Raw genomic sequence first — 66,060 nt, forward strand, 5'->3', positions numbered from 1 at the left:
AGCAGCCCACCCAGGGCTTTTGCTTGGCAGACCCCACTCTGCAGGCTCCAGCCCCTGCCCATCAGAGCCCTGGCTTGGCTTACCTGTGAGGGCGGCTGCTGGCTGCAAGGAGCAGGGCGTGCCTGGCTGCCCCGAGGTCCAGCCGTCTGCAGGGCCCCACGCCGGGGCCTGCTGCATGGCGCCCGGCGGCGCTAAGGCGGCCGGCATGAAACCCAAGCTGAGAGGACATCAATCATTCATGGGGCGGCTCACCGGGAAACCCTAACCTCGGCCCAGTAGGGCCAAGTGACCAACCAGGCCCCGAATTCTTGAAAACGCCAGATGGCTGCAACCTCCTCGCCATGAGTCTCTCCAGCCCAGTGCAGGTGCTGGGACTCCTCGGGGTCCACTCCTCTGACCTCACCGCCACGTCCCTAAATCCAGCATCCAAGGCCGCTCTTCCTCACTTTCATACACTCTCTGCTCCAGCCAGGATGTCACCCAGGCGGGGGCCGCAGGGCGCCATTGAGCCTACACTGCCCACCTCCCAGCCTTTGCGGACACTCTTCCTCCGGCCTGAGCTGCCTTCTCTTGTCCTCTCCTAGTGACGCTCTGCCCACGTCACACAACTGGGCCGAGTCCTTGACTCTTCAGCAATATTGCCCCATTTTATAGATAAGACAGCTGAGGCTTAGAGAGGGGAATTGGCTGGGTCATGCAGCTCGTCAGTGGGCAGAGCAGCAGTCTGAAGCTCATTACAGCCACCGTGTCCTGGCACTCATTGTTGCTGAGAACAGTTCCCCATCTGGCTCTGCCCTGGCCATGCGGCCAGAGGGCCCCGATTAGGGTCTGGGCTGCCTACCTCACTTAGCCTAATCCCCTCAGACCCTGATCCCAGGCCATCCGCTCTCAGGGCGTATAAGCAGCTTTATGCGTCCCGAGAGCCAAGGGTGCTTCCTCGTGCTGCATCTCTGAGCCCGGTCGCCCGTCTGCACATGGCCACAGCGCAGGTGAGGGGGCAGCATGGCCCAGCCCTGGCCTCCAGCCCCCAAAAGTCCCCCGTGGGCGTCATGGCTCCCAGCAGTGGTGCTGAGGGACAACCCTTGACCAGGAGGAGAAGCAAGAGGGAGAGGGGGCTCCAAGGGTCCCGGAAAGGCACTGACAGTTCTGGGAAGCAGACCCCCATCCAGTGCCCTGAGGCCTCAGGGGGCAGCAAGAGCCCCTCGAGGACAGGAGGACAGGAGGAGCCAGCCCCTGCAGCCCCCAGGTCGGCCTCTTGTCGCCAGTCCCGCCGGCATCGTCCTGCCCCCTGGCAGGATGCTGCTCAGAAGACATATGGGCCCCTGCTCAACCACATCTTCGGGAAGGTCAGGTGGGGCCTGGGCAGGGCTGGGGGCCTGGGAGTGGGGGTGGAACTTGCCCCCCAGGTTCAGCCTACCATGACCCTGGAGCTCAGGCCTCCTGCCCCTTCGCCTCTGGACCCTGGGGCAGGGTATCTGGAGTCTGAAGAAGCACAGGTCTTGGGTTGGCCTGGTCAGTGGAGCCGAACCTCAGACCCAGGTTCTGTGAGAACTCAGGACCCCAGGAGCAGGAAGCGGGGTTGTCTCTTTTCCTGGGGCCCACAGGTCTTCAGCTGCCTTCTCCTGCCCTTGTGGAACTGGCCCTGCCCAGGCCAGTGTGGGTGGGGGCTGGAGTGGGCTGGCCCTGGGACATGCTGGACTGTGCCCCTGCAGGACCGAGAGCTGGGCCCCGAGGAGCTGGACGGTGAGTGACCTTTCCTGGAGGCAGCGGGTGGGGGGTGTCCCTGAGCCTGGCTCCTGGGCCTGACCTCCCTCCCCTGCAGAGCTGCAGGCCGCCTTCGAGGAGTTTGACACTGACCGTGACGGCTACATTGGCTACCGGGACCTGGGCACCTGCATGCGGACGCTGGGCTACATGCCCACGGAGATGGAGCTCATTGAGGTCTCCCAGCACGTCAAGATGCGAAGTCAGTGCCTGACCCCACCTGCCTGGGCGGCCCTAAGCGTCCAGCGGGGGGATGGGGGTGGGGCAGGGAGATGACAGTTTCCAGGACAGTTTGACATTGGCCCCTTCAGCTGCAGGGATACCAGGGGGCAAGGAAGGCACTGGGCATTCAAGAGAGACCTTGGGGCTTGATGGTGACGGGTTGAAGAAGCCTACCTCTGACGTTGTGAGGAAATGCCTCCTGCTGGCTGGCCATCTCTCCCCCAGTTCCCCCCACCCCCTGCCCCCTAAAAAGAGCCTCCTGAGCTTCAGTGAGGCCTAGTGCGACAGAATCTTGGCCACTCCAGTGATTAAACGTAGGAAGGGCGGACACTGTGGTTATCATTAGCTGATCTGTCAAACATCAGAGTCACCTCCCTTCCAGGACACCTTTTTGGCTCCAGAGTGGGATGCGACTTACAATTCATGTGGACATTTCGGTTTATGCTCCTTTCTTTCCCCAAAACTGTTATTTGACAATCGGTGTTTTTTTTATAATTGACTAGAGGCCCGGTGCACGAAATTCGTGCACAGGGTGGGGGTGGGGGTCCCTCAGCCTGACCTGCAACCTCTCCAATCCAGAATCCCTTGGAGGATGTCCAACTGCCAGTTTAGGCCCCAGGGATAGGGCCTAAACCAGCAGTCGGACATCCCTCTCACAATCCAGGACCTCTGGCTCCTAACAGCTCACCTGCCTGCCTGCCCTAATCACTCTGCCTGCCTGCCTGATCCCCCTAACTGCTCTCCCCTGCCAGCCTGATTCCTGTAACTGCCCTCCCCTGCCAGCCTGATCCCTCTAACTGCCCTCCCCTGCCGGCCTGGTCACCCCTAACCACCTCTGCCTCGGCCCCTGCCACTGTGGCTTTGTCCAGAAGACGTCCAGTCTAATTAGCATATTACCCTTTTATTAGTATAGATGGTATCTTAGACCAAGGGGCAACATGGGTACATTTCTTTAGGGGCATTTATTGCTGCCCACAGGGGTCCACATAAGTGAAAGCCATGAGCTCCAGCCCTGCGAGCATCGCTCGGCGCTCTTGCCCCCAGCCTAGGGTGAGGAGGGCAGTTCAGTCAGTTACCCAAGGCCACGCACCAGCGGCCGCAGAGCCAGGGCTGGGACCAGGGGCTGTCTGGTTCCAAAGCCTGGTCTCTTCCCCCGCCCTGCCCCCCGGGGGGCTTCACGGAGTGTACCCCCAGCAGACAGTGGGGCTCCAGCCTCCTACCCCCCTGAGGGTATGGATGCTGCGTGTTCATTCTTTCCTGGATGTAGGGAGAGCCAGGAGGGACTGGCCCTCCTGCTGTCCCTCCCAGGGCCCCAGCCCCCATGGTGACGCTCTGCTTGGGTCTGCAGGGGGTGGCTGTGTGGACTTCGAGGAGTTTGTGGAACTGATGGCCCCGAAGCTGAGGGAGGAGACGGCGCACATGCTGGGGGTGCGGGAGCTGCGCATCGCCTTCCGAGAGGTGTGGGGCGAGGCGGCGAGGCGGGCGCTGCGTGGGCGGCTGGACGGCATCCTTATGGGATCCCCACCCAGGCCAGGAGGGACGTAGATGGGGCGGGGGGCTCAGCCCAGGGAGGCCCAGAGCCCTGCAGAGATGGGAACCAGGGCCAGGGAGGGGTTGGAGAGGATGTGGCTCCCCCGCGCTGGGGGTCCACTCAGGGAGGCTTCCAGGAGCAGGAGAGGGAGGGTTTGGACTATGGGAGGTAGGGCGCCCTAGCACAGCGCGTGGCAAGGTGGGGATGGCTTTGGGTGGGAGGGGCTGAACCCTGCCGCGATCCTAGTTTGACAGGGACAGGGATGGACGAATCACAGTGGCAGAGCTGCGACAGGCCGCACCGGCTCTGCTGGGGGAGCCGCTGGCGGATCCTGAGCTGGAGGAGATGCTCCGAAATGTGGACCTCAATGGGGATGGCACCGTGGACTTCAATGGTAAGTGTCCTGCCCGCACCCGGGTGCTTCCCCCACCCGCCAGCCCCCAGGCTGAGCCCAGCGCCTCCTGGGATCCCTGACCTGCACGGGCCATCTCTTCTGCAGAGTTTGTGATGATGCTTTTCACCCACTGAGGCTCCAGCAGGGTTCATGCCGCACACCCTCCCCCGAGGCCCCAGGATGGAAGAGACCAGCAGACTTCTGCCCCTGACACCACCTGGCTGGCAACTTGGCTTGTCCCCTGACCACCCCCATCTTCATCTCCTTCCCACCCGAGGTGCTAAGAGAAAACCCACGCTCAGCTGCCTGTCATTCCCCAGGATGAGCAAGATTGGGGTCTCTCTGGTCCCTCGGAGGGTACGGAGCTACCTGGCACGGGCAGCGTTAAAAAATGGGTCAGTTTTGCCCTGGCAGATGTGGCTCAGTTGGTACCTCTTATACTGAAAGGTTGCGAGTTCAGTTCTCAGTCAGGACACATGCCTAGTTGTGGGTTCCATTCTTGGTCAGGGCATGTGTGCAAGGCGACCCATTGAGGCTCTCTCTCACATCAATGTTTCTCTCTCTCTCCCTTCCCCCCTCTCTAAAATCAATATGCATATCCTCGGGTGAGGATTTTAAAAAGAGGGGCAGTTTTTGGGGGAAGATTGAGAGGGTGGCCTCCTACTGCTTGTGTGTAGAATGTTTTTAAAAAAATGCTGAACTTGAAAGAAAAAAGAGGGATAACCTTAGGTCCCAAAGACAAAGAGAGAACTCCAAGCTGGGTGATGGGAGGGAGTGGACACTGTGGGGGCTTCAGACCGGAGGGTTGAGAGCCTGGCCTCTAACACCCAGGAGGGACCAAAGACAGTAAGAGGCTGAGGAGCAAGACATGACCCTAAGTACATTCAAGGGTCTCAACAGGGTATCCTGTACTTGAAAAGGGAACCAAAATATACTTCCACTGACCAGCCTGAGGAATTAGCAGGGGTACAGATGTCCAGGGACTTGAGCAGGAAAAGTTACCCTAGAGAGCCCAGAACACAGGCCTGCACGTCAAACAGGAGTGTGGTCTGTCCCCATGGCATGGAAAGCTGAAGAAATAGGAAAGCAATTGCTGAAGAGGGCACACTTTCAATCCAGGCACATAGGACTTAAAACACACACACACACACACACACACACACACACACACTGTCACTTCTGAAGATGAAGCCAGGTGCTGCCCAGGGCCCAGAGGTCAGCTGGTACCTGCTCTTCCACACCAGAAGCTTTTGCATCGATCGCCGGCCAGGCCTAGGGACTGACCGCACCCATGCATGAATTTCGTGCACCAGGCCTCTAGTACTGAGATAAAAGAAGGAAGAGAGACCAATATGCAGCAACAGGATAGTATTAAAACTGAACAGGGAGATTTCAAAAGCTAACAATAGAACTTCTAAAAATAAAGGATATAGACATTGGAATGAAAAAAATTATCAATAAGTTAAACAGCAGATTAGAAACAGATTAGAGAGGATTAATGAACTAGAAACTATTACCTGAGAAATCACCACTAAGGTAGCACTGAAGGATAAAAAGATGGGAAAAATTTAAAGGGTAATTACAAGTCATTAGGAGTTTCAAAAGGAGAAAACAGAGAGAAGGGCATGAAGCCATATTCAGAGAGATGAAGTTTTCCCACAAAGACAAGTGCCCAGACTGAAGGAGCACACGGGAGCCAGAGAAGAATAAATAAAATTAAATGTATATCTACCCGGAAATAAACACAGATCCTTTATCTTCTCAAAAAAAAAAAAAAAAAAGTTAGCTGCATCTCAGTGAAACTGCAGAATACAAAAGGAAAGCGAAAGGGGTTCCACCCATATCTCGCATTGAAGGGACGGCTCCCGTGAGAAGGAACTTCCATCCAGAATGAAAGCAGAATGTGTACCAAGTAACAGTCAGGAAAGAAACCAGGAAACACATTGGTGGATTTAAAGAAGCATTTACTTTACAAATTTTATTTGGGGGATTTAAAAACAAGAAGGGACTGAAATAATAGACAAAGCAAAATGGAAGGCGGGAGGGGAGGCTTCAGTGTTGTTGTTGTTGATCCTCACCTGAGGATACTTTTTCCATTGCTTTTCCGAGAGAGTGGAAGGGAGGGAGGAACCCTTTGACAGACCCCCAATCAAACGTTTAAAGTTCTAATGTAGCCCTGCTGGTGTTGCCCAGTGGTGAGAGTGCCGGCCCGAGAACCAAAGGGTCACAAGTTCAATTCCCAGCCAAGGGCATGTACCTGGGTTGCAGGTTCAATCCCTGGCCCAGGTCAGAGTGCGTGCGGGAGGCAACCAGTCGATGTGTCTCTCTTACACTGAGGTAGATAAAATAAAAACTAGAAAAGTGAAACAAAAAACCAAGATATAAAGAATCAAGCCACAGTTTGTATTACCAGATTAATCAGACATAAAATTACATTCCAACAAATATAATCAGAACAAACATGGGGAAAAAGAAAGCACGAAAACTAGTCTAAATGTGCTAAGACCAGTATGACCACAACCAATGGGATATTCACAGTACAATCAATAGGGTATTCAATCGAATGGGGTGATTTATATAATTCAGAGAATCAAAATAACTTTTCTATTATTTTAGCAAACAAATAAGTACAGAAACCAAACAGCAGGGTTAAAGTTAAACTATAGTTTCTACCTGAGATGATTGCTACCGTACTTCAGCTCCAGGGTTGGCATATGTTTTCTGTAAAGGGCTGGATAGTCAAGATTTGAGGCTGCAGCTGCTCACTGTGCTTGTAGTCTGGGTCACCCATCAGCCAGAGTCTACACATAAACAAATGAGTGTGGCTGTATTGGAACGTCAATAAAGAATTAATTAAACTTGATTTATTGATCAAGGAAGTTTGAATTTTATAAACTTCTATGAGTTCAAAAATCTTCTATTTATTATTCCTTGACTTTTCCCAACTGTTACAAAAATGTGAGAACCCTTCTTAGCTTGGGGGCTCTGTTGGGCCTGTGGACTACAGCTTGCTGACTCCTGAGCCGTGTAATACGGAAAATCACCATTTCTGAGGACACTTTGCTAAGATTGTGGAATAACAAAAAGTTCTGAGCATAGTGTTGCTTACTTTCAGTGACTAGTTTGCGTGCTTTTTCCCCATGTTTGTTCTGATTATATTTATCGGAATGTAATTTTACGTCTGATTAATCTGGTAATACAAACTGTGGCTTGATTCTTTATATCTTGGTTTTTTGTTTCACTTTTCTAGTTTTTATTTTATCTTCAAGTATTGATTCATGACAAAATTAGAAATGAAAATTGCTTTTCATTTCAGCTAGTTTAAGAACCAGTGACTTAGCAGTTCCTGCATCCCAGCGGTGCTCCAAAAAGTGTCTTGACTAGGGGGCCGCAGGTTGGAAGTGTGGGTGGGCCAGGAGAACAGGAGCGAGAGCAGGGGTCTGGGTGTTCATTTCCCCCCCCAAAGTCACAGAAATCCAAAGGCACTGTCCTGGCTGCTGCATACATAGTGGAGGCCGGACCAAGCCAAACCCCTAATGGCACTCATGTTTTCCTGGGGGACAGACTGCAAACATGGAATTACATGAACAGGGTCTCCTCAGCTCACAAGTGCTCATCCAGCCCTGAGGTTGGCCAGTTGGTGACCACCAGCTCAGTGCGCTTCTCTGCCCCACTGGTGCCATGGAACCCTGGCTATGACCCTAACTTTGCCCTTGGGGGAGTCAACCTCTCTGGGTCTTTCATCTGTAAAATGGGGTGAGGAAGTGAGGACCAGAAATAACCTGTATTAAGTGCTTAGCATAGGTCCCGGTGCCTTCTAAGAGTTTGATAAATGGTAGCGCTTATGATCTCAGATGTCAGGTTCTCAAAGATTTTGTTTCCTTGTTCTTAAGATTCTGAGATATTTGGATTTTTCAAAATCCTGAGACGGCCTGTTCCCAGTGTTCTGTGGTTCTCAGAGTCTCTGATCACCGAGCTCACTGCCCAAAGCCCTTATCCTGTCCTTTGTCTCCTTCCTCCCCACCCTGGGGCCTCGGAAGTAGGGCAGTGGGTGGAGGGGGCTGGGCTGCTGCCTTGTCATGGCCCACATTCAGAGCTGGCTGTGGCCGCCCAGGGCCCCAGAGCCAGACTGGAACCAGGGTAGCAGCCTCCAGGCCCCAGGCCTGCGTCATCGGAGCGCCCTTGGCCAGGACAGGAACTAATGCTGCCCCTACAGGTGGAAAAAGGGGCTGGGGCAATGGGGAGGCTGGAAGAGCCCCCCCGGGCTTTCAGGGCCGAAGAGCCCGAGGATCCAGCTCTGCCCATAACGCGCAGCGGGCAAGTCTTGGAGCATCAGGGCTGCCCTGTGCACAGCGCGGGGAGGGGTGGTCCTGGCGCCCTTCAGTCCCGGGGGCGGCCTTTGCGGCAGGGGCTGCGGGCAGGTTGGAAGGAAAGAGCAATTCTTCGCTGGACAGAGGCACCCCTTTTATTAGCGTACACCACCACTCAGTAGTCCCAGGGCCCGAGGATAAGTTAAGGCACAGAGCAGGCAAGGGGCGACTTTCCTGGCCCAGGTAATGGGCGCAGGGTCGGCAGGCCCCAAACTTCCTGAGCAAACTCCGGACTGGACAATGGCCGAGAGCGCCCCCTGGGGACGAGAGGAGGCCGCGGGGCCGCCGTGGATTCCTGCTGTCCGGCTGTCCACTGGCGGCTCACTTCTCAAAGTAGGGCAGGTAGAAGAACTGGAAACCCCGGTGGCCCTTGACCGCGCAGTAGATGAAGATCACGTGGTAGACTGTGGGCGGGGCCAGTCAGCGCCTGCGCTCGCCCACCCTCCCAGGCCCGCCCCGCCCCCAGGCCCCGCCCCGCCCCCGCCCCAGGCCCCGCCCCCGCCCCGCCGGCTCGCACCTCCCGGGACCAGCAGCAGGAAGCCTGGCACGAAGAAGATGGCGCTGGAGACACCTTCGGGAGGAGAGGAGGGGCCAGGTCAGGGCAGGGAGGCACCTCTGGCAGGGAGGGTGGTGAGTAATGGGAGGGGAGCGGGCTTGCCAAGGATCGCTGGGCACAAGAGGAGTGAGCGCGGCCTGCGGAGTGGGGGGGCGCTCACCTGGTGAGGGGGCCACCTCCAGTCCCACGCCGACCAGGATCAGCACTGCACACAGACGGGGCCGCAAGGGTGAGGGCGGGAACAGGGGCAGGAGCTGGGACCTCCAACCGCAACCCCCAACATGGCTGAGGCCCGAGGAATGGAGTTCCCCCACCTGAGCTGAAGGTTCCTGGGCAGCTCGCCAAACTGTTTTCAGAGCAAGGGCCCTGGCAGGCCCTGGGAAATGTCTGTAAGGAGAGACTTTGATCTGCTCCTTGGTGTGGTCTTTGCGTCAGTCAACAAACATTTTGGAGCACTTGGTATTGGGAATCCCTGGGGGGTGCAGGGGGGGGCAGATGAGGTCTCTGCCCTCATGGCCCTTCCCTAGTAGAGCGACCAACAAGAACCTCCAAGCTGCTGCCCCAGTGGTTGGGATATGTGGGGTCAGAAGAGACAAATGGGAGCCTGGGGGTCAGGGAGGCGCTTCTTGGAGGCAGTCCGCCTAAGCTGAGCAGGGGCAGCAGGAGCAATGGCAGTTTACGTTTAGCAGACACGTTCCAGGTGCTGCCAGCCGCTGGGCTAAGTGTGTTACATGCACACTTTGTCACCTTGACCGAATGAGGCATAGATTATGCCCACTTCTCAGAAGATGAAGCTGAGGCACAGAGAGGGGAAGTAATTTGCTCAGGGCTACACTTGGAAGGGAGTGGCATTCTGACCAGACGCTTTGCTATGGGTGTCGCGCAGGCAGAGAGGGAACAGTCTGGAGGGAGCCTGGGCTTTCTAGGAGCTCCCCGCTTTTGGTGAGACTGCAGAGACAAGAGCCCAGGCTTGAGGAGTTGGCAAGGCCTGTAGCCAGGGGACAGCCGTGGGCTTTGGCTGAGGACAGTGGACGCTGGGGAAGTGGACAGGTCAGGCTGGATCAACTTTTCAGACCGAAAGAGTCCTGGGCCCCCAGGTATAAGGTGGGATGGGGAGAGGTGAGGAGCTGGGCTCTGCAGCAATGGTGTGGGGGGTACGGCACAGAGACTTGAGGAGCCTCTATGAACTGTTATGTGGTTTTGCCCTGTACAGAGCACCTCAAAAAGGATTTAATGGGGGCTGGAACTCACTCCCTGCACCCTGGCTTAGGGCTGTGGGCTCTGCCCACTCAGAGTAGGCATCTGTTTCTAATGCCTACAAAGGCCCTTTATGGGAATGCCAGGCCTGGCGATGTCATTAATGTGGGTTTAAATCCCAGCTCATCTACGTCTTAGCTGTGACCTGAGAAAGTCCCTTCACCTGCCCGAGTCTGTGTCCTTCTTTCTGGACTGATCATCATGCCCGCCCTGCTGGGTGCTGAGAGGATAAAATGAGGTAAGGCAGGTGGCTAGTGTGACCAGTGCTCTGTGTGCCGGCATTGGAGAAGTGGCCGCTCCCTCCCCTGCACACAGACACCCAGAGCTGAGGCAACGATGCTGCTCGACTTTCTGTCCAGGTGACGTGACCTTCCTGGAGGAGGGAGGGCAGCTGCCACAGTGGGGGCCTCCTTATGGGCCCCTCTTGATCCCAACCCTAGAACCTTTCTGGGGACCCCGACTCCTCAGCCCCATTGAAGGAAAAGTGAGGAGTCAGAAAACATCTGGCTGTGAGATCTGCCTGCTCTGGGCCTGTTTTCCTATCTGAGCAATGGGGGTGGGGTGGGGTGGAAGAGAGGTCCTCGTCAGCTCTCAGACTCCAGAGAACTGGGAGTGACAGGTGTCCTGTGGATCAGGCTGGCCGGGCACTCAGCATCCCTGGCCCATGAGAACGGGCACCTCCCTGAGCATTGGGCCCTACGCCCAGGTTCTGGGTGGCGACCCTACCTCTTCCTGGCTGTGTGACCTCTGTAAGGTGAGCAAGATAAGCCTGCCCTGCACCTGGTTCGAAGCAGACACAGAGTAAACGGATTAAACGCCTCACCTGTAACGGGGGGGAGGGGGGTGATGGCAGCCAGCTGCCTCCTCAGGATGCTGGGAGGCTCTGTGCCAAGGGAATGCAGAGCCTGCAGAGGAGGGCGGACCCGTCCCAGGGGCTCGGGGACACTCACCCAACCCCAGCAGCAGCAGCAGGAAGGAGGCCAGCACTACCTTGCGGTTCTTCTGGATCAAAGGGTGCTGAGTCCAGCTGGGGAGCAGGAGAGCAGGTGGGTGTGAAGGGTGACAGGGGGCCCACCCTCCCTGAGCCAGAGGGCTCTGTCCTGGGCTCTGCCGTGGGTGGCAAGGAGGTGGGCACTCACCTGCAACAGGCGTTGTAGGAGCGCTGGGTGCTGTTGCTGATGGTGCTGAAGGACCACTGGGAGCTGCGGACGGAGGACGTTCGGCCAGAATCCCTGCAGGACAGGCGGGCCCAGTGGGAGGGAAGGGGAGTCATGATCACGTGGCTGGGGAGGGAGAGGGACTAGGGCTGGGTGTTCCTGCAGGATAGGGGGCCCTGTCAGGGATGGGATCAAGGGAATTCAAGGGCTGGGGGGGTTTCTGCAGACTGAGGTGGAAGGTTGGGGGTTCGAGCTAGGGATTCCTGCAGGACGTGTGACCTGGGGGAAGGTAGGGGCCAGACCAAGCTGGGTTTTCTGCAGGATGAAGAGGCTGGTGGGGGTGGGTGGGTGAGGCTGGCACTAGGGTAGGGTGACCCTGCAGGACAGGGAAACCCAGGAGAATGGGGATCAGGCTAGGGGTCCTTGTGGGATAGGGTGTGAGAGCTGAGTGGGCAGAGGTGGACTGAACGGGAGCCAGAGGCACAGCCACAGGGGTACAGGGTGGGTCCCCACCTGGCCCTGACCTGGTGTTGACTCCCCCATCTGGCTCCGGAGACACCTGGGTTCCTTCCTCATCGTTCTCCAGGTTCTATTCCAGAACACAGGGCTCAGGGTCACTGCTCAGGCCCTTCCTCACTCCCCCTGGGCCAGGAGGAAAGCCCGGCCACACAGCTGCCTGCCTCCCCCCCCCCCCCCCCACCTCCCGGCGGAGCAGAACGGGTTTGTGAATCATCAAACCGAAACCAGGTAGTGGGTGGGAGCTGGAGGCTCTGGGGGCAGGAGCGCAGGGGCGGGTGGAGGGCTCCCAGCGTAGGTCCCGGGGCCAGGGGCTAGCCCAGGTTTGGGGGACAGGGGGGAACTGTTGGGATGGTATTTCAGAGGCTCTGGATCTGGGGTGCAGGGAAGGGCAGGCCCGTGGTTTCCCGGTTTGGGGCACAAGAATCTGGTCCAAGTCGCCACGAAAAGGATCCTAGGGTTGGTGGAGGTCACCTGGGAAAAGGGGGATTTCCAGCTGGAGGGAGTCGAGGTGGGCAAGGGCTCCTGCGAGCGGGGGGCGGAGGGATGGAGCCTTCGGAACAGAAGAGGGGGCGCAGGTTCCTGCCAGAGCATCTGGTTGCCCTGAACATGGACGAGGTCTGGTCCAGGCACCGAAGGGCTCCCCAGCTCCCTCCTCACATCCGAGGAGGGAGGGGGCGGCGCCCAGGGGGGGCGGCGAGGCCCGCGGCGGGGCTGGGAGGGCGCCCCCGGGGCCGGTCCCTGGGCGCTCGGGCGGCGGCTGGGGACCAGCATCGGAGCCGAGAGGGTCTGGGCCGGGCTCCATTAGGGGCCGCGTCGCGGGGCGGCCTCCCACTCCGGCCAGGGCCTCTCGGCAGGTTCTCCCAGAGCCGGGGTCCTCCAGGTCCGGCCGGGGTCCCGCCCGGAGCCGGGCGGGGGTGAGGAGGGCCGGGCCGGTCACCTGGTAGCGCAGCCGGGACTGCTTGTCCTCGTCGGCCGCCTCGAACCGCGCCCGGCGCTCGAAGTGCAGCGGCCCGAAGCGGGCGACCCCGCTGGACTCGGGCCCCGGGCCCGCGTCCTCCAGGGACAGTTCGAAGGCGTCATCGATGCTGAACTGGGGCCGGGCGGCGCTCATGGCCCCGCCAGGTCCGGCGCCCCGCGCCGCCGCCACCCGCGCCCCTGCCCGGCTCGCCGCGGCCCCGCCCCCGCACGCAGGCCCGGCCTCGCGCCGTCGTCTAGGGAGCCGGGCGCCGCTCGCCGGGGCCCCGCCCCCGCGCCCCGCCCCGCCCCCCGCAGGCCCGCGCTGCCGAGCGCCGAGCTGCCGAGCGGGCAGGGCCTCCTCCGGTTCGGGCCGCGCTGGGCCCTAGCGCCGCCCAGCGGCCGCCTTCGCGAGCAACGGCGGGTGCCGGCTTCCGACGCCGCCCCCAGGTCTGTGCCGCGGGCTTGGAGGGCTGCCTGCCGGGCGCCACCCTACCGGCCCCAGGCGCGGCCCTCGCATTCCAGCCGCTCCTTCCGCGCCCAGGAGCCCGAAGGGCACCGCTCCGCACCCGTCACCGGGCCCTGCACGGGCGGGCGTTCCTTCTCACCGCCTTGCATCCGTGCAGACAGGCTCGCAGAGTTCAGGTGGCTCCCCCTCGCCTGCAATCCACTCTCCACCCCGCAGCCAAAGTGTTCTTTAAAAACATACCTGATTCCTTTCTCGGTGCGTTGTTCTTAAATAAAACTTTTTTAAAAAGCGTAAAAGCAAGCATGCTGCGAAGTCGCTCCTCTATAAAACTCCCGTGGCTTTCCATGGTGGTTAGAACAAGACCTGAACCCCTGGCTCAGGCCCGCAGGCTCTGAACACTCCGGCCTCTGCCTGCCTCCCCCAGTCGCATCAAGTCCTCCTCCGCCCCCTTCACCCGCCTCGGCCTCGGCCTTGGAGGCCAAGCTCATCCCACCTCAGGGCTCTGCACCCGCTGTCACCTGTGCCTGCAAAGCACCCATCTCTCAGGGAAGCGTCCCTTTCCCTGCAATGCAGTCCGTTTCAGTTTCACATCCAGCACTGACCTTGAACTACCCTTTTGCTCACCGCTGTGTCTGCAGTGCCCAGCACAGCGCTGGGCACCAAGTACATGCTCAGTAAACGTTTGTGTAAGACACGAATGTGGGCTTTGTTAAAATGCCCAGTGCGTGCAAGGGGGAGGAGGGTGTTGGAACGCAGGCCCCTGGCTCCAGGGGTGCTCATCCTCCTCCACCCGGCCACCCCACTTTATCCTGTGGACACGGAGCTGAGTCGGTCATGTCTGTGTGTGACACATCATCACTGAACCGTTTCCCTCTTCCTCTCCCCGTCTTCCCTCCGCCCGTGGGCTCAGCCCGTTTCCTGGAAGCCTGCCTGGCTTTCTACCACACGTGACACTGGCTCTTCTGATGTGGATGTGCTCCCACGTCACCAACATGGTGTCATGTATGACACTCGTTCTGTTGTGGACATTTGTGCATTTTTACACTCGATACCAATGTTCTCCACATGCGTCTCCTTTGCTGACTCTTCTGGCTGCCTGTGGAGCGCCCGGCGCTTTTACTGGTGTTGTCCGCCATCCCCGCCAAGCGACCACACTGAGCCCCCCGAGGCCCCATCACGTCACACACATCGCCGCTAGCGACGTCTTCACAGGGTCCGATCGGGCTGTCGGAGAATTCTGCTTGAGGCAGGGCTCCTAGGCCACAGCGTCCACGCACCCTGACTCCAGAGTCCCGCAGAGGCTGAGTGGGTGTGTGAATTCGCACACCGCGTTTTAGTGCACAGTTCGGTGGTATTAAGTACACACTGGTGTACAACCAACCTCCTACTTTTTCCTCTTGCAAAACTGAAACTCTCTACTCTTTCAACAACTCTTCATTCCCCCACCCCCCGCACCACCACCATTCAACCTCCTCTCTATGAATCTGACCACTCTAGGTACCTCATATATTTTAAAAATATGTTTTTATTGATTTTTTTTTCTTTTGAGAGGATGGGATAGGGAGAGAGAGGGAGCAACATTGATGGGAGAGAAATACTGATCGGTTGCGTGTCCTGACTGGGAATCGGACCTTTCAGAGCATGGGACAACACTCAACCGAGTCGCACCGGCCAGGGTGGCCAGGGCAGTATTTCCTATTGTTCCCAGAAGGGGGACCGGGCCCTGAGCTGGTCTGCCCGGGGCAGGCGGCGGTGTGTGGGTTCTTGCCTTCATGCAGGTAAGATTTCACAACGTGAGCGTAGGTGGTTTTTAGAGGAAGTTTATTAAAGCTGGGGACAGTGAAACAAGGAAGGATCTAAGACAGAAGAAGCAGCAGGAGAGATACTAGGTTGGGAAGTGAGCCGAGGGGGGGCTGCTTTGCTCACTAAGAAGTCCAAGAAAAGGGGATCTTGGGGACAAGTTCAGGGGGTTAGTCTGGGATGAGCTGCCACTGCCCCCTGCTCCCTGGTTGCCAGCCTCCTGGAATCCCAACAGTTTAGGAGGTGCATGCCTGTGGGGGAAGAAGTGGGGGAAGGGGAAGGCAGGGGAGTGCTCCTAAGAGGGAGAACATGAGCTAGGAACAGTTTTATGAGGGTTTTTAAAAGCTGGGAGTTTAAGGGAAGATTAATAGAAAATTCATCAATTTTATGCTGATGTGCCAAAATAAGATTTATTCCCTTAACTTCATCTGTCCTTGGATGTGGTTGGCACAAATTGGATTTCTGCTATTTCCCTGAGTAGGGTAATTTAAGCTATTTACCCTCCTTTCCTGGAGGAGAAGTGCAAACCATCTACTCTTTTTTTAAATATATTTAAAAATATATTTTAAAATATTTTTATTGATTTCAGAGAGGAAGGGAGAGGAAGAGAAAGATAGAAACATCAATGATGAGAGAGAATCATTGATTGGCTGCCTCCTGCACACCCCATACTGGGGATCAAGCTTGCAACCTAGGCATGTGCCCTGACTGGGAATTGAACTGTGACCTCCTGGTTCATAGGTCAATGCTCAACCACTGAGCCACACTGGCTGGGCCAAATCATTTACTGCTGGGGTCCAACCCCAGCAGGTCCAGGGGTCCCCAAAGGTGTGGACAGAGTCGGCGACGAAGGAATGACACGGAGGCAGCGTTCAGTTTATCAGCATAGTTGGGTTCTCCAGCCAGGTTCTGTCCAGGTTCTCCAGCCAGGTTCAGTCACCAGGTTCTAGTCAGGTTCTCTTGCCATGTTCTATCCAGGTTCTGTAGCCAGGTTCTGTCTCTAGGTTCTTCAGCCATGTTCTCTCGCTAGGTTCTGTCTCTAGGTTCTGTGGCCAGTTTCTGTCCAGGATCTTTTGCCATGTTCTCTCCAGCGAAGTTCTTCTGTCTCTAGGTTCTGTGTCTAAGTTCTGTGTCCTGTTGTCTTGTTACATCTGTATTTATACCAGTTGATTCCAATCCTATTAATCTCTATTCCAAAGGTTAGGGCGTTTCTTATCTCCATTCCAGGGAGTAAAGATTATGTAGCTTAAGCATGATTGTTCATAGTTAAAGTGATTAATTACCCGCCTGGCACTTAGTTAAGGGGTTTTATTCCCTCCCTAACTTCAGGGGAAAATCCCTACCTGGGGAAACAACCTTTCTCAGAGAGGTGACCTTGGTTAAAACACATAGTGCCAAGAAGGTGAGCAAACATATTAAGAACAGTATGCCATATATGCCAGGTCCCTTGAAACACCAAGGATGGACTGGCTCCCGGCAATTTACTCTTTTTGTTGTATTGTTCCTCACTGGAGGATATTTTTCCATTGATTTTTAGAGAGAGTGGGAGGAGAGAGACAAAGAGAGAAACATCAATGTGAGAGAGACATGTGGATTGGTTGCCTCCCGTACACACCCCAACCAGGGCCGGGGATTGAGCCTGCAACTGAGGTACATGCCCTTGACCAGAATCGAACCTGGGACTCTTCAGTCCATGGGACGATGCTCTAATCACTGAGCCAAACCTGCCAAGGCCAAACTATCTACTCTTAAGCGTCCTTGGTTCTGGGAAGATAGGATTTACTAGATGCTGCAAATTGCTTGCTTCCCTGTCTGTCTCCGTTTCCCTGTTCCTCTTGTCCTAGCTTACTGGCCTGTCTCAATAGAAATTATAGTATCTCCCTTTTTGTGAGTGGCATTTATTTATATATGGATGCATTTTATATACACTAGTGCAGTGGTCGGCAAACCGTGGCTCGTGAGCCACATGCGGCTCTTTGGCCCCTTGAGTGTGGCTCTTCCAGAAAATACCACGTGCGACCCCCACGTACAGTGCGATTGAAACTTCGTGGCCCATGCGCAGAAGTCTGTTTTCGGCCTGGGCGAGTCTATTTTGAAGAAGTGGCTGTACGTTCGCTGAGGGCGACCCCTCAGATTGAGGGCGTTTTTAGCCAAGGCCAGCTTAGGAGGACCCTAATGAAGATAATAACAATGTACCTACCTATATAGTTTAAGTTTAAAAAATTTGGCTCTCAAAAGAAATTTCAGTCGTTGTACTGTTGACATTTGGCTCTGTTGACTAATGAGTTTACCGACCACTGCACTAGTGGATTCAAGTAACTTAATATTTCATTTAGAAATTTTCATATCTATATTTATCAGTAAAATGTATAATTTTCTTGTCTTATGGTATATTTAACTGGTTCAGAAATCAAGATTAAAGAAGGCTTGTAAAATATGTTGGTCAGCTTTCCTCTTTTTCTGTTTTCTGGAACAATCGGTATAAGATATAGACTACTTGTGGCTTCGAAATTTGGCAGAAGGTGCCCGGCTGGTGTGGTTCAGTGGTTGAGCTTTGACCTATGAACCAGGAAATAGAGGTTCAATTCCCAGTCAGGGCACATGCCTGGGTTGTGGGCTCAATCCCCAGTGGGGGCATGCCATAGATAGCTGATCAATGATTCTCTCTCATTACTGATGTTTCTCTCTCTCCCTCTCCCTTCCACTCTGAAATTAATAAAAAATAAACAATTTTAAAAATTTTGGCAGAACTTGCCTGTAAAACTGCCTGTGTTGTGGGCAAAGGTTCTAAATAGACACTTTTCGAAAGAGGACATACAGAAGGCCCAAAGACATATGAAAACATGCTCAAAGTCACTAATTATCTGAGAGATGCAAATCAAAACAACAATGAGATACCATCTCACACCTGTCAGTATGGCTATCATCAATAAATCAATAAACTGACAAGTGCTGGCGAGGATGCGGAGAAAAAGGAACCCTCCTGCACTGCTGGTGGGAATGCAGACAGGTGCAGTCACTGTGGAAGACAGTATGGAGTTTCCTCAAAAAGTTAAAAATGGAACTCCCATTTGACCCAGTGATCCCACTTCTAGGACTATATCCCAAGAAACCATAAACACAATCAGAAAAGATATATGCACCCCTCTGTTCATAACAGCACAATTCACCATAGCTAAGATTTGGAAACAGCCTAAGTGCCCATCAGCAGATGAGTGGGTTAAAAAACTGTGGTACATCTACACAATGGAATACTATGCCACTATAAAAAAGAAGGAACTTCTACCATTTGCAACAGCATGGATGGAACTGGACAGCATTGTGCTAAGTGAAATAAGCCAGTCGGAGAAAGAAAAATATCACATGATCTCACTCATATGTGGGATATAATGATCAACATAATTTGAAGAACAAGAATAGATCCAGAGACAAATGGTGTGTGTGTGTGTGTGTCGGGGGGGGGAGGGGGGGGGTTAGAGAGCAACCAAAGGACTTGTATGCATGCATATTAGCATCACCAATGGGTACAGGCACTGGGGCAGTGGGGGCTTGCCTGGGGTGGGAATGGCTGGGGCAGGGGGTCAATTGGGGGAAAAGGAGACATATGTAAAAGTTTAGACAAAAAAAACACACAAAAAATTCCTGTGTTGGTTAAAAAAAAAGGAAAAAAACAAACAAACACACAAAGCATGTTGCCTTCATCTCAGAGGCCCAGCTGCCTCAGGGGACTTCTTGTGGGAAATGAACCAGGTAAATATCTGAGGCGCGTGGTACCTGGGTCACGGGGCCTAACAACCCCTCGCAGTTATGATGATAGGTGTAGACAGTGCACACGTCCCAAGACATTCCTCTGACCGATGACCTAACCCTTGTGGACGAAGGAGGGGCACAGACTAAACCGGACAAGCTCAGGGTGGCCTTCCTGGCGACCTCACAAGCTCAGAAACTAAAAGTAACCCTATAGGATGGTCTGAAATTAAAGCTTTCTAACTAGCCCACACATCCTCTCGTTATTGTTGCCTGTGTCAGCGGTTCTCAACCTGTGGGTTGCAACCCTTTCGGGGGTCGCCTAAATACATCCTGCATATTAGATATTTACATGACGATTCATCACAGTAGCAACATTACAGTTATGAAGTAGCAACGGAAATAATGTTATGGTTGGGTCACAACATGAGGGACTGTATTAAAGGGTCGCGGCATTAGGAAGGTTGAGAACCACTGCTAAACTATCCTGTGCCCACCAATGTAAAGGAAATGTGTCTTTTTTTTTTTTTTTTTTTTTACTTTTTATTCAATCCCAGAGGTTTCCCTGCTCTGCTTTCTCCTGCCGCCCTGCCTCGCTAGTCTTCTCCTTTGATTTTGACGTATAAAGCAAGTGGTAAAACTGCCATTTTGGGAGCATTTTCTCACTCCGTTGAGATTTTGCTTCTTGGCAACTGTCTCAGTTTGGCTCAAATGAACTAATAAAAATTCTCTATAGGTTTGAACGTTTCTTACGTTGACAACCCCAGAAGTGGGAGTAGAAGACCCTTACAGCTGTTGTCCACAGCTGGTTTCCGGGGAGGGAATCCTTGTTTTAGCCCCAAAGTGCCTGACTTCCATCACTTCATGTCTTACCTTATATTTATTGGGCATCCACTCTGTGCCAGACACTGTGGACTCAATGACACGCCCCCTCCCCCACCAACCCTACGTGGCACTTTCTCAGTATCTTGGGGGGCTTACTGCTCCCACAGAGACACCGAAACCCTCCTTCCCTTCTTACTCCTGGTTTTGCTTTTTATTTTTGAAGGAGGAAAAAAAAATCAGGATTTAAAGTCGCGACTATTGTGCTAGATATGCAAAAAGAAAAGGCCAGAAGGGAATACACAAAAATAGTTTCTGGGGACTGGCCTTGCAGTGGGCTCCCCCGACCCTGCCCTATTCTCCCCTCCTTGGGTCTGAAATGCTGTTACACTGTGTGTACAACTTTAAACCGAGTGGCAAAGGCCAAGGGGGCGGGCCGCAGTCGAAGCAATTCAAGGACCTGTTTGTAGAGACGCCCCGCCCCCCAGCCCCCGGCCCCGCCTTCCCGACAGGCTTCAGTTCACGCCCCTCCCTCCGGGCAGCCTCAGGCCCCGCCCCTGCTCAGACCTGCGCGCTCAGCCTCAACGCAGAGAACCAATCACCTCCCGTTTCCACGTTCAGTCCCTTTTCGGCGTCTGCCCTCAGCCAAAATGGCGGCACCTCGGAAGTTACCGAAGCGCCAGCAGTTGCCGAAGCAGGTCCGGAAGCTGCCGAGCGAATCCGGAAGTTACCGAAAGAGAGCAGCGGGTAAGGAGGATGGCGGATGTCATCGCAAGACTCCGGGAGGACGGGATCCAAAAGCGTGTGATACAGGAGGGCCGAGGAGAACTCCCTGACTTTAAGGATGGAACCAAGGTTCGTGTCTTACCCCGTCCCCTTAACCCCTCTGGGCGGCGCGCATGCGAGGCGGGAGGAGGCCTTAGGCGAGAGGTTGCGCATGCCTATAGAATAGCGGCCGGTGACCCTCCCTCCCGCTCACATGCAGAACTCGACGCTGATTGGTCTGAATTTAAGTCGGGGATGAATTTGGATGCGTCTGCCCCGCCCCCTGCCTTGGCTGGGTGGCTGTACTGGCCCGGGAGGCGGACTGGCAGGTTGGGGGAGTTTGACCTAAGTGCTTGCTTCTTGGACCCAGCGCTGGAGAAGAACCTGAGCCGGATACCTGGATCTGGGAGGGACCCTGGACTGGGGAGGGGCCCCCCGGGGCCTCTGGGTTGCAAGGCTTCAGATCTTTTATAGATGAAGGCTGTTCCTAAAACACTTACCATAGACCAGCACCCATTGTTCAGATGGGGAAACTGAGGTTCCAGAGAACAGGCCCAGAGGTCAGGTCTGCCAGATGAGAACCCTTTGGCAGCTTTCTGATTGGTCTACCTTGCATTGTTTGGGCAGATAAAGGCTGGGAAGTAGAGCCTCCTACCTTCCTCCTCTGTACAATAAGGCCTCTCCTACCCCCACCCCCCCCCAAACAACCTTTCCCAGATGCCACTTGTCTGTAAAGTATGGAACTTCCCTGGGGTAGTCCCTGTGTCCAGCAGAGCGGTCATGCAGGACAGGTATATTGGGGGAAGGGCAAATCCTAGTCTGGCCCCGTGCGAGTGCTCTGAGAACAGAGGGAACTGCATAACTCTAGTGATGATTTATATTAAGTGGGATCCTTGCCCAGATTAGAGAAGGGGTGTGGGTGTGGCTGCATGTCCCCATGGCGTTGGTGGCCTTGAAGAAGGTCCTGGCAAGGGAGCTTTTGGATGGAACAGACACCAGAAGGAGAGAACATTGTAAAGATAGTAAAGATCTGTGGACAATGACACTGAAAGAACAGGGACCGGAGATATTAAATGACCAATCATCAGCATTGGTTTATGCTCATTCTATAAGCACCTTGCTAAATGCTTTTACAAGTTTATTTCATTTCCACATTGTGGGATAAGTACTATTGTTGACTTCATTTTACTGATGTGGAAACGGAGTTCAGAGAAGCAGCATGGCGCGGTGAAGAGTGTGGGCTCCTCGAACCACAGCCTGTTGAGGGTTGGGTCTTCAGACCTCTTCCCCCACGTGACCTCATCCAGGCTCATCCCTTAAAACAAATTCTCCATGCCTGGACTACCCCCAAATGTGTATCTCTAGCCTTTACCTCTCCCTTAAACTTGATATCTAGCTCCCTACTCACCATCTCCACCCGGATATCTGGTTGGCAACTCAGACTTAACCCGCTCCACCCATGCCTTCCCCATCTTGGTTAAGGGCACCTCTAGCCTTCCGGTTGCTCCGCCCAAAAACCATCCATGGCTCCTTTTGTTCTCTCTCATCCTACAGCAAAACCTCAAAATATACCCAAGGTCTTACCACTTCTCCCATCACCACTCTGGTCCAGGCCGCCAGGGTCTCCCCCCCGGGTTATTGCAGTAACCTCCTAACTTGCCTTCCTGCTTCTGCCCTCGCCCAGCTACGACCTGCTCTCATCTCAGCAGCAGCAGGACACGCATCGCATCACATCACATCACATCACATCACATCACATCACATCACATCCCTCCTCTGCTTGGATCCACTGAGTGGCTTCCGTCTCAGAGTAAAAAACAACGCCCTCACCACACACAGCCTACAGGCCCTGGGGGGTCTACCCCTGCTGACCCCGTGACTCCATGGTACACCCCTCCCCTGCAATCACTCTGCTTCTGCCAGTGACCCTGCTGCTCCTTGAACTTACCATATGCGTCCCTGCTGCTATTCTTTTGGCCTAGAAAGTTAGCACCGCCTTGCTACCCCAGCAATTACCTGGCTTGCTTCTCCCTACTCCCTTTAGATCTCTGCTTAAAGGTTGCCTTCCCCATCCCATATAAACTCCCCCGGCCTTATCTGCTGCTGTTTGTTTTCTTTTTTTTAAAAAAAAATATATTTTATTGAGTTTTTACAGAGAGGAAAGGAGAGAGATAGAGAGTTAGAAACATCGATGAGAGAGAAACATCGACCAGCTGCCTCCTGCACACTCCCCACTGGGGATGTGCCCGCAACCCAGGTACATGCCCTTGACCGGAATCGAACCTGGGACCTTTCAGTCCGCAGGGCGACGCTCTATCCACTGAGCCAAACCGGTTTCGGCTGCTGTTTGTTTTCTGATCCATGGCACTACCTCCACCTTACACAGCACAGTGTTTGGTTGAGGCCCTTCTCTTTCCTGTAGAGACAGTCCACGTGAGCTGCATGGGGGCAGGGACTTGTTCTCTGCTGTGTCTGGCACAGAGCTCAGGTACATAGTCAGTGCCCGTAACTATTTGTTGGAAGAATAACTGGAGCCAGGCTGCTGGGCTCCCATCCCAGGCCATCCACCCACTAGCCATGGGACTTGAGCCCCTTACTGCCCTCTCTTTGACTCACTTTCCTCACTTGGGTGGTGGGTAAAGGTCAGGTGGTGACCCCTGGGCAAGCCCTGTCCCTTATGCCATCTGCAGGCTGGGAGCCGGCTTTGTTCTCGGGGCTGGGTGAGGGTTTATGCCCTTGCCTGATCCCTCCTTGGCCTGCAGGCCACATTCCACTACCGGACTCTGCACAGCGATGAGGAGGGCACTGTGCTGGATGACAGCCGTGTGCGTGGCAAGCCCATGGAGCTCATCATTGGCAAGAAGTTCAAGTTGCCCGTGTGGGAGACCATCGTGAGCACCATGCGTGAGGGGGAGATTGCCCAGTTCCACTGCGACGTCAAGGTGCCTGGAGTCGTACATCTGCCTGCAGTGCCTGCATGTCTGTCCAGCCATCCCCACTCCCCAGGCCAGGCCTCTACCCTGGCTAGGTCACCACCAACTCCCCCTGGGCACTGCAACTCCAAGAGGGCACTGCCTTCTCCTCTCCGTTAGCCAGACCGTAGCCAGGAGCCTGGTTCTCAAATGCCAAGGACCCACTCAGTTCCTTGCTTCAGGTCTCTCTGGTTCCTGGTGCCCACTTGGCCCTATAGGGTCTGGCCCCTGCCAGTCCCCCCTCCCTCTCCCCTCCCTTCCTTTCCTTTCCATCTTCTTTTTTGCCAAAATTCTCCCTCCTACCTCACAGTAAATTCCTGGGTCACCACTCCCAGAGGTAAGCCTTCCTCTGGGCCTGTACCAAGGGAGATGGGTTGACAGTGGGGGTGATTGGCTTGGTTTGGTGCCCAGGAAGCCCTCCCTGACTACTGGTAGTTGGCTTGAACCCCTCCTTTGGGTCCCCCAACCCAACTTGCCTTGGATGGCCAGGATCTGGTCCTCTGCCTGGGTCTCAGCTACTTCAGGGCAGGGGTAGGGCTTGTTTTCCTCCCGTTTCAAAATGCCCAGCGTGGCCCTGGTCGGTGTGCCTGTTGGTTGGGCGTCGTCTAGCACACCGGTTTGATTCCTGGTCAGGGCACATGCCCGGTTTGAGGGCTTGATTCCTGGTGGGCAGCATGTAGGAGGTAGACAATCGATGTTTCTCTCTCTCCCCCTCTCCTTCCCCTCTCTCTCTTAAAAAAATAACATGCCCAGGATGGTCCAGCCCAGGCCCAAGACTCAGGAGTGTCTGTTGGCTGGATGAGACTGCAGGGCCGGTGAGGAGAGCTGGTTAGACTGGAGTGGGGTAGTATATATATATTTGATTTGATTTCAGAAAGAGAGGGAGAGGCAGAGACAGATAGAAACATCCATGATGAGAGAATCATCGATCGGCTGCCTTTACATGCCCCCGGCATGCTCCCTGAGTTGGAATCAAACTGTGACTTCCCAGTTCATAGGCCCAAGCTCAACCCCTGAGCCACTCTGGCCAGGCACGGGGTGGGATAGCCTATTCCCACCATCCCAGCAGCTGTTCCTAGTGAAAGGTGAAAGGTGAAAACTGGGTGCCCTATGGCTAAGGGTCTCCCCTGTGGGTTGTGAAGTTGCTGCCCTGAACTCAGCTCTGAGATAGGCTCTGAATGGGGGGGGGGGAGGGCAGGAGAAAAAGCAAAGGGACCCCAATAATGGACTCCCAGGAGGAGGGAGGCCGGAGTCCCCAGGGGAAAGCCCGCCTGCGTTTTAGCAGAGTGTGGCTGAACCAGTTGTGGCCCCTCCCTGGTTCTCAGTGTCCTTTCTCAGGTGGTGATGGGCAGGGGGCTGGGCACCTTGGGCCACACTGACAGAGCCCGTGCTGCCCACCCGTCCTGCAGCATGTGGTCCTGTATCCACTGGTGGCCAAGAGTTTGCGCAACATCGCGGCCGGCAGGGACCCCCTGGAGGGCCAGAGGCACTGCTGCGGCATCGCCCAGATGCATGAGCACAGCTCCCTGGGCCATGCCGACCTGGACACCCTGCAGCAGAACCCCCAGCCTCTCGTCTTCGACATCGAGATGCTTAAGGTGAGCGGCCGCCAAGGCTCAGGCACCACGAACTGCCACTGCCCAGCCTCGAGTGGGCTCCGGCCCTGCCTGCCTGCCCAGGGCTTGTAGGCTCCGTGGATAGGCTGGGGTTAAGGCAGGGCAGGTACTGGAACACCTTGTGGACCCCCGGCTGTCCCCATGGGGCTCCCTCTCGGGGCCCCTCCTTCCCCTTCAGTCTCTGTGAGGGCAGGGATCTTCACCGTCTCATTCACTGTTCTGTCTCTAGAAGCGGGCACAGCGCTGGGCACAGAGGAGATGCTACATAAATGTCTGTTGGGTGGTCAGTGAAGGAACTAGCGATTGTGGTCTTGGTATCCATTGTCTGGAGGCCGAGCCGCTGGGGTGCCCTGGGGCTCCCCTTGACCTGGCCCACACTCCGGCAGGTGGAGGGCCCTGGCACATACCAGCAGGACCCGTGGGCAATGACGGATGAGGAGAAGGCAAAGGCGGTGCCAGTCATCCACCAGGAGGGCAACCGGTTGTACCGCGAGGGCCACGTGAAGGCCGCCGCCGCCAAGTACTACGACGCCATCGCCTGCCTCAAGAACCTGCAGATGAAGGTGCCGCCCTGAGGCTGCGGCGGGTGGAGGGGGTCGGAGGGGAGCCGGGCCAGGCCTCAGCATCCGTGTCCCTCTCCCTGCCCCCACGCCCCCAGGAACAGCCTGGGTCCCCGGACTGGATCGAGCTGGATCAGCAGATCACACCGCTGCTGCTCAACTACTGTCAGTGCAAGCTGGTGGCCCAAGAGTACTATGAAGTGCTGGACCACTGCTCCTCCATCCTCAACAAGTATGATGGTGAGCAGTGGGCACTGGGCTGCCGGGTGGGCAGGGGTCAGACGAGCGGCCTCCTCCCGAGCACCACTGGGCACTGGGGTGCAAAGACTGAGCCTTTGCCGTCACCCCCATTCTGAACTCCCCGACTCTGTCAGCTGTCCCCCACCAGGCAGGGCTGTGGGCCTCATTGTGCCAGTGAGGATGAGGGGAATGGGAGGCTCTGTCCCATGATGGACCCCATGGTGCAGAAGGCATACTGGGCAGCTAGCTGGTCCCCCTCATGCCTTGCATGCCTGCTGCCTGCTGCCACCCCCTGCAGACAACGTGAAGGCCTACTTCAAGCGGGGCAAGGCGCACGCCGCCGTGTGGAATGCCCAGGAGGCCCAGGCTGACTTTGCCAAGGTGCTGGAGCTGGACCCCGCCCTGGCACCCATTGTGAGCAAGGAGCTTCGGGCCCTGGAGGCACGGATCCGGCAGAAGGACGAAGAGGACAAGGCCCGCTTCCGGGGTATCTTCTCCCACTGACAGGCCCTGCTCGCCCTGCCCAGCTCACCGTTGCCACTGCCAGCCCACCTGCCCCACGACATCATGCTTCTCTGTACATAAAAGCCTTATTTATCTCTCTCTGGGCCTGCCGAGCTCACTCACTGGAGAGGTGGGAGCCATCACCCCACATTTTCTGGTACTTGGATGGTATTGGGGGGCAAAGAATCAGGGTTCTAATCCCAGCACCCGATTCACCAGCTCTGAGATCTCTCTGGGCCCCAGTGTCCCTGACAGAAAAGAGGATGATCTTAGACCTGCCACAGAGGAAGCATTTCTTGCTGCCAGAGCTGGGGTGCCCGGCGCCTTCAGTCTTAAGGGGGAGATAGTTTGTGCTGAGTGAGATGGTCTCCCTGCCCCTCCGGCCTCTGAGCCAATGGTCCCCTGGTCACAGCTTCTGGAGGCAGAGGTTTCAGTGAGAAGCCAAGTCTGGACTGAGGGTGGCCCTATGAACCGAAGGGCTGGCCCAGGTGGGGAGGGCCAGGTGGGCTGACTCTAGAAAAGGCCTTGCTTGGGTAGAGGTGAAGACAGAGCCTTCCATGAGGCCTTCGGGGCCCAGGAAGGGCCCTGTCTCTGACCTGCTGTATGATTCTGGATTCATCCTGGCCCCCTCTGCCAAGCAGTGTCCCCATCGAACTGGAAATTGTGGGCTTGGCTTCCCTGAGACCAGGCAGGTGGGCCATCGGGTGGGATGTGGGTGTGTTTATTGTCATGGGTTTACACACTGAACAGCCTCTGGGTCTTGCCGCTCCCTCCCTCCCTCGGCCCCTGGTCTGGGTCCTCCCCCACGAAAGGGAAGTAACATTGAGGGGCGGGCAGAGATGCAGGGTGTGGAGGTGGGAGGCCAGGGCCAGAGGTCTGCACCCCCAGCCTCCCACACCTGGTCAGAGGGGCCCCGGAATGTGTGAATGAATAACCCAGGTCCAGCCGCAGTTTAGGCCTCGCCGCAGTCCAACTTGAGGCTGATGCTTCGGCCCTTGCCCCGGGTCAGGGTGGTGGGTGGTGTCCCTGGGCCCTCGCGCTCCGCCTGGCTGGGACCCCTGGAGCGAAGCAGCTGGCTCTGTTTGCGGAGGAAGTCCACAGGGGCGGCCCCGCCGTAGCTGCTCTTGGCCAGGGTGGCCCTCGAGGGTCCCGTGGGGGCGTGCGGGTGGGAGCCGGCCTCCAGTTGGCCCAGGTGGGCCACGTAGCCGTCCGACAGGAACTGTGGGCAGAGGTGGGCAGGGTGAGGGGTGGTCTCAGGCCCACACCGCCCTCCGTCCTCTCCAGGCTCCTGGTCTGTGCTGGCCGCGTTCTAGGCCCGGCAGAGCCTGACCCGCGTCTTCTCTCAGCAGATAGGAACCGCAGGCTGGGAGCAGGCACCTGGCCTTCCTCCTGGCTCTGCCCCTCTCTAGACTCAGCTTCCTCATCTATAAAGGGCGATTCTTTGTGGGGGGTTAATAATAGCAGCTGACATTTAGCAAGCACGTTTTTTGTGCCCAGCCCTGTGCATGTTGATGTGCAGTAAATCACATGGTCTTCATGATCGCTGTCAAGGTCAGGGCCATTTTATCATTTCCATTTTACAGACAGGAATTGGGGCTTAGAAAGGTCCAGGCTGGAGGGTACCATGCTGAGTGATATAAGTCAGAGAAAGACAAGTATCACATGATCTCACTCAGATATGGAATCTAAGTAACAAAATAAACTGATGAGCAGAGCGGATCCAGAGACACGGAAGCGTGGAACAGAGTGTGGAATCTGAGGGAAGGCGGGGGAGGGAGGGTGGGTGGGTGGGAGGTAGTCAACCAAAGACCTTGTATGCATATGTGCATAACCTATGGACACAGACAATAGGGTGGTGAAGGCCTGGGGTGGGGGGGCAGGGGTGAGCTGGAGGGAGTTAGTGGACATATGTAATATTTTCAACAATAAAGAATTATGTAATAAATAAATAAAATGACAAAAAAAGAGAGAAAGGCCCAGGGCCGTGCGACATGGAGTCAGCACTCCAGCCTGAGTCACCAATACTGGTCTGCTCAGCAGCTCCAGGTTGCTCTCCACCCCTGTCCTAGGAGGAGCCAGGTCCCCTGAGGCCAGCCACCCTCCCCAAAGCCGCCCTCTCAGGCCCTTAGCACAGGTGGACCTATGACCGGAAACCCAGGCTCCCAGTCGCCACCCTCACTTGGCCCTTACCTGGCACTGTGCTTGCAGCTTCCGCACAGCGCGGCCCACGATGTAGGTCTGGCTGGGGGGCAGGCCCAGGGCCGCGTATACGGCCACATCTTTGGGGGATCCATAGCCAGCCACGATGTTCAGTTCCACCTGCGGCAGGTGAGGCCAGTCAGCCACCCCGGGACAGGGCATGAGGCTGGGGGTGGGGTCTGGTGGGCTTCCTTGGGTCAGATATTTTAGGGAGTCAAGCTAGTTGGATAGAGGTGGGGCATAGAGTCCTACGTCACCTGGCCCCCCAGGGAGGCACCCTAGTTGGCCCTAAAGTTAGGGGCCCCTTGGAACACGAGAGGGCAGGACCATAGGACAGTTAAGGTCCCAGAGATGGGCTGAGGGCAGAGGAGATGGGCTGAGGGCAGAGGCAGGTCCCTTCCCATCGCCGCACCTCCTGCACCAGGCTCTGCAGAAACATCGCTTTCTGGCGCAGCGGGTCATGGGTGAGGCCATCGCAGAAGGAGACGACGCCGTGGGGGAAGTTGTGCTGTGACAGCCAGGCCACCACACGGTGCTTCTGCATATCAGGCCGGCCCGTTACGTAAACAATCAGGTAGCCCGCGTCCTGCCAGTGCCTGCGGGGTGGGGTGGCCGTGAGCAACAGGTGCCAGGGTGGGGGTCGGTCTCCAGGGTGAGTCCGGGGGCGCTCCTACCTGACCACGTCCACAGCACCGGCGCGCACCTTGGGGTCACTGCCCATGATGGAGACGCTGGCAGTGAAGGAGCCATCTATGCTGAAGACCACGGCCTCGGTGCCGCGGGCCACCACTGTCAGGCAGCACTCGGCATAGGTGTGGTCGCCCCTGTGGTCCACAGGTGGGGTGAGCAGGTGGTGGCGAGGTGGGCGGAGTCCCACCCTGCAGAGGAGTGGCCTGCCCCGCGCTCACCTGACCATCATTCGAACTGGGTAGACGCCAATGCCCAGCGCACGCTCAGGGGGCACCGGGAAGGTGAGGCGGCCAGAGCTGTTGGTGACCTCCGTGCCAAAGTGGATCCACTTGCCGGACAGTGGCTGTGTCATGACGTAGACGTCCACCTGACGGTGAGAGGGGGTGAGCGTCCATGGCGGGGAGACCCTGGGCGCTACATGACTTTGAATGGAGGAGGGCAGAGGTGGGCTTGTCGTTAGGGGTGGACGGGGCCTCGGGGAGCCGTGTGTGTGTTGTGTGTGTGTGTGTGTGTGTGTGTGTGTGTGTGTGTGACAATGAAGACACAGGAGGCGGGACGGGAGCACCCACTTGGGGGTGTGGTCAGCTGGTGGGGGCGGGCCCAAGGCCGCTGTGTCCTGACCTTCTCTCCAGTGAGCGTGACCACGTCCAAGGGCCCGTACATGAAGCGCCCGTTCAGCACCTGGGGGCGGCCCTCGCACACCACCGTGTCGTTCGCCCGGTGGTTGGAAGTGACGTTCTGTTGGGAGGAGAGGACATGAGCCGGCAGCCAGATGCTGGGGATGCAGAGGAAGCAGAGAGACAGGCACCCAGACAGGGAGGCAGGGCAGGGGCGGGAGGAGGCCCGGAGGTCAGGAGAGCCTGTGTGAGTGGACTGTGACAGGATCAGATGCAGAGGATGAGCTGGGGCAGGTAAGTGCCCATCAGAGACCTAACTTGCAGGGGGAAGGGGAAGAGACCCTGATTCCCAGGGGCGGGGCCAAGGTATGATTAGGTGGGGCCAGGCCCCTAGGGGCTGGACCGGAAGGCCACGTGGGCGGGGATCCAGCGGCCAGGGGCGGGGCCTCGCTTCTGAGGGCCGGAGGGCAGTGCACCTACTCGGATCTTGACTTGCGTGCGTTTGCGCTGCCACTTCTCCCTGGGAAAGGCCGGGCTGTAGATGGACGGCTCCTCGCACTCGGCCAGCTGTGGCTGCTCCTTCTCGATCACCTGCACAGGACCAGGCTAGGTCACCTGAACGGGGGTCTGGGGCTGCCCCTCCCCCAGCCCGCAGCCCCCCATTCTTGTCTGGTTCCCATCCCCAGGCCATATCCCCGGGCCCACCTGGCGCAGGATGAAGGCTACCACGTCTGCGGACTCCCAGTAGCTGGCGTGGAAGAGGTGGGGCAGCGTGACGGTGGGGAAGGCCGTGAGCGCCTCGGGGCAGTAGAGTGAGTAGTCAATCCGCTTGGTCCCCCACCATCGCTCCAGGACTGCACAGCCACGGTGGGCAGTGAGTCAAGGTGGCCTCCCACCCTGTGCCCACCTGCCTGGCCTCTGGGTGCTCTCCCCTCCCTGCTTTCCTCCAAGCCTGGGTGCTGGAGGGGCGGGGGCAGACCGGCTGCTGGGGGCAGGGGCATTTGGCTGGCTGACTTACTCTTAACCACCTCACTGGTGGTGCTGGGGGCCGCCGGCTGGGCCTGTGGCTCGGTGCCCAACTCACTGCCCTTCCAGAAGGCACCACTGGTAGAGGTGGGCGTTGAGGGCACCAACATCTCCAGCTCCTCCAGAAAGAGGCCCGAGTGGGTCTGCAGCGCGTCAGCTGGGGGAGGAGGGCACCTCAGCAGCAGGCGGGGCTCCAGGGCAGCTCCGCGCCCACACCTCCGCGCCCACACCTCCGCCATCTTTCCTGCCAGCCTCCTGGCCAGGTCACGGCTGAGGCCGAACTGCTCCACATCTGCTGGCGGGCATTCTCTCCTCTCAGCTCACCCACAGCCTGCTGCATTCTTGCCGGAATGCCTGTCACCACCATCCCAATGCAGGCCCGCTTGTCTCATGGGGCCAAATGCATCCATGTACATGTGAGAACCGATGGACACACAGCACCCCTACACACACCGCAGGCCCCTCCCCGTCCACTGGTGGCTGCTCTCACACGGGCAGTCACTCCCCTCCTCTAGTCCAGTCACCACCATGGGCACAGAGTGTCAGAGGGTCTGCACACTGCCCAGGGGCTGAGGTAGGGCTCGTGAGAGGTTGCCGTGACGTGGGAACTACCTCATGTCTCCCAGGGCGATGGGGGCCATCCTCATCCCTGTTGGGGCCCTCCTCCTACCCCCCTTTATCTTGGAGGGGGGCATACCCAGCAGCAGGGACGTGCCATCTCCCAGGGGGAACTTCTGGTAGCGGGGTATGGCTAGTGGGGCGATGGCCTGGAACTTGGGGGCCAGCAGGGGCTCAAGACGGCAGGCGCAGGGGTCAGCCGCGTGGAAGAGGTTGTAGATCTGCTCACAGGCTGGACGCATCTGGGCCACTGGAATCCAGGAGACAGAGTGGGAGGAGTTCACCTGGGCATTCTGGGAGGTGGGGGATGGGCAGCAGCACCCTGACATGCTGTGTGACCCTAAGCCAGCTCTTCCCAAACTACACTCCCTGGGGAGTCACCAGGGTCCTGCTTGGTGAGACAGGCCTCTTGGCTAAGAATATGTCAGAGCCTTCGCTTTGCTGAGGTGGCTCAGGATGAAGTGGTCCCATGCTTGTTGGACCTCTTCTCACACCGAGCATCTGCGGGCGTGAGTTCCCCCCAGTGCACTGTGGGAAACTGGGCCTGGGCGAGCCCCTCCTTTCTGGGCCACACGTTCCCCTTCCCTAGCCAGGATATCTCATTGGTGCAGTGCGGGGCGGCAATAACTCCAGCGTCTCAGGTGAGATGGTTTGGAGGAGCCGGGGGAGGGGCAGATGAAGGACGGGGCGCGGCCCCCACCCCATCCTGAGGGCTCACCCTCCAGGGCAGGCATCACGGTCTTGCGCAGAGCCAGCACCAGGCCCAGCGGGGAGCCGAAGAGAAAGAAGCCGGAGACCTTGAAGTCCAGGCGGGCCGCGCTGAGGGCGCCCTCAGGAGCCTCCGAGGCGGCCGGGGGTGGACAGGAGGCTGTGCTTGCCCGCCGGGGCTCCCCCGAGGAGGAGGCAGCGGTGGGGGCCACCTGCAGGCTGTGGGGGAGGGCTGCTCAGTGCAGCTGCCTCACAGCCCAGCACCCACCCTGCTGGGGAGGGGGCAGGAAGGTCACCTGTTCTGGGAGCCCTCGGGTTCAGGATTGGCCACGTCGCTGGGGGTGCGCTGGGCGGGCAGGGCCGAGGGTTCTGGGCTGCTCCGGCCCAGCCCCTCCATCCCATCTGCCAGGGGGTCCTTTACTGGGCCGATTTCCGGGGAGAGCAGCTCATTGTTCTAGAAGGAACAGGGGACCGCCAATCCTTAGGAACGAGACGATGTGGTTTCTACTTATTTGGAAGTGAGGAGAGAGGCTTGGATGCTGGGCAGGGAGTCAAAGCAAGTGGGCGGGCAGAGCCTTGGAGGGGACAGAGCGAGGCAGCAGAGGACACGACGCAGGGCACAGAGGTCGTGTTGGGGGGCAGAGCCCTGGAGAGGGAGAGACACCGCCCTCCTGAGGAGCAGGGTGCGCACACTGACCATGCTCCCTCGGCGGCTGCTGCCCCGGCTGCCCGTGCCCGCGCAGGCGCTGTGACAGAGTGCATCAAAGCCCAGGATTCCGCCTACAGCGTCTCCGATCAGCACCACCTGGATGAGAGGGTGGCACCATCAGGAGGGGCTGACCGGCGATGGCGGACCCCCCAGCGAGCTCCCCGGACCGTCCCAGCTCCTGACCTGCCCGCAGAAGCCAGCGCCCTCAGCAGAGCTCAGGAAGGCGGCATAGGCCTGGTTGGTTCGGGCGATGACGGTGGCCACAGCGCTCTGGTATCGGGAGGATGACGTGGCCAACAGCGGCAGGGCGGCCAGCGGAATGTGGTCCTGAGAGCGGGACAGGCTGTCGCCATCATGGCTGTAGGGACTCAGGCTGGAGGAACAGGTGTGGTGGGTGGCTGGGGGTCTGCAGCCCCTTCACTGCCCCCTCCGAGTCCCCTTGGCCTGCGGGCAGGTGCTAGCGCTGAGGGCCTTTGTGGGCGGCGTCAGCACCCCAGAGGCCTCTGGGATGAAGCCATTGACTAGAAACGGAGGCGCAGTTCTGAGGCCGACTGGCCAAGGTGTCTGGCTTCCCGGCCTCCTCCCCCTCCCCCCATGGGGTCTTCTCGGTCCCTGGAACCCCCAGGTGGATCTCTGCAGCTTGGGGACCCTGTCTACCCCCCGCCCACCCACCCCTGAGCAGTACTTGGAGACAAGGGCATAGGCAGCAGCACAGATGGGTGGGCAGGGCACCAGGCGCAGGGCCACATGGCCCAGGGCCTCCGGGAAGTGGATGCGGGTGATGGCCTCGAAGGCCAGGTTCAGCGTCTGCACGTCCGCCTGCTTGGAGTTGGCATCTCCAGGGCCGGAGTCCAGGATGCTGCCGCTGTGCAGGATGAGGAAGAGGGCGTGGACCGCACAGGCCTCGGGCCCCAGCTCCCCAGCTCCGTCGAGGCCCTACGGGGCACAGCGGGTACCAGGGGTGTCAGGACAGTGGCCTGGCAGGGGGGTGGGCAGCACTGAGACACAGGTGGCTGGGCATAATCACCTCGGAGTCCCTGGGTGCTCGGGCCCGGTCCCTCATATCTTTGGCAGCCTCGGCTCCGGGGTCTGTAGGACAGGGGACAGCCGGTGCAGGAGACCGAGGGGTCTATGGGGTCCCTTCATCTGACACTTCAGAGCCTCCTGCTCTTCTGTCTGCCTGAGTGGCACGCCCAGCCCCCACCTTCCTCTGACCTCTCACTCGACTGTCCCAGGTCATTTCACATTCCTGTGCCGCCCCTCTGCCCCCGGGGATGCCTCTTCCCACAATGCCTGTTTGCTTGGAAAATTCCTTCTAACTCTGCCCTGTCCAAAATGGTAGCCACTGCCCTGCTGTGCCCATTTACATCGAAGTGAATTAAAACACAACTCAGACTTCAGCTCCTCGGGCACATTTCAAGTGCTTGATAACCACGTGTGCCTGGTGGCTAGAACCTGTCCATCAACACAGAAAGTTCTGTTGGACGGAGCGGGTCCCATCCTTCAAAATCCAGCTGAGACCCCAGCTCCCGTGTGAAGTCCTCCTGCCTCCAAATGAATTGCTCCATTCTTTGTGCTACGTCTGAACCTGGAGTACAGTCCAGCCATCCCTCCGTCCACCCATTACCCACTCGTATTTAATGAGCACCCTCTCCAGACTGACATTCATTTTAGGGCCCCGCTAAATTAGGACCGACTTGTCTTTCGAGTCCCCATTGCACGTGGGGTGCTGGCAGCCCGATCCGGGACCTGTACCTGGCGCCCCCTCGGCCTCTGTCGGGGAGGCGAAGGCGTCGATGAAGTCATTGGAGTTCCACTTGGTCATCTCCTTGGGGAAGACCTCGTCGCTGTCCGAGAAGCCTTCTGAAGGGACAAGGGGTGGCAGACCTTTGTGTCATGGGTGGGAGACCTTTCTCAGGAACACACCCCCCTCCACCAGAGACCACATGCTGACCGTGGGCATCAAAGAACTCGTCTTCAGAGCTGTTCTCAGAGTCCCGGGCAATGTTCTGCATGCGCCACTCAGACAAGCTCTGAGGAGACACGCCCCCTGCAGGACCACATCAGCATCAGCCTGGGCGTCAGCCTGATGGTTGCTCCCTCCCATCCCTGTGCTGCAGCCTCACCTCCATGCTGGGATGAGTAGGAGGAGCGGGAAGATGAGGACCACTGCTTGCCGAAACTGGCATCAGGTGAGGCGTCGGGGCCCAGGGGGACCTCAGGCCCATCAGGGGTACCCGCATGGCTGGCCCCGCCCTGGGCCTCAGTGCATGGCTTCCCAGGGGGCTGGGCCTCAGGTCCCTCACTGTCCATGTTACACTTGGCCATGCGCTGAGCCAGCATGCGGGCTGTCTCCTCCTCCAGTGCCCGGATGTCAGCCATGCTCAGATCTGTCCACTCGTCCTGCCAGCACCAGGCCTGGCGGTGGGCGCGCAGCATCACCCGACGAAGACCTGTAGGTGCCCAGGCATCAGAACAATGCCCTCCCCACCCCAAGTCCCCTGCCACGGCGTCCACATGCTTAGCCATCAAGGTCGGTTAAAGGCTCCCCTGGGCACATCACCTCCCCAGAGCCACAGAGTAGGGTAGGGCGAGTGCTACCCAGGGGATGGGAGTGGAAACTGGGACATTAGCCTTCCTGCCCCGCCTCCTTCCTTGCCCGCTCGCTACCTCTTCCATCCCTCTGGGCACCCCAACTCCGAGCACTGGCCGCACCCCCACACCACAGGAAGCTGGAACCAATGCTTGTTTCGCTCTTTCATCTGGCTTTCCACCGATTTGTTCAGAGGAGTGAACAATTAAGGCATTAACAGCCTAATGAAATTGTTGCTGGTTAATGAAGGTGTTAATAGTTAATGGAAGTGTTGGCACTTAAGGAAGGCTGTAGGGAAAGATGATACTCAATCTGGGATATTTTCATTTTAAGCAGGGGGATAAAGTTTAAAGCCTCAATATCTAGGAAATACAGCAATAATAGTTGAATTATAATAACAAACTTCTGGAAGGGGATATATCTGAATCTTAATAGTGGTTGTATGTGAGTGATTTTGTTTTCTTATTTGTGCCTTTGGTATTTTTCCAAATGTAAGACAAGGAGCCTGTAAGCTAAATTTCCTCACCTGTAGATGGGAATAATAGTCCTTACCTTGAGGGGTGTTGTGTGTGTTAAAGGAGATCTTGCATGTTGTGACCAACATTAGCTTTTAACATCTGGCCCAATCTCCCCCCATTTACAGAAGGGAAAGTTCCGGTGCAGAGAGGGGAAGTGGCTCGATGAGGCGTCCATAAGAGCCTGCACGTGAACCCAGGCCCCTGGACACCCCCATCCAGGCCAGGGCTCCTTCTAACTGTAGCTGGCCCACCCTCAGACCTGGGAGGTGGGGCAGGGTTGAGCTGCAGGAGCTGTGGGGTTGGGTTTAGGGTGGTGTGAAACAGGGGCTCGTGGATATCATGGCCAGAGGATGGGTCTCTGGGAGCTGGGGGTGGGAGGAGCCCTGGGAATGACATCAGAGTCACAGTCGGAGCCTGCACTTTAGCACGTTGCCGGTTGGGGTTGGCGACCCTCCTGAAGGTCCCTAAGTCTCACCTGATGCACAGACGGTTTAGAATCTTTGACCTGGAGACCATGTCGCCAGCTTCTTGCCCTCCTGACTCTTACTGTACCTTAAGGCTAGTCTGCCCCGACCCTGGCCAGGCTGTGCTGCTCCCCTCTGCCTCCGCGCTCACCACATCAAGTGGGAATGACGGCTTTACGCTGTGTCCCATGAGCATCCTGGCTCAGGCGCTGGGCTGGTGCCTGCTGGGTAAATGGAACCTCCCGCGGCGTGGTGCTCACCAACATCGTGGATGAACTGCTCAATCTTGGCCTGCATGCCCCAGTAGCGGAACTCGACCTTGCACAGCTTATAGGCGCACATGAGGGGCCCCGTCTGCGCCGCCTTGTGTGCCCAGTCATCAGCCAGCGGTCCTCGGCCCGTCTTCACGGAGCGGTACAGCCGGGGGTCCTCTTCTGCTTTGTACTCTCCTGGGGCCACTGAGTCCCGCACGATGTCTATGGTGTCTGAGGGGGTTCCAGCAGCATTGAGCACCGCCAGCCCCCTCCAGCCCCTGCCACCCCCTCTGCCTCCGGATCGGGAGGACATCCTTCTGAAGGCAGGAAGCCACGGCCCGAGAGAGCCTGGGAATTGTCAGAAGCTACCCATCGAGGCGTCAGATAGCCTGAGAGGGTCCCCAGCCCCCCACCCCGCCCCGGCCACTGGCTTCAGGCCTCACCCAGGATGCGCTGTCTCCTCTCAGCCCCGCTCAGGTTAAAGACATTTGGTTGCTGGCCCCCATCAGGCAGATAATAGGTCTCTATTTCAATGGAGAATTTCTCCACAAAGGGGCAGGTGTACCTGGGCAGAGGTTAGGAGCAAGGGTCACTGCTGTGCCCACCAGGGCTCTTCCCCTTGTGGCCCCAGGCCTGTCCCGCCCACTCACCGGGTCCGGGTGTAGGGATAAGCGTTCCAGGATTCTTCCTCCACCTGCAGGGCGGCCTTGGGCAGCAGCGCCCGGAACCAGCCTGGGATGTGGGAGCCCACGTGGTACACCTTGTGTGTGTACTGCCCACTGCCACCGGGACCATCCGTGTAGGGCCTGTTGGCCAGGATCTCCACGCCACTGCCCTCACCACTGGACTCCTCCCGGCTCTTTTTCTGCAGTCCAGGACAGAGCAGAACGTGGAGCTCAGCTCCATCTCAACTCCTGGGATCCCAGCTTTCCCTGGGCCCCTGGGGTGCTAGTCCTAGCCTTTCCAACGCCCTGTGACCCTACCCTGGCCCCCTGCTGCTCCTGGGATCAGGATCACAGCTGCTGTCCAGTCCCCCACGGGTTCTGCAACCCAGCACTCATGCAGTCAGTCAAGTATCTATTGAGTGTCTGCTTCAGGCCAGGCCTTGCTTAGGGTTATATTAGTCAGGATATGTTGAACAGAATAAAGACCCCTGTCCTTGTGAAACTTACGTTCTAATGGGAGGCAAACAGACACAGAAAAAGCAAATTATATGGTATGTTGGAGATAAAGTGCTATGGGGAAAAGAGAGCGTAGATTAGGGTAAGGGGGGTTGAGATAAGGGTTGCTATTTCCATAGATGGGCAGAGAAGGCCTCGGGAGAAACATCTGAACATGACTTCGAGGAGGGGTGGGAGGTGCGGAGTGGACATGGGGTGGGAGGAAGTGTGCAAGGCAGAGGGGAGCCAGTGCAGGCTCCTGAGGCGGGAGCACGGTGCACGCGCTCCAGGGGCAGCAAGGAGGCCGGGGTGGGTGGGCTGAAGAGCTGAGGAGAGTAAAAGGGGCCCTACCACTCTGAGGACCTGACCCTGGTCCCCTCCCTCCGTGGACCCCACAACCAGCTCCTGCCACACCCCTCCTAGCTGGAGAGCACTCAGATCCTGCCCTTTTATAGCTCTGGAGCCCAAGTTTGGCCCACGCCACCCCGAGGCTGGATCCTGGCCCTCTTGCCCCTGAAGACTGATCCTGAAACACGTTTGGAACAGGCCTGCCTGAGGGCCTGGACCAACCCTCTCCCCTCTCTGAGAGCCTGCCTGGCCCATTTTTCTCACAGCCCAAGCCAGGCCCCTACTCCCTTCCTCTTGGCCCAGACCTCCCTCGCTTATCCTCTGGGGTCCTTGCCTGCCCCTGTGTTTCAGTTTTGGTGCCTCATCCCATCCCATCCTCATCCCATCTCCCTGACCTGGGCTTTGCCAGGATCCTGCGGACTCTGGGGCCCCCCTCCCACTCCCTGCCTCTCACTCTTGTCTCCCCATGTACTCCCTGCCCCTAAAGGATTACAGAATCTAAGGAGGATTAAAGGAGATCAAACATGGGCCGGGCACTGGGGGGATGGGGAGCCAAGCTAGGCCCTCTGCCTTTCCCCCCACAGCCCTTACGATCTCCCCCTGCAGCTGAAGGGGGACCTCTCTCTCCTCCTCTGGCCTCAGCCCTTCCCAGGCCCGGAGCTGGACTAGTGGGGCTGAGCCCCAGCCCCCTGTCCCAGGTGCGGCCTGCAGGCTCCTGCATGAAGCAGGGCCCCCTTGGCCTCCCGCTTCCCGTCGCTCTCACCAGGATCATGTAGAGCTGGGCCACCTGGTACTCGTCCAGGCTCATGGGCAGCAGAATGTGGTACTCCTTGATGAGCATCCTGAAAGCGCTCAGCAAGATGCGCGCGGCCTCCGCTCCGCCTGGCGCAGGGACGGCGCGGCAGTCAGTGCGGGGCGGCGGCGCGCAGTCCCGAGCCCTGCGCGCAGGCCGAGGGGTTCGGGCCGCAGGACCCCATGCCCGGGCCCACCACCGGGGTGGCAGAAGCGAACCCAGCGCTGCCGCGGGGAGCCGGGAGCCGCAGCGAGGCTGAGCGCTGACCTCTTTTCGGCGTAGCCCCCGCCCCCCGCCAGCCCGTCGCCATGGCAACCGCGAGCTGACGCGCGCCCCCCGGAGCAGCGCGGGGCCGGCCACCCTCGCCTTTCCCGCCGCGTTCTAAGTCCCCTCGGAGCAGCATCCCTCGGGGACCCGCCCACTGGAGCCCCCGCGCCCCTCCTCCCCGGCCTGCCTTCCACAGGCGGTCCCTCGGGCCGTCTCCTGCATCCCTTTCCTGGAGTCGGTGGGGTCTCGTGTTCCCCACTCCCTTCGTCCATTTAAAACCTTGTCCCCTGGGGTGTCTCTCCACGGAGCGGCCCCGTGCGCCCCTCCTCTTGGCATCTGTCAGTGTTCCCCACACCCCACACCCGCACCTGCCTTCCAGGACCAGATAACTCACCCCTGCGCCCCCCAGACCTGCCTTCCCCACCATGGCCGGCAGCCCCGTCCTCGACTTCCCCCTCCCCAGCATCCTGCCCAAGGGTTGGCTCCTCTTCGGGCTGAGGCAAGAGTGGCTCCACCTGGTATGCCACGGGCTCCGGTCCTGAGACACCCGCTCCACTCACCCGCGCCCCGGCTCCGTTGCAGGCACCCCGCCTACCCCACCCCTTGGCACCCAGCGCGCAGGCAAGAGGCCCCAAGGTCCCCACTTCCCTCTGCTCCCCGCGTCCCCGTCCCCCGCCGTGCTCTTGGCCCGTCCCGGCTCACCTCTGGTTGAGTGCGGGCGCTCCTCACCGGGCACGGGCGGGGACGAACGGGCCGTGGGTCTGAGCCCTGAGCGTCCCCAGCCCCGGTCTCGGGTTCCAGCAGTGGCCGGACCCTCGGGAGGCGCAGCGCCGGCCCATGGCCCCGACCTTTCTCCTCGTCCGCCCTCCGGCGTCCCAGCCGTTCCTCCCCGCCACCCGCCGCGTCACTGCGGCCGCCCCGCCCCCTTCCTGGGCCTGGCGGGCCCTCCCCACCCCTGCGGGGTCCCGGCAGCCCCGCCTGCGGCGGAGGAGGCGGCCCCTTCCTTCCTTCCCCACGGCAGTGAGCGAAGAAGCAGTTCTCCAAATGCTGGTGCTCTTCACGCCTTATGTGCCTTTTGGAATCCCCCAAACGCGCTTGCTTCCATTCCCACCCTGGCCCAGCCTCCCGTGCGCTCGGGAATTGCGGCGGGGTCCTACCTCTCCGCGTTCTCCCCGCCCTCACACCTGAGGCCCAGGGGAAATGCACCCCCCTCCCCGGGGCCTGGCCTCAAGCTGCTCCCTGGCTTGCCTCTACTTAGGGGGTGGGATCCCAGCGCTACGGGTCTCTAGGGTCATGCAGCCACACACCCAGGCAGAGGCCTTTAGTCACTCGGAGGACGAGCCCCTCAAAGTGGCCCCATCTATGCCTTCCGGGTCCACAAGTCTGGCCAACCAGCCACCAGACTGTGGGCAAAGGCTGAGGCACCGGTGGGTTGGGCTTGTGGACCACACCCAGTCCCCTAAAGGCCCTGGGACAGTGGATGGCAGCACCCATGCCGGAAGCCAGTCTCTGCCGTGGCTCTGCTTCGCAGGTGCTTCGGGGAGGGAAGCAGTGCTCTCTCCCCTCTCCGAGGAGTCGGAGACGGGGTGCATCCGGAGCCTCTGAGGGCTGATTCAGCTTAAGCTGTTAGGGCAGGAAGGCAGGAAGGCGTGGCATAAGTGAACTGGCATTTCCACCTTGCCAGGCATCACTGCTAATCCAGAGGTAGAACCCTCTAGGCCCAGGCTGGCAACACTGCCCTCCAGCTGTGGGGGAGGCCGAGGCCGTGCACTGCCCCCTGGTGGCACCATGCGAAGCAAGGCCAGGCTCTCAGCTACCGGAGCTCAACTCTTTCCACTACTTAAGGCTGGGAAGGCTGAGGGCAGGCAGACGGGAGCCGGGTCCCTCCCAAGGTTAATGGACAGCACGGGGCAAGGCAAGGCCAGGCTGCGCTGGCCGCTCTCCCACCCACTGACCACTCTGAGTCTTCTCTTTCCCACTTCCTTCCCAGCCACCAGGCTTAGCAGAAGTACCCGACTCAGAAAGACTAAGAGCTGAGAGAACAACTCCAAATTATCTTTTATTTATACAAAAAAAGGGCATGTTTAGCAAAAGACACACTGAGAAAAGAGAGGCTATGGCCCAGGAGACAAGGCAGGGAGGTGACAGGCCTTCTGAAGGCCTGCTGGGGGAGAAGGGGTCTGGGACAAAGTGGGGAGAAGTCCTGGGTAAGTGCTGAGTCGTGGGGGCTACAGGAAGAAGAAAACTCCAGTTGCATCAACACTGATGGCAGCTCATGAGTGGGACTCACAGTGACCTCGCTGCTAAGTATTCCAGGGGCTCCAAGTTAGTGCTGCCAACGAGTGAAAGCCACCCCCTGGTTCCTGGAGAGTACCCACCAAGGGACACAGGACAGGAAGTGCAACTCGGGGTGAAGGCCAGGGAGAAGCAGGTGCCCTGCAGTGGCCAGGAAAGGTCCAGACTCGAGGCGGAGGTGCTTCCTGTTACGTGCGGGCGTTCCGCTCTGTCTCTGCCAGGCACTCTCTGACTAGGGCCCGGGCATGGATGATGCCTGGGGTGGGGGTGGGAGTGGGGATGGGGAAGTAGCACACAGGGTCTCAGAGACCCTCCAGTCCCACCCACCCCCTCTCGAAGACCCCTCCCTCTCTCCCCACCCGCTTTCCCTTCAGTTAGAGGGACCATAATCTAAAGAAAGGCTAATCCTCAAATGAATCCTGTTGAAATACAAAATTCCCTGGTCCCTCCCTGGAAACCAACTAATTTTCAATTCAGTTCAATACACCTATGGATAGTAACCCTGCCCCTAGTCTAGGCTGGGCTCAGGTGGCCTCCAGGGGTCCGTCCTTCCTGGGGGTGGGGGCCTGGCCTCACTCACCTCTCTTCAGGCGCTCCATGGCGCTCTTGCTGCCGGCATAGGTGGGCCGGATCTCTTTGCCCATCTCCTCTATGACCGACAACAAGTCCGTGTAGGTGCTCTGGGAGCCCTGGGCGCCGGGTGGCTTCATTGCCTATGTCAAAAGAGAACAGGGTAGTGAGCTCAGGCCCTGGGGCAGATTGCCAGTCCCCAGCCATAGGCAAGCTCTCGGCCCCACTCACCTGCACATAGCCCATGGAGGGCGGTCCAAAGTCGTTAAACAGTGGTCTGAAAGGGGCAGCAGCTCCAGGCACCGAGCCCGATGGCGAGGGGACACTTCCGGCTGCAACAACGTGCGAGTTAAGGAGGTCAGAGCGGGACAGGGACTTCTCTTCCTAGCGTTCCAAGCCCCCGACTGGCCCGATTCCTTCGAAAGGGGTGCTCATTCCAGGATGCTCAACTTCAGGGACAAACCCCTCCCCCTGCACCCCACCCGACCCTTACGCGACCACGCCCACTTCACAGGCAAACAAACTGAGGCTCTGGGAGTGTAGGTGACAGGCCCAGAACTGCTCAACTCAGGGCCGCCTTCTTTTCGAGACCTCGACCGCCCGGGCAGACGAACAAGGATGGAGCTGGATCCTCACCTGTAGGGACTGGGGTGCCGGGCCCAGGGGTGCTGGAGCCCGGGGTGCTGCTGGGGGCGGGGGCGATGGGTTTGTAGGACATCCCCAACTCTTGGGTGCGGCGGCCGGCTGCCGGCCGCTCCTCCGGGGTTGGCTGCCTGGCCACTCAGCTGCGCTCTGATTGGCAGGCGGGCTGCACGCCCCTAGTAAATAGAGCTCTGGCCGGAAGGGCGGACAGGCACAAACGCTCTCTCACTCCCGATTGGTGTGCAAAGATGTCACTCGGACCTCCTCATTGGCCGAGACCGGCCCCAATAGGCCGCAACCGCTGCTGATTGGTCGCTGCCTTCCGGACCTCGCACCTGTCTGCTTCGGATTGGGCGGTGCCCGTCGCCTTCTGCAATTGGAGAGTTCGCGGCTCGGCACCGCGCGCTCTCAAACCGATTAGTCCCAAGACTCGAGAGGCGGGGCCTCGGAGCCGGGACGGGAGTCCAGTCGCCGGCGGTTCCCCCTGAGGGGTCTTCAAAGGTGCGGGCACGGCCCCCGCGCCTCACTCGCGTTGCTTCGCACGTCCGCTCCGCGCCGCCGGCCTCGGTTTAGCTGGGGTTGCTGTAGCCTCGGTCCATGTGGGCTGCTGTGACCGCCGCCAAGGAGCGCGCCTTTCCTCCGCCCGGGACGCCGGAGGACGCAGGGCTTTGACGTTCCGAGCCCTGCGTCTCACCCCGTGCGCTTTTACGTCACCTTTCGCCGGTTCAACAACCTGTTCCCGATCTGCGCACGCGCCCTCCGAAAGCATTCGTTTGTTTCTATGGAAACGGGTCCCTCACCCACCCCACCGGCGCACCTATTCCTCCGAATTGCCTTGTTCTCGGTTCTAGGCTAGTGTTGGATCCAAGGGCGACTCACAGACCCTTCAGCCTGCTCCTTCCTCCAAGGCCCCCACGGAATGACAATAGTGGGAACAGCTGGCCTTTGTTCAGTCCTGACTGCATGCCAGGCCCCGTATCCAGAAAGAGGATGGACTGGAGTCAGGATGACAGTGCGAAGCGCACATCACCCCCACGAGCGATTTTCTCTTGGGCAAGTTGCTTACCTCCATATGCCTCAGTTTCTCCGTCTACGAACGTGGAGACGCTAATCACTATCGCACAGGGTTGTCGTGTGGGTTAAATAATTATTTATAAAGTGTTTATTGTTTTGTTCTCTTTCCTGTCCCACTCCAGTGCCTCCAAATCCTTCCATTTTTTCCACCCAGAACCTTGCCCTCAAATCTCATTCCTCGCTACCCGAGATCTTACACTCTCTCCAAACACTAACCCTTTCTCCCAGGCTGCTTCTCCCTGCAAACTGTCTTTGTGTGCCCTCCATGCCTCTAAGTCTATAGTTTTTCTCATCCCCAGGACATTCATTCACTCATCCAACAAACGTTTTCTTTCTTTTCTTTTCTTTTTAAAAATAATTATTTGTCAATGGTTAAGTACCACAATAGATACTGGTTTTCTTTTTCTTTTTAAAAAATATTTTTATTTATTTCAGAGAGAAAGGGAGAGGAAGAGAGATAGAAACATCAATGATGAGAAAGACTTATTGATTGGCTACCTGCTGCATGTCCCCTACTGGGGATCGAGCCCACAACCTGGGCATGTGCCCTTGACTTGGAATTGAACCCGGGACCCTTCAGTCCCCAGGCTGATGCTCTATCCACTGAGCCAAACCAGCTAGGGCATCCAACATTTTCTGACTCTGTCCTATATCCCAAGCCTTTGCTAGACATTGATATGGAAATGAATGGCCATGGCCTCTGTCCTCAAAGAGCTCCTATTCTCAAGGAAGACACAGGCAAAGGCACACAGTGCAGTAAGACAGTGTGGAGGCTGGGACAGGGAGCATCATGTTTGGCTTAATATAGATACAGTTGGTGACATGTAGCAACATTTATAAATGCGCTACATGTATATATATATACACACACACACACACAGGTTACTGTATACACATATCTCCTCAAACTATATCAGCTGAGAGGGCCTAGAAGCAATCTAGTGTCCAGCTCTTGGTTTCTAACACCATTCTCCAATAAAATGAACCAGAGTTCCTTGCAGAAATGGCTGATTCAAGGACTAGGGCAGGAAATATACAACCTGATCCCAGGGCATTTTGTAGTGCAGAAAGTAATAAAATGCTGAAAACAAAAACAAAACCCCAAAGGAGAGTTAACTTGGGGTGGTGAACACACAGTACAGAGGGTGTATTATAGAATTATGTAGGCTGAAGCCTACATAATTTTATTGACCAATGTCATCTCAATAAATTCAATTAAAAATAACAAAGAAAAAACAAATCAGTAGAGAGAAAAAACAAACCTACAATGATTGGGGTATGTGAAAGGGAGACAGGAGCACACTGAAAGAGCTTCCAATGGCCCAAACTGGGACCGTTTGAACAACAGAATAAATGAACTAGTATTGGATTATAACTTCAAGGACAGAATAAATACCCGAGTCCATAGGGATGCAAACACATGATTGACTGAATAAGCAAATAAATGAGTAAGTGGGGGAGAAGAGACCAATCTTGCATACAGAAGAATCCCAATGCCAAATAATTTATGTCGATACTCTGCCCTTAAATGTGGGCTATGGATGGTGATTTCCTTCCAAAGAGTATAGTATGCAAAGAGAGAAAAAAAGAGTAATTCTATACTATAGAACTCGGATAAACACTGCCTCTAGCCAGCTGATCAGGGCCAACATCAATAGTGACGCATGTTGGTAGTGCGCACCGCTGGTGTGAAAGATGAGAGCGGCACCTTGCCCCTGTGCTCTTCCTGCCCCAAACCCGTAACTACGAAGGAAACAGACAAATTTCAGTTCAGAGACATTATATAAAATCCATAAAATACCTGACCAGTCCTCCTCAACACTGTCAAGAGCATAAAATGTAAAAAACAAAGTCTGAGGAAGCATCAACCAAGAGGGGCCTAAGGAGACATGGTGTCTAATGGAACGTGGTCCTGGATGCTGTGGAACCGAAAAAGGGCCATCCGGAAAAAACGGATGAAATGTGCATAAAATGTGGGCTTCAGTCAATAGTAATGTATCAGTATACGTTCATCCGCTGTGACAAATGTGCCCTCCTAATGTACAATGTGAATAATGGTGTGGTGGTTAATTTTATGTGTCAACTTGACAGGATCCTGGGGTTCCCAGGCCTGTGGTCAACCGTGATTCTGGGGGGGTCTGTGAGGGTGTATCTGGGGAGATGAACACCTGTTGAATCAGTGGACTAAGCCAAGCAGGTTGCCCTTCCCAGTGTGGTGAGCCTCATCCAATCAACTGAGGAACTACATAGAACAAAAAGGCGGAGAGAGAGAGGACTTCACCTGCCTGCCTGCTGAGCTGGGATGCCAGTGTTCTCCGGACCTCAGTCTGGAGCCCATGCCATCACCCTTCCTGGGTCTCAGGCCTCCGGGTGTGGGCTGGAACTGCACCACAGGCTGCCCTGGGCCTCCAGCGTGCTGACTGAAGGCTTGGGGACTCCTCAGCCCTCATAATAACCTGAGCCAATCACTTATAATAAGTATCTTCCACATACACATACACATATACATACACATACACATACACATACACATACACATACGCACCTCCTATTGGTTCTGTTTCTCTGGAGAACATGGCCTAACGCATAGGAGAAGCTGGGTTTGTGGTATAAGGGAACTCACTGGACTGTCCTCAGAATAATTCTGTAAACTGAGAACTGTTCTAAAATAAGTTCAGATAGAATGATGGTTACCTGGGTGCATACACAGGTAAACTTTCATTGTGCTGTCCTCAGATTTATACGCCTCCCGGAATGCATGTTACACTCACACTATTTAAAGTAGACTTAAGTAGTTGAGACCTTCTCGGCTCGCAGCCTTGTGGGGTGAGAGGGCCCGTGTGAGAACTGGTGGGGCTGTGGACATTTCCGGTGCCAGCATATACACTGCAGATAATTAAATCCATCCCAGCAACTCGCTCAAACCACCAACCACAGAGCCTCCTGGTTTGGGGGCCACCTGGTGGTGGGAGGCTAACCCTGAGGGGGGTTCCAGTCTTCCCCTGGCATGTACCCTCCAACCCCTGCGAAGAGGACAGACATCTCAGGAAGCAATGCCGTGTGTGCCAACTGGTGGAGGGTGTCAGAAGGAGGACGGGCCATGGTTCCCAGTAAAGCCACTGGCCTGCGGCAAGTCCTCCCCCCCGCAGGCCTGCCAGACTGGCTGGCAGGAGAGATCGCCTAATTGGGGATTAAGGATTAATTGGGATCTTCCAGGAGAGTGATGTTGAGCTTCTGCAGCCAGGCCTGGCACCTCGATGTGCAGGCTCTGGGCTGGGCAGGGCACGGTGGCTGCCCACCTGCTCGGCCCCAGGGCCATCGTGCTGGCCGCAGTGACGATGATGACCAGGTACGGGGCTGACAGTCAGCCGAGCTCTGCAGACCAGGCCTTTGCTATAGCTAGAGGCCTGTCCTGGGTCCACCCTGACCCTCAGGCATCCTCTCTTGTTGGCACTGAGATGTTAGAGTCTCCAGGCCTGAGTGCAAGCCCCACCTCCCCTTCATCCTCACTGTATGGGACGATGCTAGTCCCTTGTCCTCCCGGAGCTTCGGGTGCCAGGCACAGGGGTGGGTTCATCTGAGGATCATGAGGGATCCTGGCCAGTTCCTGAACAGGAGGGTCACAAAATGCAAGAGATACTTTAGGGAGAATAACCCGGCAGCGTCACTCCTGGCCCAGGGGGAGAGATGTCAGTGGCGCCGTGTGACCTCTAGCAAGTCACTTAGGCTGGGCCTCTGGGTTTCCTCAATCTGGAAAACGGGGCATGAAGACGAGGGGAGGGCTGGGGTGAGCAGACGTGTCATTCGGGTCCCCCAGGAAGCAGACAGTGAGATGAAGTTAGGAATGCAAGGCAGAGAAAGGCAAGAAAGCAAGGTGGCAGGAGGCCTCGGCTGTGAGGCCAGCCTGGCCATGCCTCAGCGAATGTAAGGGGAGCTTGCAGCGGAGACCGCCCCGGAGAGGAACCTCGAGTCAGGCAGAAACTTGCGTGTTCTGGCGCCCGCCACGCTGGGCCAGAGGCTGGGGGCTCCGGAAAGAGCTGTCTTCTGAAGGGACCCACAGCCAGAGCCCAACAGCGTCATCGTCTCTTCCTGGCCGAGAAGTAAAGCTGGGAAGAACTCAAGCTCCCTCTCGAAGGGCTCTGAGCAGCACCCCTCCCAGAGAGAATGAGATCCATCTTGGGAAAAGCCCTCACACATCTGCTCCACCCTCTAGAGCAGGGGTCCTCAAACTACGGCCCGCGGGCCACATGCAAATACAAATATTGTATTTGTCCCCGTTCTGTTTTTTTACTTCAAAATAAGATATGTGCAGTGTGCATAGGAATTTGTTCATAGTTTTTTTTAAAACTATAGTCCGGCCGTCCAGCGGTCTGAGGGACAGTGAACTGGCCCCCTGTTTTAAAAGTTTGAGGACCCCTGGTGTAGAGCAACCCCGGGTCTGACAGGGGCCCTTCACAGGATGAGGGGCCCTTCACAGGGGCCCAGCTCTGAGAGAAGCAGGCTGGTTTACTCATTCAGGAACCTTTCCGGACACTTGCTGGGGGCCAGGTCCAGGATCCATTGAGGGCCCCTGCTCACCCAGAGCTCACAATCCAGGGGGCTTGTGACCCAGGACTTGACCTCTGGGGGCCAAATACTGGGTCCTCCAGGGTGAGGAAGTGAGAGGCGAACGCCATCTCCAGGTCTGATGGTACTTTATTGTCAGAGAAACAGAGATGGGCTTGGTGGGGGAGTGGGGGTGGGGTGAGGGCAGACAAGGGCATTGCACACAGGTGGGGGATGGAGGGAAGAGGCAGAGGGTCCCAGCTGGAGGCAGTGGGCTTCCAGGAACACACTCGTGGGCAGTGGCTGTGGTCTCAAGTCCCCTCCGCTGCCTCCAGCTTCTGCGCAGGCTCAGCGAGACATCATTCGCACAAACTCTGCCAGGACAAAGCGGAGGTTTCGGGTCTGCTCTGTGGACCCCACTAGGGGCGGGGCCCATATACGGGCCTTGAGGTGTGAGGGAGTGTGGTCAAGTGAGTCTCCTGCATCTGATCGGTAACAGGTCTGTCTCTAGGTCAAGGAGCGGGGCTTTGTCTTGTGGACAGAAAACATCTTGTAACTCAACTGTCTTCTCTCTGCTTTGGCTGCTCGGAAGCTGAGGAGCAACTCTGGGGCTGCACCCTGATTTTCCGCGGCTTCTGTGGTGACCTGACCCTTGTGCTCCCTCTGTGTCGAGGAGGAGCTGGGTCTGGATGGGGCTGCCTGGATTCGGATCGCGCTTCATCTACTTCCTGTCGCTGAGCACTGACACTTCCCTAAGAACTGACAGACTCGCTTCTGGCTTCTCTGGTTCACGGGAAGATGAAGCTCCTCCCTGCTGGGTCCTCTTGGGAGAGGATTCGGGGGTGGGGGGCTTCGCTCAGGGCCTGGCCCTCAGCAAACGCTCTGCCTCCGTTCTTTCTGTGCTAGAAACCTCCCAGGGTGTGTGGTGGCAGGCGGTACCTTCAAAGTCGATCAGGCCGTCCCCGTTGAGGTCAATGTCCTGAAGGATCTCGTCCACCTCCCGCTGGGTGAGGCGCTCCCCCAGCAGGACCTTGAGGGCCGCCCGGAGCTCGCCCAAGCTGATGCAGCCATCCCTATTGGTGTCAAACTGTGGCGGGCGGCGAGGAAGAGGAATCGGTCAGTCACCCAGCCCCGCCCTCACCGCACACAGCAGGCCCCGCCCGCCCTCAGCCCAGGGGCACACCTCTCGGAAGGCATCCCGCAGCTCCCGGACGCCAATCATGTCTGCCGTCTCGGCCAGCAGCTTGGGGCCCATCAGCTCCACAAAGTCTTCAAAGTCCACCTTCCCGCCACCTGGGGGCTGTGCTCATCAGAGATCCTGGCCGGCCCTGGCCCTCCTCTGCCCCTGCCCTCCCCTTCTGGCCTGGGCCCGGTAACTGTGCCCTTCTCCCTCCGAGCCCCACAGGCGGGGCCATCTGTGGTTTTGATGACTTTCCTTAATTTCCTGAAGAGTTTGGTTGGGTTCAAGCCCTGGCTCCAATGACCTGGCTGTGTGACCTTGGGCAAGTCACTTAACCTTTCAGAGACTCAATGTCCTCATCTAACAAATGGGAATAGAGGGATGGAGGCAGAGCCCTTGCCTTGAGAATGGCCGAGGTCTGGGCTCTGGGGCCAACCAGCAGGCATCTCTGTGCCTGGGCTGCCCAGCTGCCCTGGCCTGACCTTGGGAGAAGTAGGGATGGGGTGGGTCTGAGGCACTTACTGATCTGCTGTGAAATCTCGATGAGCTCCATCTCAGTGGGCATGTAGCCCATCGTCCGCATGCAGGCGCCCAGGTCCCCATGGCCGATGTAGCCGTCCCGGTCTCGGTCAAACTCCTGGAAGGCGGCCTGCAGCTCTGCCAAGTAGGGCAGGGTCAGTCCTTCTCCAATGTCCCCCTGGGTCCCAGCTCTGATCAACTCACCCTTCTCTCCTTGGTCTAATCATTCCCTCCGTCTAAACATCACTCTTTGCTGCCTCAGGGCCTTTGCACATGCTATTCCTATAATTCATTCTTTCAGCAAATACTTAAGGAGCATCTGCTATGTGCCAAGCTCTGCTCTAGGTAGTGGGAATATGACAATGAAGAAGGAAAAGGAAGGAAAGGAAGAAAGGAAGGAAGGAAAGAAGGGAGGGAGGGAGGGAGGGAGGGAGGGAGGGAGGGAGGGAGTAGCTCACATTCTGGAAACTCTCCCCTCCTCTTGGTCCTCCTGTCATGTACTCAAGGAAGTCTTCCCTCTCAAGTCAGAGCCTGCAGCCCATTTGCCCTCGTAGTTGAGGGCACTGAGCGCCGTCTGCACTTGCTGACGTATTGACGTCTGTCTCCAGAGGACACAGGCCGGTCTGTCTGGTTGGCCATGTTCCCAGTGCTCAGCACAGGGCCAGGTGGTGCCTAGGAAGTGCTCGCTGAGCAAATACAAAAGGGGCCCAAGACCCACCTGGCCAGTGAGACCGGGCAGCTGGCAGCTGGGGCTTTTGTCGGCCCATCCCTGCTCCGTCTGTCCCGTCTCCTCGCACAGGGCCCCTGCAGCCTCCTCCTGGCTCGAGTTCCTCCTGGAGACTGCTGAGCACCCCCATCCCCCCGTTCTGCTCTGTGTGCACCCCCCACGTCCACCCCTCCAGAAACTCTAGTTCTTTCCAAACCCTTTACCTTCAATCTCCTCCGGCCGCAGCTCCCGGTCCTGAGGGGCACAGAGGGGTTAGGAAGTCCCTGGACCCCTTGTTTCTTGTTCTTTGGGGCTCTCCAATCAGCCCACACACACCCCTGCACAGGGTCTGTGTCTGACCCTGCTCAGGCCTCCTTCCTCCCCATTCCTGACGGGCCTGGGGTCTCCGGTTCCCCTCCTCTGACCCCGCCAGGCCTCTCCCAGGGCCTCCCCACCCGCTGCCACCCTCTTCTAGGGCACGGAGCCCATTGGCCAGAGGAGGGTCTGGTTTGGGCAGATCCCAAGCTTGGTGGCCTCAATGTCACCCTTTGTCTCCTAGAGACCCTGCCACCTCCCTGCCCATCCCCTGGGTGGCTGTCTCTGACATTTCTCTGGTTCTCTCTCTGCTCCCTCTCCCATCTGTGTGCCTTTGCTCCGACCTCCCCTCTCAATCCTCTCCCCCGACTCAGGGAGAGGCACAGCGAGGGAATGAGGGCGGTGGCAGGCGGGCGGGGCAGGGGCTGTACATACAAGCTGGGTGGCAGCGATGCTGGGCCGCAGGAAGATGCAGGCAAGCCCCACCAGGCTGCTGAGCACCGAGTAGCCCTGGACGCCCCGTCTGGAGCCCCCCGGCTCCTTGGGGCTGTGGGGGGAGCCCCCTGAGCGGGAGCCGGGCCACAGCCAACTGCCCTGCAGCAGAGCCGGCCATGAGCTGGGGCAGTGGCTCCTCTGCAGCCCTACCCACCAGCCTCTCCTGACGTTGGCACCTGGCACAGGAGAGAGGGGCCCTCGCCTATTGCCACCCTAGGCTGGAGGGGCCCCCCTTACTGTGCAGTTGGGCAAACGTGAGGCTCAGGAAGGGCAAAGGACTTGGCCAAGGCCACTCAGAGAGCCAGAGGCGGAGCGAGACCTTGAGCTCAAGCTCTGGGTCCCCCAGCAGAGAGCAGGGTCGGCCAGCAGGATGGGCAGCTGGGGTCCTGTTGAGCTTGGTGGGACGGGGGTAGGCCCAGTGGGGACCAGCCCCCCAACCTCCTGCCCCCCCTGCCCCCCTCTAAGCCCTGCCCCGCCTCAGACAGGGCCCTGCCCACCCACCTGACCCTCCCAGGGTCCAGCCCAGGCTCCTGGCCGTGGCTGCTCCCCCTTCGCCCCCTACCTGAGGTCCCCAGTGTCGGGGCCGCTTGGCACAGTTTCCCATGGGCCCAGGAACCATGCCAGGCCTGGGCCTCTCGGAGGCTGTGGGCTCCCGCCAGCCCCAGCTGCTCCCAGTGAGTCTGGGAGGCGGCAGGGGATTTTCCAAGGGTTTTGTGGGGAAGATCGGGGGCGGGTGGGCAGGCGGGGAGCCCTGGGCACAGGGGCTCGGGTCCTAATCCGGGATTATCTCTGAGTGTCTTTGCTGGTGGGGGGGCCGCTAGGGCCCCAAGGCCCCTGGGCTGCGCAGCCTCCCCTCGCTCACTCCTGAGGGTCCTGCAGGCACCCGTCCGGCGTCCCTCTCCTCCCCCCGCCCCCTAATCTCTCCCCATCAGGACAGACTGGGTTTCTTCAGAGGCAGGGCCTGCCCCTGGGAGGCGGACGCCAGGCGGTGGTGCAGGGCGGCCTGGGCATCCCTCCCGTCGGAAGGGAACCCGGCGGTGTGACCTCTGCAGACCCTCTGCTCACTGCCTGTCCTGAAAGGAGGCCTGGGAAGCCCCTGCCTCGTCCTGCCAGGCCCGGCTCTCACCTCGGAGCACCTGCCTGCCCTCCCGCCCTCGGCACTGCTGGCCGGCCCCCTGGCCCTCGCCGCTGGATGAGAGGCTGACCAGCCGGCTCTGGGGCCAGGGCCTGCGGAAGGGCTCAAGGGAGGACAGGGCGGGAGGGGCTCCTGGGTCAGCACGCATTTCAGGGCTTCCTCCTGGCGGGGCGCGGCCTGGGTCTGTCCTGCGGGGCCCCAGCTGGGGAGGGGGGTCCCCTCTGTTCGCTCATGGTCCCCTCACTGGGGATAAGCCACAGCCCTGCCCACTTTACCTGCCCATAGGCCGCCTGCACCTGGGCCTCCAGCTCCCGCAGCAGGAGCCGCCGCCTGGTGACTGCGGGGCTGGCAGGGGCCTGGCTGGGCCCCGCAGTGTCCTCAGAGGCCTTGGGGTCCCCCGGGGGGAGGCTGTCACCCTCTGGGCCCTGAGGAAAGGCCATGGAGATGAGGGCTTGGCCCCACTCCGGTCTCCGGTCCTGCGGGAGGGGGCTTAGTGGCAGCGGTGGGCCCCTGCTTCTCTCCTCCCTGCCCCTCCCTCCATGCACTGGGGGCCAACCAGCAGGCATCTCTGCGCCTGGGCTGCCCCAAGTCCCATATCCCATCTCTCCTAGCTCCCCAGGCCTCTCAAACAGCGCCTCGCTCCAATCCTAGCCTTCCCTTCCCCCCTCCAGCCTCCTGCTGCCCCCCCCGTCCCCCCCCCTGCACCTGGGCCCCCCGCAGGTTTATAGGCTTGTGCAGACCCGGCACCTGGCCCTGGGCTCCGGCTTCCGGACCTCCTGCACCCACACCCCTGTCTGCCCTCTGCTCATGGTGGTCTCTGTCTGTCTCTCCCGCAGTCCCTCTCTCCAGCCCTGCCCTGCTGGCGTTTGCCCAGCGGGTCTGCGGCTCTCGGACCATCTCTCCGTCCTCCCTCCGTCTGTTGCGTGGGGCCCCTCTCACAGTGGTCTTTCTGTCTGTCCATCCTGGTTCTCCTACTCTCCCCACCCCTCCCGGCAAAGCTCCTGGATTGTGGAAAGACAGGTCCCCCAGCCTCACTCCACACCCCCTCCCCTCCTCACGGCACCTCCCGCTGAGCTTCTGCTGACCACCCTCCTGCTTCTCAGCGAACAGGAACAGGACGGGGGTGACCAGCAGCCTCCCTGCCTCTCGTGCCCATGTGTCCCCAGACCACTTACCACCCAGCGCCTGCTCCTCGTCTCCCGGAATGAGGTCAGCTGTCCTGTCGGCCCTGCTCCGGGCCCCTCATGATTTATTCACCTGCCCCCCCCCCGGCTTTTGTCCGAGGGAACCAGATCCTGCCAGAGGCCTGCCACCTGAGCTGCTGGCCTGGCCGCTCTCGGCCACGCGTGCCGTCCATTCATGTCCATTCATGTATCCTCCGCAAGCACCGAGGGCGGCTGAGACCCAGACCCGGGCTGGCTGCTGGGGCCCTGCTCGCAGGCACATCTCACGCAGAAAGGGGCCCGCAGGCCACGTCTCCAAGTGCCTGGGGGGCTTCGCGGAGGAGAGGGGCATGGGGCGCCATTCGTGGCGTTGCTCACACGTTTAGCCTGGGCTTGGGGTCGGCTGTGAGCTTGGCGAGCTCCGCCGGGTGCTGGAATCGGCAGGATGAGTCGGGTGGAGGCCCTCAGGGAGGAGGGGGCAGTAGCCCCTGGAGAGGGCATGGGGGGCACGGGGTTGGGGACCATCTGAGGGGCTGAATCTTTAGCAAATATTCCTGGAGCACCTGCGCATGCCTCCCTGGAGCTGGGACCCAGTCCCCGCCTCCCGGAACCTTCCACGGGGCGGGAGATGCGCGTTCAGCAAACTGTGGAGGGGACCGGCAGGGAAGGACCCAGCAGGATGCTGAGGAGGGGAGTGGGGACCTGGCTGTGACGGGGCCTGTGGAAGAGACACGATGTGGGAGTGGCCGAGTGAAGGGGCAGGGCCCCAAAGGCAGAGGACAGTTGTCACACAGCCCTGAGCAGGTCCGAGGGTCTGAGAAAAGGCCAGGGTTGAGAGGCCAGTGGGCGCGGGCCAGGTGGTCAAGGGCGGGAAGGGCTCGTGTGTCCCTTCGTGTGGATCATTTGGAGGCTCAGCCTTCAGCAGCCTTCAGCACCTCTGCACCTGGGCCACCCCTTCCCAGAGGCCAGGCAGCACCGCCTCCCAGGCCGCAGGTGTGCGCCCTGGGTCACACCTTCCCCCACGCACTCGCTGCGGGACCCACGCAAGGTTTCTCACCTCCCTGAGCCTCAGTTTCCTTCTCCGGACAACGGGGGTTGACCTAGTATCGGCCTCACGGCGCCTTTGTGAATATTAAATGGTAAAGGATCTTGCCGGTTCCTGACACACAGGCAGGGCTCAAAATATAACGGATATTACATGTGATAAATGACTTCATGTCCGAATAACCCCCTAAGAGGTGAGAAGTGGTGAGAAAGGGGCGTTCCAAATAGAAGCCAAAGCAGGGGGGCTATCACTCGACAGGGTGTAGTGCGTAGGAGCACTCTCCATCGAGGGGCAAAGCCTTTCTAGGTGAAGAAAGCCTGGCTTGGAAGTCCTTCCTGGCTCGTGTCCAATGAACAGCATCTTAAGGCACTCACATGAGTGCCCTTGACTTGCCCAACCTGACTTAGCCAAGCTGAGGTCCCAGCTCCAGTGTCCGGGGTGTCCAGGTGGATCAGTGGTTGACGTACAGGTGGATGGCGGGATGATTGGGTGGATGTTGGGTGATTGGGTGGATGGGTGGATGATTTGATAGATTGGTGTTTGAATGGTTGGTAGATGGAAGGATGGATGGATAGGTGAGTAGATAAAAAGGTGAATGGATAGATGGTTTTATTGGGTGGGTAGTTGGATGAATGGGTGGATAAATGGATGGGTGGATGTTTTGATGGCTTGCTGGTCAAATGTTTGGTTGTTGGATGGATGGACTATTGGATAGATGGATGTGTAGATGGACATAAAGACAGATGAGCTGCCGGTGAAGGTCTTCTACTCTTTACTAAAAGAGTCCATTAGGACTCTATCAGGAACCTGCAAGATTCTTTATCATTTAATATTCACAAAGGCACCATGAGGCAGATCTTACCTATTTCGGTGTCTCCCATGATGTCTAAGCCACACATTGTCTGGTACATAGTAACCGTTATGTGAGTGAAGACTTGTGTCGCTATCTATCTCCGCCCCCACCCCCACCCCGAGCTGTGATTCCTCTGATGACATTGGTGATGGCTCCTTCTCCACTTGGTTCTCCCCAAGCCAAACCCAGGCTTGGCGCCCGCTCAGCACTATACACAGTGCCAGGTTGGGATGGCACTTTGCACTTCCTAGGAGAGCTAGAGTGGAAAGGACAGGAAGAGCAGCTGCTGGTGAGGGCTCGATCCCCAGTAGGATGTGTGTAGGAGTCCGTCGATCAATGAGTCCCTCTCATTATTGATGTTTCTATCTCCCTCTCCCTTTCCCTTCCTCTCCCTGAAATCAATAAAAACATCCTAAAAAAAAAAAAAAAGAGAGAAAACTTTTTTCTTGCTGGAATTTGTACCCAGCCTGACTGCCAAGCCTTGTTTCTTCCCCAAACAGCCCCAGAAAATGCTCTCAGCGGTGCTCTGGACAAAGGAAGTGCTCGTTGAACACGCAAATGTTAGTTACATGTTAAACATCCTGCTGGTAATCAACTCGAACGAGAACAGAGGTCACGTCCAAACCCTGGCCTACTTCCACCAGCTCTGCAGACGCGGGGGACGAGGTTGGGGTGGGCATGCACCATCGAGGCTCCTCTCACCGAACCTGGGGGACAGCGACCCCCAGGAACTGCCGAGTGCTTGTCTGGGAGTGTTTCTGACAAGGAAACTTGAGCTCCAAACCTTGCCGCCGGAAGACTCTGGCCGGGGCGGGGCAGCGGGTGCGCCTGCAGCTGGGCCGGCTCCGGAGGACAGCGTGCAGCGGGCGTCCTGCAGGCGCGAGTTTTGTTGGCAGCCCCTTCAACTTACTTTCCTGAGCCTTGTTCTTGAGTGGCGCCCAGGCTCAGTACATTTCAGTCTTCCATTAGACCCCCTGATTAGGCCACACCTGTGGAAAGTTTCCATTGTGAGAGTCTGAAGCAGTTGTTTTTTTCCTGTTGTTCCAAAAATAGGGCCACTGCGACTTTGGCTCATAAACCCAGCCAAGGCAGGGCTGTGCTCCGGGATGGCCACTCAGCTCCAGACCCCACAGACCCCGTCGTCTCCTGCTGGGAAGGCCCTGTCCTCCAGACACGTGCGACCCAAGCCGGGCCACTCACCGAGCGCCGGCCCCAGACCCAGCGCCTGGTCCCAGGGGCGAGCGTGTGAGCACAGCTGGGTCATCAGAGTCCTGCCCAACTTGTCCCCGACAGACAGCAACATCTGGCCAGACGCCAGGAGCAGCACTGCGATGCGGCTTTCTTTTCTGCTCAAGAGGCTGCTTTAACCTCTGGGGCTTTGCTGACCCTGGAGGGACCGCCCCGCCCTGACCTGTTGGCCTTGCCACACCTAATGTTAATAAAACTGAAACCCTGTGCAACCACCAGCCAAACCCCTCCCAAAGTTCTGACTCAGAAACTGAGATAATAGATGCTTGTATTTTAAAAATTTTGCTTCTTTATTGACTTCAGAGAGGAAGGGAGAGAGAGAGATGGAAACATCCATGATGAGAGAGAATCACTGATCAGCTGCCTCCTGCACACCTCCCACCGGGGATCGAGCCCACAGCCTAGGCATGTGCCCTTGGCCGGGATCGAACCTGGGACCTTTCAGTCCTCAGGCCAATGCTCTATCCGTTGAGCCAAACCAGTTAGGGAAGGAGTCTTTCCTTTAATGACCTCGATTTCTGACTGTGGACCCCGTGTGGCCAAGCAGCCACCCCACGTTCCCATAATGAGTTTTCTAGCACAGCTCCTCACGCTCCCCCACCCGTATGCAGGGTAACCTGCGCTCCTCACGGTCCACAGATGGAAACGCTAGTGTCAGCTAAAAAGTACCTCACAGCCCTGGCCAGTGTGGCTCAGTTGGTGGAGCGTCGTCCTGTGCACCAAAAGGTCACCGGTTTGATTCCCAGTCAGGGCGCATGCCCAGGTTGTGGGTTGGTCCCTGGTTGTTGGGGTACATACAGGAGGCAACCGATCAATGTTTCTCTCTCTCTCCCGCTCCCTTCCTCTCTGGATACCGTGCCCACCCAAGTTGACACATCAAATTAACCGTCACCTAGGACTGGAGCTTTAGTAGCTAATAATGCAGACAGGTTTCTAAAGTGGCCGAACCATTTCAGCACTCCCACCAGCAGCGCAGTTGATCCACGTCCTTGTTAACACGTGCAATTGTCAATGCCGCAGGCCTTCCCATGTGGCCTGTGGTTTCACTTGCATTTCCCCGGTGACTGAGGACGCGGAGTGCCTTTTCATGGGCCTAATGGCTGTAAAACATTGGCACAAAATACCAGGAAACTCTTTTATTAATGTCGAGGGTTGGGCCGTGAGATGTGGCCACAGGTAGGCTCAGCGTGTCATTTGCTTCCCCTTCCAACCAAGTCTTTAAATATTTGCTCCACAGGTATTTGGTTTGGCTGCACAGAAGTTGCTTTTTAAAAATTTTATTTTAAAAAGGTTGTTTACGGAAGCATTCACTCTCCGAGGCTGAAGAAGAAAATCCTTTTAACCACTTCTCTGTCGTCTCATTCTTGCACCAGGTTGTGTATTAGGTGTCAGTTCAGCCGCGGTTACAAAGTGTCCACGTAGCAGCAGCGGAAACGGAAACGAGCTAGAAGGGTTTCTCGCTCAGGTAAAAGTCCAAGACATGTGAGCGGGGCTTGGTGTCCACTCTGGGGTGTTGGGGGCCCAGGCTCCGTGCAGCCACCTGTCACCCTAAGGGTGTGGTCCCTGCCTCCTCCGGGTTCCAGCCAGGGGAGCACTCCTGTCCAGGAGGCTTATGCTGGGTCTACAACGTACATGGTAAAATAAGTCACTTGTTGCCAACACACGCCGTGACCCCCGCTGCCCTGGCTTTGGAATGTCTGGCTTTCGATTGGCAATGATTTCTAGTGAACATGCCTCGCAAAAGTACTCAGCGAAGAGAGGCCAGTGTTACCAAAGGCTTTTCTCTACCTTCACGTCCTCTGTGGGGCCGGGTCGAGGCAGATTTAAGCAGTTATTTAAGGGACGTGTGTGTGTGTGTGTGTGTGTGCGTGTGTGCGTGTGTGTGTGTGTGTGTGTTGGGGGGAGGGGGGCGGTAGGTACACTGGCTGCTCTCTAACCGCTTCTTTCCAGTTCGGTTTCCTGTCCTGGCCCCTGGGACGCGCCTGGTGGCCTCTGCCTAGACCTGCGCCGGCTGTGACAGCTGCACCGTGGTCCCACACTCCGCTGCATCCATGGGGCCACAGGTGCCCCCCACACCGCAGGGGGCAGGGCGCCCTCCGAATCCTCTCCCTCCCATTTGCATTTGCCGGGACCACTTTGACCGCCAGCCACAGAAACCCCAGTGAGACAGAGCGGATTTACTGACTCAGATCGGACGCTCTGACCTGGGCACGAGGGCTCATCCTCCTGCCACCCCACTCTCCCCGTCCCTCCTCCTGCTCCGGGGACCTCTCCCCAAAATAAGCCCTCACAGGCTCTGCCTTCTGGGGAGGCCAGCCTAAGCCAGCAGGGGCTAGTGACAGTGTCCTGGGTTTTCCTGACGCTGAGGAGGGAGTGGTTGGCAGGCGTGCTTCTGAGGACGTTTTCCAACAGCCTCTCAGTACACGGGGAGGTAGCCAAAGCCAGCTCCACGGCCCAGGGGCTCCGCTCATTCTCAGAGCCTCGGGCAGCGCCTGGCTCTAGGTAGGTGCTCCAGAAAGATCTGCCGAAGGAGCGTGTGCCCTGCTGCTCCTGGCGGCGTTCTCTGGTCCTGCCCTGGCCGCTGCACTCCCTGGTTTGGCCTCAGGAGGGTGCCAGAACCTTGGTGTCTGGCTGGGGGCAGCCTGGAGTCAAGCTCCTCACTGCCCAGGACTTGTGCCTGCCCAGGACTCATGCCTGCCAGGTGCCTGCCTGGGGGTCCGAGGGTGTGTGTCCCCAGCGGGAGGGGCAGAAACTCACCTGGCGAAGTCCTGCCCCCAGCTTCTGCTCCCCGCCTGGATGGAGCTCAGCACCCCCTGGTAGGTGTGGCGACACTCTGGGGGCGAGCCTCAGGGGAGCAGGAAAGGGAATACCCCGGGGAGACGGGAGGACCAGAGGTGTGGGTCTGAAGCCAGCCCAGGGGCCTCAGACCACCTTCCCTCTTCGAAGGTGGCTCAGCCTGGGGTGGGGATGGGGGTGGGGGCGGGGAAGGCTCAGTGTCCTCCAGACTCCAGGGACCAGGCAGGCAGAGCACGAAAGGACGGCATTTACTGAGCACTCACAGGTGTCAAGGGTCATCTGGCTTAATCCTCACAGAAGGTGAGGACAAGGAGGCTCCGAGAGTGCTGGGAGCTGGACTTGAACCCAGGCTGCTGGCCCCGATGGCCCAGGGGGAAACTCTATGTGAGAGAAGCGCCAGAGTGGATGGCCGGCCGTTCAGGACGCTGCAGCTTACAGGGGCCAGACCTGTCGAAGAGCTCCAGGTGCCTGACGAGCTCTGTGGCTGCAGAGCGACTGACCCAGCTCTGGGATGTGCCTCCGCCTCTCCCGGGGGACAGAGGGCTCCTTTGACGGAGCACAGGTAACGAGGAGGGTGGGAGGGATGGGCTCTGAGGTGGGAGGGCCCTCACAGGGCGCCCAGCCCCCTGGGCCGCGTCCCAGGACCTCAGCAGCTCCCACACTGGACTGGAGTCACCCACTGGCGCCAGGATGTCAGGCAGAAGCTGGGCATCGTGAGGGGGTGGCTGGGCCTTGCCATGCAGCCAGTCTTGGTGAAGGTGAAACCGATGATACCGCAAGTCACAATAGACAAAGGGGAGGATTCCCCCCCAAATGGTATGAGGTTAGTGAAATTTTGATTCCAAAAACCAGATAAGGACAAAACAATAAAGTAAATTTAAAAAATGACAGGCCCATTTCATTTGCGAACACGTGTGAAAGCCCCAAACAAAACACACAACATTGTATCAGAAGAAATACATCGTGGCCGAGCAGGGCTTACCCCAGAACCGCATGGGAAAGGGTAGCGAAGTCACTCTCCACGACACTGAGAACAAAGGAGAAGCTGCAGGGGTTACATCCGCGGGCAGAAAAGCCTTTGGTAAGATTGTTCCTGATTTCCGATACAAACTCTTACTAAACTAGGAACAGAAGGGAACATGTTGAACTTGATGCCAAAAATCTACACCAAATGTTACACACAGTGCCCCTGGGTCTCCAGCCCAGACACCCTCACCCAGGTCCCAGCAGCCCGAGCCATGGAAAGCGGGGTGTGAGTGCAGGCACCCCCTTTCTTCACTCATGCCCACAATGTCCCTTTAAGGTCAGCTACTACCATTTAATATAATTCTGGAGTTCCTGGTCAGTGTGATAAAAAACAAAAGAAATAAAAGATGTGAGGGTTGGAAGGGAGGAGATAAAATTCTCATTCCTGCAGGTGGTGTGGTCATTCACCTAAAAGGACCGCTGGGATCAAACCAACTCGCTATTGGAATCCAGGAGATTTCAGCACCATTGCTGGATATAAACCAGTGATGGCGAACCTATGACACTCATTTTTTTGGTTGATTTTTCTTTGTTAAATGGCATTTAAATATGTAAAATAAATATCAAAAATATAAGTCTTTGTTTTACTATGGTTGCAAATATCAAAAAATTTCTATATGTGACACGACACCAGAGTTAAGTTAGGGTTTTTCAAAATGCTGACACGCCGAGCTCAAAAGGTTCGCCATCACTGATATAAACCCACAAAACCCATGTATTCCTAGTATTTCTCTACACCTCAGGTACTAATGCCCAACTTAAAAAAAATAACATATTATTCACAGCAGCTAGATACAATGTACTTAGATTATATAAGAATATGCAAAACCTCTTGGTAGAAAATTTTAATAAAGGATATAGAGTGCGCTGAGCCAGCTCAGCCAAGGGTTCCGCATGCCTGAGTGAGGGCGGTGGAGGATGAAGAAATGACAGACAAAGAGAATAAGCTGAGTCTAGTGGATCTTCCTGGGCCTGGCTGAGGCCACAGAGAGAGATCCAGAGGCAAGCTGAGCCTTTACTTTATAGCCAGGGGTAAACAAGGTAGTGGTCACCATAGTTACAGTGTTCTTATGGGTTTCACTTGTTTTGGCAGCACTTGCTGCACCTCCCACAGCCCATTAGCTACTTAGGAAGGATCTAGGGAGCATCATAAGGCCAAGCCTAATTATGCTAAGAGGACTGGGTTCTTAAGCTGGGACTTGTTTGTGGCTTTGCCAACAGGTCAGTCCGAGGCTTAACCCTATAGCCGCTCCCTACAATAGAGGAGATTCTGAATAGGGGCATTGATCCTAATGACGGGTAGGATGACAAAGTTATAAAGATGTGAGTTCTCTTCAAATTCACCTGTTAATGCAATGCAGTCTTAGTCAAAGAAGGGGGTGGGGGGGGGGAGAAAGCTGTGTCTTTTCCTTACCAGATTATAAGATCATGGTAATAATAATAACAACATGTGGTACTGGCTCAGGGACAGACACATAGACAATGGCAGAGAAAGAGAACTGGCAGGCAGACCCAGTATCTACAGGGGTCTAACTTACGATAAATCTGGTGATCCAGTGGATGATGGGGGTGGGGGGGTGGGGGGGATTCCCACGGAACAGCACAGGCAAGGCGGCCTGTAGATGGATTCATTAATGAGAAAGTAACTCAACAGAGTTAATAGAAGACCCATAGGAGAATATGCTGTGATCCAGGGCAGTAATAAAAGACTCCCCCCACCCCCCCAATTATAAGAGAAAGTTAGTTGCCGAGGTAGTAGAAGTGAGCCAGCTGGGCTGGGTGGGTTCAGGAAACAAGTTACAGAAGCAAAACAAGGGTCTTTGGAGCTTAGGAGAGAGAAAGGCCAAGGTAATGCGAGCCCAGGGGGAAGGAGAGGCGGGAGGGAGAGGTATAGGAGGGAGAGCACCCATTAAGCAAAATTTCAGAAGCACAAAACATAAGCACCCTCCCCCCCCCCAAAAAAAAAACCTGATGAACTTGATTACCCTGAAATGAAGGAAGTCTGTTCAACGAAAGACACCTTGGACAGCGCTGAGAGAGTGGGCAGAATAGGAGAAGGCATGTGTGATGTCTAAAGCCAAGACATCAAGACCTAGAATAAATGGGCTCCAGCAAACCAGCAGAGTAGGCAGCAAATAGAACATGGCCAGGATACAAAGGGGCGATTCGCAGAAGAGGAAAACGAAACCCAATGAGCCCACGAAGAGATGATGGAAATCCTCCGTCATGAGGACGTGCAGCTGACAACAAAGGCCGGACCCTTCACACCCACGGGCCTGGGGCACATTCCCAGGCCGCTCCTGCCGCGTGGAGTGGAGGGCGCGTGGGGCTGCAGCCAACAACGGGGCATGTGGTCCCCCAACCAGGGCAGCGTCTGGGAGGCCATGCTGGCTCTGCTGATGCAAATCCAGAGTTCGCACACCTGGGAGCATGCGAACAGCAGTCTCACCCACGGAGTGGGACTAGGATGTGGGGATAAAGGGGACACAGACATGCAGAGGGGGGCAAAAGTAGGTTTACAGTTGTTCATGACCCAAGGACTCATACATAACACAAGAATAAATTGTTTCACGTCCTCGCAACTGTGAACCTACTTTTGCCCCACCGTGTACATGCATGCATACAAGGCAGGGGAGACCCAGCACAGGCTGGCAGTAATGCTGCACCAGGAATTGAGGAACACACACGCACACATGCACACATACACACGCCTGTAGTCCAGCATGAGGGAACAGCCCAAGACCACCCTGTGACCCTGCTATGGTAGGAGAGACTAGACAAGTTAAAACAACCCCGGAGACCTCTATGGTCCACAGGGCACGGGGATGGAGGTGAGGGTAAACAAAGGCTTCTGCACAGCCCAGGGCAACCAGGGATGCTGAGTTAGGCTGGGGAGGTGGGCAGGGGACAGAGACCTGGGGCTGGGGCAGTGGGAGGAGGGTGGGGAGAAGCATCAGCCATGGCCACGCCCACGTTAACAGCCCAGACCCAGTCCCCTACCCACACAGGCAGACCCTGAGGTCTTTCTGTCCCTGTCAGGCCCTGAAGAGCCCAGAGGAGGAAACCTCTGTGTTGTCTGCAAGATTCTAGTCCGTGTGTGTGTGTGTGTGTGTGTGTGTGTGTGTGTGTGTAAGGGAGAGAGAGAGAGCTGTGTGAGTGTGGGTGTGAGTGTGTTGTTGGAGATGGGGAGTATCTGACAGAGCTATGGAGTTCGAGAATGTAGCAGACAAGGGAACTGTTTGCACTGTTTCAGAGATAAAACTGCAACGGTTTCTTTGCTTTTCTCTTTGTTCTTTTGTAGCTCATTAAATACCAGCCAGGCAGGACTGGCAAAGGCAAATTTCAGATTGCTTTTAGGATAAGTAAAACGAGCAAATTAGGCTCTTTCTTGGAGAAAAATAAGAGAAGGGTTTTGCATGGGAAGGGATAAGGAGGGTGCTGGCAGGACCCGAGGGAAGAGGACCGCCAGGGGTGGGGAGGAGCAGAGACCCTAAGCCCAGGCCCTGGGCGGCACCCTGGAGCATGTCGTAAGGCCCAGGGCCTGTGCGGATGGCGACTGGCCCAGCCCTCAGTGAGCCAGGACTGTCTGCCCCAGAACAGCGCCTACCCTTGCCTCTGGCTGGGCCAGTCCGGAGGGTGCCACCCCGGCTTCTACCTGCCTAGGCACTGTAAGGAAATGATCGTTTCATTGTCCACATATAAAGTTACCTTGTATATCATATTGATGGTGTTTTCAAGCTTCTTATGGCTCCCGAAGAATTACTGCTCTGGGCAGGAAGGAGTGTCAACGATGAAGAGAGAGCACTGGCTCTGAGGCCGGAATCTGGTTCTGACTTGACCCATCTCTCTGTTAAGCTCCTGACTGGGTTTCCTTTCTGCCTCCTGGGGACCCCCTGCCTACCAGCCCACCTGAGGCTTTGGCTGCAGCTCAGCACCCCTTGCCAGCTCTGTGGGAAGGGTCTGTATGAAACGCTGCCACCAGAGGGTCCCCGAGTGGAGTGTGAACTTCTGGCAAGGGGTTCCCAGGCAGACAGACTGAGTTAAACATCCCGGAACCCTCTGCAACTGTCCTCCATCGCGATGACATCGAGGGGCACAGCTGGGTTTGGTGCCAGAAACACCTAAACGCCCTCCTGTTACCGCGGAAAGGGAGGGTTCAGTGTCCCGTTATCCGGATCGGTTTACAAACCACACTGTTCTCCTTGTGGCTATTCTTACAGTGGCCTCTACTTTAAAATTTTTAAAAAATATATTTTTAAATTGATTTCAGAGAGGAAGGGAGAGGGAGAGAGAGATAGAAACATCAATGACGAGAAAGAATCATTGATCGGCTGCCTCCTGCACAGCCGGATTGGGGACTGAGCCCCAAACCCAGGCATATGCCCTGACCAGGAATCAAACCCTGACCTCCTCGTTCAAAGGTTGACGCTCAACCACTGAGCCACACCAGCTGGGCCAATGACCGCTACTTTTAACCAGCGGAGCCTGTTTCCACTTAGGGATGAAACAGGGCCCATTTCCAACAGGCTATCTGAGTTAAGTTGTTGTATTGCAAAGTCAGCGAGCTTGACAAGACGCTTAATGAGCCAATTAGTTAGGCGTCATCGTTATTGCGCGCAGGTTCAGAGCAAATTACCTCAGTCAAATTCTGAACAAACACAGGACGGAATATTTTCTTTTTATATCCTTCTCGTTCAGTGGTTCTCAACCTTGGCTGCACATTAGAATCACTTGGGAATCTTTTGAAGATCCTGATCTCTGGGCCTCGTCCTCCGGAAATTCTGTTTCTTTGTTATGGGGTGGGGCCACAACATTAGTAACAAAGAAACAGAATTTCCGGAGGATGAGGCCCAGAAATCAGGATTTTCAAAAGATTCCCAGGTGATTCTAATGTGCAGCCAAGGTTGAGAACCACTGTTCTAGTTCTTTGTGTAAGACAGCTTGTAACCTTGAATACATGTCGTATTTAACCAAACACCTGTCATACCTATACAACTTGTAACTTTGAATACACATTATATCTAATCAAACACCTGTAACCCTGGCTGAACAAACACTTGGCAAAATATGTGAATTAATATTAGCAACAGTGTATCAGCCCCTGGAGATGGCTAGCTTGCAAGGTCAGGCAATTAAGTTTCTCTTTTCTATTATTCAAGCTAAAAAGCAAGGAAGGCCATTTTACAGTCTAAACATAACAGAGTTGACCCAGGAGAGGGTGGCATCCGAACGGCTGGTAGGGATGAGAGACCCAGCCTGGAGCGTGCGCG

The 66,060-nt window shown here is 57.2% G+C and overlaps 6 protein-coding genes across 12 annotated transcripts; 2 read left to right on the forward strand and 4 right to left on the reverse strand.

Annotated features, from left to right (window-relative positions):
- Nucleotides 1-974: 974 nt before the first annotated feature.
- Nucleotides 975-4,597, forward strand: CABP4 (calcium binding protein 4; the record flags this gene model as incomplete). The annotated part of the gene is made up of 6 exons (XM_081099151.1): nucleotides 975-1,346; nucleotides 1,713-1,743; nucleotides 1,823-1,966; nucleotides 3,335-3,444; nucleotides 3,764-3,911; nucleotides 4,017-4,597. The coding sequence occupies 6 exons, from the start codon at nucleotides 975-977 to the stop codon at nucleotides 4,043-4,045; spliced, it is 834 nt and encodes a 277-aa protein (XP_080955277.1). The 3' UTR covers nucleotides 4,046-4,597.
- A 3,757-nt stretch (nucleotides 4,598-8,354) lies between these two features.
- TMEM134 (transmembrane protein 134) lies at nucleotides 8,355-12,972 on the reverse strand. 3 transcript variants are annotated; one of them, XM_081099152.1, is made up of 7 exons: nucleotides 12,708-12,972; nucleotides 11,765-11,840; nucleotides 11,234-11,326; nucleotides 11,045-11,121; nucleotides 8,998-9,224; nucleotides 8,799-8,852; nucleotides 8,355-8,685 (listed from the first exon to the last, which is right to left on the reverse strand). In XM_081099152.1, exons 1-7 carry the CDS (start codon nucleotides 12,848-12,850, stop codon nucleotides 8,603-8,605), a joined length of 753 nt encoding a protein of 250 aa, XP_080955278.1. In that variant the 5' UTR covers nucleotides 12,851-12,972; the 3' UTR covers nucleotides 8,355-8,602. The 3 variants fall into 3 exon arrangements, with proteins under 3 accessions (XP_080955278.1, XP_080955279.1, XP_080955280.1); XM_081099153.1 differs by having other exon boundaries at nucleotides 8,998-9,042; nucleotides 11,776-11,840; nucleotides 12,708-12,967; XM_081099154.1 differs by lacking the exon at nucleotides 8,998-9,224 and having other exon boundaries at nucleotides 11,776-11,840; nucleotides 12,708-12,970.
- Nucleotides 12,973-20,280: 7,308 nt separating this feature from the next.
- Nucleotides 20,281-26,318, forward strand: AIP (AHR interacting HSP90 co-chaperone). Of its 2 annotated transcripts, none has more exons than XM_081099543.1 (6): nucleotides 20,281-20,417; nucleotides 23,090-23,269; nucleotides 24,709-24,897; nucleotides 25,302-25,478; nucleotides 25,574-25,715; nucleotides 26,014-26,318. In XM_081099543.1, the coding sequence occupies exons 1-6, from the start codon at nucleotides 20,319-20,321 to the stop codon at nucleotides 26,217-26,219; spliced, it is 993 nt and encodes a 330-aa protein (XP_080955669.1). In that variant the 5' UTR covers nucleotides 20,281-20,318; the 3' UTR covers nucleotides 26,220-26,318. The 2 variants fall into 2 exon arrangements, with proteins under 2 accessions (XP_080955669.1, XP_080955670.1); XM_081099544.1 differs by having other exon boundaries at nucleotides 20,291-20,417; nucleotides 25,574-25,707; nucleotides 26,014-26,228.
- A 572-nt stretch (nucleotides 26,319-26,890) lies between these two features.
- Nucleotides 26,891-40,083, reverse strand: PITPNM1 (phosphatidylinositol transfer protein membrane associated 1). Its single transcript, XM_081099545.1, has 24 exons — nucleotides 39,886-40,083; nucleotides 38,887-39,005; nucleotides 37,266-37,480; nucleotides 37,059-37,180; nucleotides 36,622-36,846; nucleotides 34,913-35,239; nucleotides 34,741-34,836; nucleotides 34,542-34,649; nucleotides 33,814-33,875; nucleotides 33,472-33,722; nucleotides 32,970-33,159; nucleotides 32,775-32,882; nucleotides 32,374-32,531; nucleotides 32,088-32,296; nucleotides 31,449-31,619; nucleotides 30,744-30,908; nucleotides 30,431-30,579; nucleotides 30,206-30,316; nucleotides 29,730-29,846; nucleotides 29,327-29,475; nucleotides 29,093-29,242; nucleotides 28,831-29,014; nucleotides 28,410-28,538; nucleotides 26,891-27,438 (listed from the first exon to the last, which is right to left on the reverse strand). The coding sequence occupies exons 2-24, from the start codon at nucleotides 38,962-38,964 to the stop codon at nucleotides 27,172-27,174; spliced, it is 3,741 nt and encodes a 1,246-aa protein (XP_080955671.1). The 5' UTR covers nucleotides 38,965-39,005; nucleotides 39,886-40,083; the 3' UTR covers nucleotides 26,891-27,171.
- Nucleotides 40,084-41,217: 1,134 nt separating this feature from the next.
- Nucleotides 41,218-43,389, reverse strand: CDK2AP2 (cyclin dependent kinase 2 associated protein 2). Of its 2 annotated transcripts, none has more exons than XM_081100357.1 (4): nucleotides 42,685-43,389; nucleotides 42,280-42,380; nucleotides 42,059-42,191; nucleotides 41,218-41,411 (listed from the first exon to the last, which is right to left on the reverse strand). In XM_081100357.1, the coding sequence occupies exons 1-4, from the start codon at nucleotides 42,764-42,766 to the stop codon at nucleotides 41,236-41,238; spliced, it is 492 nt and encodes a 163-aa protein (XP_080956483.1). In that variant the 5' UTR covers nucleotides 42,767-43,389; the 3' UTR covers nucleotides 41,218-41,235. The 2 variants fall into 2 exon arrangements, with proteins under 2 accessions (XP_080956483.1, XP_080956484.1); XM_081100358.1 differs by having other exon boundaries at nucleotides 41,218-41,734.
- Nucleotides 43,390-48,444: 5,055 nt separating this feature from the next.
- On the reverse strand, nucleotides 48,445-53,099 carry CABP2 (calcium binding protein 2; the record flags this gene model as incomplete). 3 transcript variants are annotated; one of them, XM_081098382.1, is made up of 7 exons in its annotated part: nucleotides 48,445-48,683; nucleotides 49,249-49,396; nucleotides 49,493-49,602; nucleotides 50,012-50,146; nucleotides 50,939-50,969; nucleotides 51,465-51,623; nucleotides 52,087-52,143. In XM_081098382.1, the coding sequence occupies 7 exons, from the start codon at nucleotides 52,141-52,143 to the stop codon at nucleotides 48,658-48,660; spliced, it is 666 nt and encodes a 221-aa protein (XP_080954508.1). In that variant the 3' UTR covers nucleotides 48,445-48,657. The 3 variants fall into 3 exon arrangements, with proteins under 3 accessions (XP_080954508.1, XP_080954509.1, XP_080954510.1); XM_081098383.1 differs by lacking the exons at nucleotides 51,465-51,623; nucleotides 52,087-52,143 and adding an exon at nucleotides 52,935-53,099; XM_081098384.1 differs by lacking the exon at nucleotides 51,465-51,623.
- Nucleotides 53,100-66,060: the final 12,961 nt, after the last annotated feature.

This window comes from Myotis nattereri (genome assembly GCF_964212035.1).
Source record: "Myotis nattereri genome assembly, chromosome: 9".
Taxonomy (NCBI): Eukaryota; Metazoa; Chordata; class Mammalia; order Chiroptera; family Vespertilionidae; genus Myotis; species Myotis nattereri.

Bases quoted from the DNA above. Each gene is read 5' to 3' on its own strand.
- TMEM134 (XM_081099152.1), bottom strand. From the start codon at position 12,850: ATGACGCCTTCGAACTGTCCCTGGAGGACGCGGGCCCGGGGCCCGAGT. The intron at 8,853-8,997 runs GTGAGCGCCCCC...CTCCTCCCGAAG, and splicing joins GGAGGTGGCCCCCTCACCAG to GTGTCTCCAGCGCCATCTTC. The intron at 8,686-8,798 runs GTGCGAGCCGGC...CCCCGCCCACAG, and splicing joins CCTGCTGCTGGTCCCGGGAG to TCTACCACGTGATCTTCATC.
- AIP (XM_081099543.1), top strand. From the start codon at position 20,319: ATGGCGGATGTCATCGCAAGACTCCGGGAGGACGGGATCCAAAAGCGT. The intron at 20,418-23,089 runs GTTCGTGTCTTA...CTTGGCCTGCAG, and splicing joins ACTTTAAGGATGGAACCAAG to GCCACATTCCACTACCGGAC. The intron at 24,898-25,301 runs GTGAGCGGCCGC...ACACTCCGGCAG, and splicing joins TCGACATCGAGATGCTTAAG to GTGGAGGGCCCTGGCACATA.
- PITPNM1 (XM_081099545.1), bottom strand. From the start codon at position 38,964: ATGCTCATCAAGGAGTACCACATTCTGCTGCCCATGAGCCTGGACGAG. The intron at 33,160-33,471 runs GTACTGCTCAGG...CTGTTCCTCCAG, and splicing joins GCCTATGCCCTTGTCTCCAA to CCTGAGTCCCTACAGCCATG. The intron at 31,620-32,087 runs GTGAGCCCTCAG...CCTGGATTCCAG, and splicing joins CGTGATGCCTGCCCTGGAGG to TGGCCCAGATGCGTCCAGCC.
- CDK2AP2 (XM_081100357.1), bottom strand. From the start codon at position 42,766: ATGTCCTACAAACCCATCGCCCCCGCCCCCAGCAGCACCCCGGGCTCC. The intron at 42,381-42,684 runs GTGAGGATCCAG...ACGTTGTTGCAG, and splicing joins CGGCACCCCAGTCCCTACAG to CCGGAAGTGTCCCCTCGCCA. The intron at 41,412-42,058 runs GTGAGTGAGGCC...TTCTTCCTGTAG, and splicing joins CATGGAGCGCCTGAAGAGAG to CCCCCACGACTCAGCACTTA.